General features: G+C 41.0%; 1 protein-coding gene across 2 annotated transcripts; it reads left to right on the top strand.

The window, feature by feature from the left end:
• The first annotated feature begins 12391 nt into the window (after nt 1-12391).
• SLC17A8 (solute carrier family 17 member 8) lies at nt 12392-50677 on the top strand. Of its 2 annotated transcripts, XM_043881724.1 has the most exons (12): nt 12392-12793; nt 18551-18803; nt 26793-26911; nt 28712-28826; nt 30251-30338; nt 36483-36569; nt 37165-37304; nt 37437-37586; nt 38546-38678; nt 43092-43202; nt 48676-48803; nt 50183-50677. In XM_043881724.1, exons 1-12 carry the CDS (start codon nt 12693-12695, stop codon nt 50525-50527), a joined length of 1770 nt encoding a protein of 589 aa, XP_043737659.1. In that variant the 5' UTR covers nt 12392-12692; the 3' UTR covers nt 50528-50677. The 2 variants fall into 2 exon arrangements, with proteins under 2 accessions (XP_043737659.1, XP_043737660.1); XM_043881725.1 differs by lacking the exon at nt 37437-37586.
• The last annotated feature ends 2837 nt before the right edge of the window (nt 50678-53514 follow it).

Raw genomic sequence — 53514 nt, 5'->3', positions numbered from 1 at the left:
ATTAGGAGTACTTTGGAGCCAGATAAAGTTGGGACTCGGTGGGGGCATTTTTTTTTTTTTTTTAATTCCAGGCTAAAATTATAGTATTCATACTCTGTGGAGGCAGAATGTGATTCTTTACATATTTGTTCAGTTGGAACAGATCCAAAACAGTTTTTGAAAAAATCTTGTCTCTAACAGTGGGTGGTCTTAAGACTACTTTTTGAGAAGAGATGAAAAAGCCTGTCCCTGAAGTGGGATCCTCATTAAACTGCTCCAGTGGCAGAAGGAGTTGGGATTTCTATCTCCAGCTCTACTGATCATATGGTGTGTGTGTGTGTGTGCTCAGTTGCTAAGTTGTGTCCGACTCTTTGTGAGCCCATGAACTGTAGCCCGTCAGGCTTCTCTGTCCAAGGGATTCTCCAGGCAAGCATATTGGAGCGGGTTGCCATTTCTTCCTCTAGGAGATATTCCCGACCCAGGGATCAAACCCACATATCTTGCGTCTACTGCATTGGCAGGTGGATTCTTTTACCACTGAGCCACCTGGGAAGCCCTGTTCATATGAATCTGCCCTTAATCAGTAATGATATCTCTACCCAGATACGTGTCAGATAACAACCTTTATTGCCCAACATTCACCATCTCATTCTTGAGAAAGCTTTATGGAGGAGGCTAAACGCTGAATAATCCATCCATTTCCTTCGAAATTTCAAATGAAATTAAACTCACTGTGGAGACCTTTGTCCCCAAATTACCTGGTGTTAACCACACATCAATTTCCATTTGAACTGTATTGTGAAGCTTTGCCAAGGATGACACTGGACCACTCTGACATACAATAGCTTTGAGAATCCACAGGAGAAACTTCAGGTTTCAGTTAGGAAAAAACGTGCTTCTAAGCAACTATCTTTTGAAGTCTCTGACTAATGGGACAAGTCACACATTAACAGATGTGAAGTTCAGCCAAATTTGCAGTCCACTTGTAGCAAGTCCATAGTACGTTAATGGTATGCATTGTTCAGTACTTACCTTCTGGCTTTATCTGATTTTTTAAATTCTTACTGCTCCTTTGCTCTGAATTCTATTTAAAAAAAGAAGTTTTGTATTATGTTCTTGGAAATTCTCACTTTGAAACAAGGTAGAGTGTAAATAAAGATGTGGAGTGAATGAATCTTGTCTCTTTCACTAACTGGGATAAGTTTTCTCAGCTATAAAATGAGGCTCGTGTCTTATAGGTTTATTAGGATTAAATGAAGTCAATGTGTCTGAAGCACCCAACAAGGCCCCTGACATACTGTAAGTTCTCAGTAGATACCCCCACCTTGTTTATGATGCACATAGGCCTCTAAAATAATGAACAACAGATACCTCACCAAGCATTATTTGAATATATTTATTCTTCAGAATATAAGCCCAAAATAGGTTATAGGCTATGAGATTCTTGGGACACAAGTAGTCATGAGATGTAGTTTGGTCGCTAAGTCGTCTCCGACTCTTTTGCATGAACTGTAGCCCACCAGGCCTCTCTATCCATGGGATTTCCCCGGCAGGAATACTGGACTGGGTTGCCATTTCTTCCTGCAGGGGTCTCCCTGACTGAGGGATCGAACCTGTGTCGCCTGCATTGGCAGGTGGATGGATTCTTTACCACTGAGCCACCAGGGAAGCCCATAGAGGTACAGGCCTTGTCATAAGAATTTTGCACTGTGGTTGTAAAGGTAGCTGAGTAAGTTGACAGTTACAGGACAGTGTGGTACACAGTAAGTCCCCTACATACAAACAAGTTCCATTCCAAAAGCACATTTGTCAAGTCCAGTTTGTTCCTAATCCAAGCCTAGGTATCCAGCTAACACAATGAACCATGCAGTGCACTACTGTAGTAGGTTTAGAACACTTCTCACACAAATAATACATAAAAGTTAAAAAAGATGAAACATTTCCATCTTATAGTACAGTAGTACCAGCTATGTCACCACTGCTTTTACACTTGCTTCTGGACATCCTGGTCTTGAAATAAAGGCATCATACTACTGCACTCTCCAAAGTACTATGAAGTACCCAAAGCACAGCCACTTGCAGAGGGCGCATGCATGTGACAATGTACACCAGACATGTAAACAGCTGTTTTGCATCTTTGGAAGTTCACAACTTGAAGGTTACTACTGTAGGGGACATACTATATCTGCTGTGACAAATCTTAATATAAGAGGGACAGCCAACCTGGACTGGGGGAGGGGGGAAGGCTTCAGAGGAGATGGGGCCTGAACTCAACCTTGCAGGCAGTCTTTTAAAAACTGTTTTTGATGCTATCAAATGATTACTTGTGAATTACATTTTCCCAAATTAAACTGGACACATGAGGGAGAGGATTACAGCAGGTAACTCCCAAGGCTGAGAATTGCTTGAATTAAGGAAGGTCTGGTCAAATGACTTGATTACGAGGAAAAGTGGAATTAATGCTGGCTGAATAAGCCAGGGATGACACCAACTCAAAGTGAGATATATTGTTATTTTTTAAATTAATACTTATGCTTCATCAAACATTTCAGAAATGTAAGAATCCACACTCGTGAGTTTAATAAAGATATACTGAAGAGATAAATCTACTTTAAAACAGTGACTGGGGAATTCCCTGGCAGTCCGGTGGTTAGAACTCAGTGCTTTCACCGTCAGGGGTCCGGGTTCAATCCCTGGTGAGGGAACAAAGATCCCATAAGGCGCACAGCCAAAAAATAAACTGGATGGTTTCTGGGGTAAAAGACTGTCTGGTGTAATTGAATTTAGTCTATAAACCACCAGAAGATGTCACTGTCTTCCAAATAATGGTCCATGACATTGGCTATTCTTCAGGTACAGATTTGAACACTGACTGGGACAGATTGATGTCTAACCTATAGAATTGAATCCATGAGGAGGATAGGACCTCACAGGAAATACTTGTTGAAGGTATGTAGGCTTGTTCCAGCGTGACTCGTAATGCCCTGGATATATTAATCCTGTTCTTCATGTTTTGAAGTTAACTGGACACTCTGGATTTCATTTGTGCTTTCAAGAAACCTTAAGGTAGTGAAAAATCCTCCAAAATATCTTCTCTGATCGTTACTTCCTCTCACATTTTCAAGTTTCATTTTTATTATTATGCAAATGCATTTATTATCACATTTTCCATGTTCTATCTTGGACACCGTCTAAAATATCCTTGGATCTTTTCTAAGTCAATTTTCACAGTGTGTAAAGCAAAACTGGAACATATTTCCCATACTTTAATAATACTGGATGAAATGAACCAGTATTTCCCATTACTTAGATGCAGGGATTTCAGACTGTCTGAGCCAATATATACCAATATATTAACAGGAAGTAACACATTAAAGAAAAATAAATGATTTTTATAGCAAGAAAGTGAAAGTTGCTCAGTCATGTCCAACTGTTTGTGACACCATGGGCTATACAGTTCATGGCATTCTCCAGGCAAGAATACTGTAATGGGTTGCCATTCTCGTCTCCAGGGGATCTTCCCAATCTAGGGATCAAACCCAGTTCTCCCGCATTGCAGGTGGATTCTTTACCAGCTGAGCCACAAGGGAAGCCCAAAGACACAGGTTATATCCCTGGGTCAGGAAGATTCCCTGGAGGAGAGCAGGGCTTATAGCAAGAGAACAGACTCAAGAATTGATCACTGAATGTCTTGTGCCGGAGGCTATGGGAATGGGATTCTCTAAGATACATGGGTTAATAATTTGTTAAAGGCAGCTAATAATAGCCAGCAGATGAGTAGATGGGTATGAATTCATCTTCAATTCTGCCCGAGACTACAAAAGAACTGAATACATCACTTGCCTTCTCCATGCCTGTTGGTTTCAACAGTAAAGTAGAATAGTCTGTCCAACCTATTTCTCTAGGTAGATATAAACTCAAAGGAGCAGTGAATAATGAAGTTAAAGTATTTCATAAATAAATTTATATAAATTCTTTTATGAAAAATGCAAAATACTCAAATCATTTCATACTGTGTAAAGGCATCCTGTACTTCTGTATTTTGATTATTTGACTTTAAAGATTTCATTAATAGGAAAAATTTGGGAAATTCTTTCCATTAATTGGGGAAAATTTAAATTTTCATTAATTGGGGGAAATATTTAAGCAGTTACATTGATGAACTGAAAATAGAACTTGATATGTTTCTATTCCATGTATGCAGGCTTATGTTTGCAAAGAATTCTAGAGACAATTTATTTAATAATGGCATAAAGTTATGTTCCTACTAGGAATATAGAGCCAAATAAATTGAAGTCCAGTACCCAGCTCACAGTGGACTGAAATGTAATGAGACTAACAATGCTTTACTATGGACTGTAAACAGTGCTGTATAATAAAATCGGTGCATTTGTAATCAACTGGTTTCAATCCTGGCTCCACCAAAAAACTATAACTTTGTAACCAAAAACCATGTGACTATAAGTTCTTGAGCTTGTGCCTCAGTTTCCTGATAGGTTTCAGTTTCAGTTCAGTGCTCTGACTCTTTCCGAGCCCATGAACCGCAGCAGGCCAGGCCTCCCTGTCCATCATCAGCTCCTGGAGTCCACACAAACCCATGTCCGTTGAGTTGGTGGTGCCATCCAGCCATCTCATCCTCTGTCATCCCCTTCTCCTCCTGCCTTCAATCTTTCCTTGCATCAGGGTCTTTTCCAATGAGTCAGCTCTTTGCATCAGGTGGCCAAAGTATTGGAGTTTCAGCTTCAACATCAGTCCTTCCAATGAACACCCAGAACTGATTTCCTTTAGAATGGACTGGTTGGATCTCCTTGCAGTCCAAGGGACTCTCAAGAGTCTTCTCCAACACCATAGTTCAAAAGCATCAATTCTTAGGCACTCAGCTTTCTTTATAGTCCAACTCTCACATCCATACATGACCACTGGAAAAACCATAGCCTTGACTAGATGGACCTTTGTTGACAAAGTGATGTCTCTGCTTTTTAATATGCTGTCTAGGTTGGTCATAACTTTCCTTCCAAGGAGTAAGCGTCTTTTAATTTCATGACTGCAATCTCCATCTGCAGTGATTTTGGAGCCCAGAAAAATAAAGTCAGCCACTGTTTCCACTGTTTCCCATCTATTTGCCATGAAGTGATGGGACTGGATTCCATGATCTTAGTTTTCTGAATGTTGAGCTTTAAGCCAACTTTTTCACTCCTCTCTCACTTTCATCAAGAGGCTCTTTAGTTCTTCTTCACTTTCTGCCAAAAGGGTGGTGTCATCTGCATATCTGAGGTTATTGATATTTCTCCCGGCAATCTGGATTCCAGCTTGTGCTTCCTCCAGCCCAGCGTTTCTCATGATGTACTCTGCATATAAGTTAAGTAAGCAGGGTGACAATATACAGCCTTGATGTACTCCTTTTCCTATTTGGAACCAGTCTGTTGTTACATGGAGATAATAACTGTTTGGTCATTCTACTTTGTCATTTCTAGTTTTTCATTCTCCTTTGTGAGAATGAAATGAGATCAGGAAATTCAAGTCAGCAATGACTTGAAATAAGGAAGCATCGATTACAGAATGAGATAATTGTTCCCAATGGACATGAGTTTGTGCAAACTCCAGGAAATAGTGAAGGACAGGGAAGCCTGGTGTGCTGCAGGCCATGACGTCATAGGGTCAGACACGACTGAGCGACTCAACAAAATTCCCCCCCTTGGAAAGGGAGTCTTATCAGACTTGGGTGGCTGGTGGCAGTCTTAATCCAGGGGCTGGTACATCAGTGTTTTATGTTAATTTCTCTTTATTTTACTATTGGTTTGCCCTATTTTTTGATGGAACATTTTAGGGAAAGCAAACATTAATATGTAACCTCAAAATCTTTTCTAGAAATTTTGCTCTTGCTATCACAAGCTTACCGATAGAGTCGCCCCTTTATATCCGTGTGGGGGAGGGGTTCCAGCCCCTACCCTTACCCCCCAAGGGGGGCCAAAATCTTGGACACTCAAGCCCCTTATCAGCTCTGTGTCCACAGATGCAGCATCCATAGATGGAGGGCAGGCAGCAGTTCTGTGCTCAATGACTTTTCAAAGACACACGGATTCTGAACACATCTTTCCTGAGTTGTTTTGTTACAGTCTTTAGTACCCACAGTGGATTTATAGGATCTCAATGTACCGTGTATTATACCGACACAAGCTCAGGAGATGGATTTGAGGACCTGCTCCCCAGTCTCCACATTCTAATTGCCAGGCCACCTTGGGCAAAATTGCGTCGGTTTCTCTATCTGCTTGTTATACAGGTGATTGGGAGAATCAAATAAGATACTAGAAAGTACTTTGTGAAACAGACTGTTAATAAAAGAATGTCAAAAATAGAAGTGCAGTGAAAAAAATCAAGTTTTATATACATTCAGATTAGTTCTAATGGTAGTTATCAACAATATACAGACGTTTAAAGGATGGGAGAAATGTTGTTTAACAGAAAGGTTTATGTTGGTATCAGTGTGTTATAGGAGCAGGGGAGAGCAGTGTGGAGCTGGGGTGTAGAATGAGGCCTGAGAAAGCTGCCACAGAATTCAGGAGAGAAGGAACCTCAGGAAGATTAATTTTCTTCATTACCTCTGTTTCTTTATAAGATTTCTTATCCTCAAAGGTGAATAATTTGGCCATTAGCTCTGAGCCGGGTTAAAATTTTCCACCTAACACTTTGATCTGATTTGATGAAATTATTTTCTTGAATAGATCTTATTTTCAAGTTGTTTGGGATTTGTTCACTTTCTGGGGGGAGGGAGGTCTAGGTAGATTGGAATGGAATGACTTCGCTAACAACCAGCTTATGAGACCCACGTTTTTCACTGTTGGGAGATTGGAGTCCTACCTAAACTTAAACTGAACAGTCAAGCTTGCCCTCATGGTGTTAGATACAGGCAGTATTAGCATTTCAGGATTTGGGTTTTAAATAATTGATATAGACAGGATTCTTTTTCTTCCTTAAAAAAAAAAAAAAAAAAAGTTTGGCCACACCCCATGGCATGTGGGACCGTAGCTCCCCAGACAGATGTTGAACCCCCACCACATGCGCTGGGAGGAGGCGTTCTAACCATGGGACCACCAGGGAAGGCCCTAATACAGTTAAGATTTTTCATCCATGAAGAGCAGAAACTGTCTTACCTAAAGTAAGCTAAAAAGAGGACAGTTTGTCACAAGGATGTGGATATTTCAGAAGCCAAAGAGTAGAAGGACAGCTGGCTCTAGATGGACAGAACTGGAGGGCCATTAGAAACAGATACTCTTGCCCTGCCAAGGCTTCACTGTGTTCCATTCTCCTCTCTGAGCCAGACCTGTGTCCTCTGTAGCTCCATGATGCGAATGTACTCCCCATCCCGCCCGCCCCCACCCCGCCCCCGCCGGGTTCTGCAAGATGACCAGCAGTCTTACAATTCTAAAGTTAAACTACCAGAGACTTTGGCATCTGACTGGTCAGCACGGTGCAGGGGCCCATCCTTGGTTCATCCAACAGTGGTCAGAGGAGACAGGAAATGTCGCAGCGTATAAGGGACTTTTGGGGGCCTGTTGCCATAAAAGAGGAGGGAGATGGTCGTGGGAGGGAAGTTCCCTGAGAATGAGGAGTTGCTATGATCTTGGCAAGCACCTCTAGAGACGTCCTAGTCAGTCTTATTTTCTCAAGGGGAAGAGGCTGTTTCTGTACAGAATGACAGGAAGTCATCAAGTAGTCAACAGCTGGATTTTTTTCCTAATGCATATTCAGTCTACATATTCCCGGCATAGACCAAAACTCTAATTTCATGGCCCTTGGGTTTCTGCTCTACATATCATTTCCTCTTTGTTTTACTTGATATTTTGAGATGGGCAGCACATGTTTTAATGCTCTTCTATAAATTATATAAAGTTCACAATCACTGTTCCAACCTTGTTTTCAACTACATGGTGCACTCACCTGACTCTGAAACTATGCAGCTTTCCCCCAGGCTCTTTCATGCAAGTCTTTCCTCCCACGTTTTCTTTCATTTGCCTCACTCTTTCATCCCTGAAAGTGTGTACTATCATCCCCTCTTCTAGGAAAACTTCTTCCATTCCTTCGCAAGCTAATTTAGGTGTCCTTACCTCTGCTTTCATTGCCAGATGCATCCCTCATTACACCATATGGACTTACTCACTTTCTGAATTGTTTCTTCAAGGGAAATATCACAGTTCAACCTACATCACCAGTGTCTCAAAAGGCCTACCACATACTAGGCCCTCAAGGGAGGGAACAAATGAATACAATGAGCCTCAGTTCTGCAAAGTCTGGCTTTATATTTTCTTGCCTCTGTTATCAACAGATCTAATGGAGATGTTATTATCAACACTAGTGCACTAGAATGGAGTACTTGTGTGGTACTAGTGTGGGGTACAGGCTTTAATGCCAGACTTCCTGTGGCCGCAGCTGATCTCTGCCTAGTTGCCTAGTTGTGTGAACTTAAAATCTCTGTGCCCGTTTCCTCATCTGTGGATGGTATAATGAGAGTACTTACCTTAGAGAGTCATTCTGGGAATTAAGTGAGTTAACTGTGTCGGGCCTGGCCCCTAGAGGTTGCTCCATAAGTGTTAGTTATTATCACCAACATCTAAATCACCGCCAAAAACCCTTTGCAGATTCAGATACGTTTCATGAGCAATCCATTCTGCAGGAATGGTTAGTGCTCTTAATAGTCATTGACCCTTAAGAGAGACTCATGTGGTCTTTGCCTGTTGGTGCTTCCATTATGTGCTCTAAGAGGTCAGTAACTGAGGGTATCTGGGGATTGGCAAAAAGGTTAAAAGCTTCACCAGGGAATGACTTCTGTAGCAAGACAGTGTGTTTATCATATTTTAGTTAGATTGTATTTGCTTTTGATGAATGAGTGAGCTTTCTGGAGACAGGGTGAAGACATATTGGTGGAGTGATTGGATATGTGATTTCCTGGAGTCTTAGCATTCTCAGCCTTGAGGGGTTGTGGGTGGCAAAGTTGACAGCCCGAAAATATCTGTCCTTTTAAGAGCACAAGGATAGACAGGATTTTTTGCAGAAACTGATAAGTTGGTTCTAAAATTTGTATGGAATTATGAAAGACTTAGAATAGCCAAAACAATCTTAATGAAAGAACAAAGTTGGAAGGCTTTCATTTCCCGATGTCAAAACTTACTCTGTAGAACTACAGTGAACAGAGTCTAAATTGTTGGAAGGATAGACACAGAGATCAATAGAAGAGAACTGAGTCCAGAAATAAATTTTTTTTAATATTTATGTTTTACTGATTTTTGACAGGGGTGCTAAGGCAATTCATTAGACAAAAAAATAGCCTACCAACAACTGGAGATCCACATGGGAAGAGTTGAACACAGATGTTTACCTTATTCCATGTGTAAAAATGAGCTCAAAATGGAGCATAGACTTATATGTAAGAGCTAAACAAGCAAACTTTTAGGGGGAGAAAATAGAAAATCTTTAAGACCTCAAGTTAGGCAAAGATTTCTTACTTATGTGAATGAAAAAGGCATAGTCTATGAATGAATGAACAAAAAAATTTGCACTTTGAAATACAGCATGAAGAAAATAAAAAGACAAGCAGTGGACTAGGAGAAAACATTGCAAATCATATTATCTGATGAAGAATTTGTATTGAGAATATATAGTCATACACCTCACTAATAAGTAAAAAATTCATTTTAAAAATGGACAAAATATTTAAATAGAAAATTTACCCAAAAATGTATACACAGGACTAATGAGCACATGAAAAGATGATCAATGTCATTAGTCATCAGGGAAATGCAAATTAAAACCACAATGATATGCCACTTCATACCCACTTGAAAGTCTAAAAAAGACAGTCAATATTGGTGATGATGTCAGAAATGGGACCCCTCATACATGCTACCAGGAATGTAAAATAGTGCTGTCATTTTAGAAAGTAATTTGGCAGTTTCTCAAAAACATGCTTACCATGCAATCCACCGATTCCACTCTTAGGTATTTCCCAAGAGAAATGAAAAGATTTGTCCAAAGAAAGATTTTCACACAGATGTCCTTAACAATTTAATTCATAATAGCCAAAAATTAGAAGCAACTAAATGTCCATGAACTGGTCAATGGATAGATACAATGTGATCTGTCCATACAATAAACTATTTCACTTCTGAAAGCAGTGAAGGAAGAACGAACTATTGATACAAGTTGTAACATGGACAAATCTGAAAATCATCATATTAAATGGAAGATGTCAGACACAAGAGACAATACACTGTATGGTATATAGTGTGTTAATTCCATTTACAGAAAATGTCTGTTAAAGGAAAAAAATTTTTTTTTACAGTTGTTAAACAGTTGTAAGTACTTTATTAGATGCAAAGACAGTGATGGTTGTATAAGCATAGGAAAACGTCAGAATAGTCACTAAAACATAAGATCATTTCTGTTTAGAGGGCAAATAATCACCTGCTACTTTCCCTCCTGCCCAAATAATACAGTGAGTGAAAAAAAAGGAATCATTCAGGGACGTCTTAGAGAACATTAAGAACATTTGAAAAAAGTTAAAATTTTAAGCCAGCTCAGAATATAAAATACTTAGCTTATACATGGTATGTGAGAAAAGTAAAGCTTGCATTGTATATGTTTTCTGTTAAAGGAAAATTTATAGAGACAGAAAGATTGATGGATGCCTGGTGCAGTGGGAGGGGTGGGAGACAAGGATTAATAGTGGATATGAGGGTTCCCATTGGGATGATAGAAATGTTCTATCTGCTTTGTGCTTTATGGTGATGCTTGCACAACGTGGTAAATTTACTAGAAACCATTGATTGTCCACTTGAAATGAGTAAGGTATATGGTATGCAAAATATATTTCAGTAAATTCGGAGGAGGTAGTATGGGTTGGGGGGGATGGAAGGATGGAGGAGGAGAAAGAAAGAGGGAGGAGAGAGAGAGAGCATGAGAACAGGATCGCATGAAGTCAGGCTGTTTGGATCTGAAACCGAGCAAGTCTAAACCTCTCTTTGCCTCAGTTTCCTGTCAGTGAGGTTGGGGAAAATAATAATTAGCTTATCCATAAAGGAGTGTTGGAAAGATTGTGATAATACGGAAACAATGCTTAGCACAAAGTTTGGACTGTAAAGACAGAGCAATAAATATTAGCCATTATAATAATTATTATTATTATTGATGGTAGTATTTAACCTGCCAAGGATCCAGCTCATTTAGATCAACTTAGTTCAAATTCTGGAGAAGGATTTGGACTGCGGCTGCAGAAGGCAGGGACTGATCTTATGGAAATGACTCCGGGGGAGCCTGAGAGTCTAAAGCACAGGGCCGGTCAGTCCCCTGCAAGTTGGGAGACTGGACCTCTGGAGCCTCACAGATGCAGGCTGTTTCTTCCTGGGAGCAGCATTCGTGGACGGCTCCTCCTGCCACCATCAATGTGGGAGCAGCATGTGCTGTTTCTACTCCAGTCCAACAAGGATTTTTCACTGCTGCATGCCAGATCGCACTGGCTTGGAGGACAGTGGATACGGGGGCACAGAGGAGGGACACCCAACCTTGTGTATGAGGACTTCTAGAGGAAGTGATGCCTCTGTGAGACTTGAGAATACCTTGGCATTTCCCAGGTGAAGGGTGAGGAGAGTTACCCAGGCAGAAGGCACACCTTGAGTAAACCCCAGAAGTGACAGGAAGATTGCAGAACCCAGTGAAGAGCTGATAGGAAGAGCGGAGTGACAGGAAGCAGGGCTGGAGTCACACAGAGTGTCTTCTGTGCCATGATCAAGAATTTAGGTTTATTCTGAAGGCAGTGAAGACCAGGGAAGAGCACTAAGCAGGTTCTAGGACTGGCTCCGTTACCCTCAGCTCGATGGTCCCAGTGGCATTTAACACGCTGCTCCCTGAGTGAGCCTGCTCTGTGGATGAGACACATGCCCCCCTAGAGGCAAAGGGCTTGGGTTTTGCATTTAGCCTCCTCAAGTGCAAATGTTCCTCCAAGGACCACATCTGTACTGGTGTCTGGTGCAAAAACTGCTTCAACTCTCCCAAGAGAGGCATAAGAGGCCCTAATGCAGTGGCCGAGAGCCTGTCTTGGTGGCCAGACCTCAGAAAAGAAGAGGACTTGTGGGTGTTTGACACACTTCGCCCTGGGTGCTTGCTCTGGCTGAGGGCCCATTAATAAGCCCAGCGGCCAAGGGACAGGTATTGTGCTGGTTACTATGGCATCACCTTGGAAAGGATCCCTCAGTGAAAGCCACAGCCGAGCTGAGTGAGGCAGAAGGGGAATGTGGTCAGAAGCAGCAGGAGGGGCTGGAGATCGGCTGCAGAGGTTTTCGCTGGTCGCAGGACACTTCGTGGGCTGGAGCCCCCTTTAGCTTCTCCAGCTGCAGCCCAGGGAGGCAGCCGGGCTGCGCTCAGTCTGAGAGTGGCTGCCTGAGACAGCACCGCAGGCTGCTGCTGAGCTGGGAGCTGAGAGGGGCTGAATTCGCAGTCACAGATCATCTGGCCTCTCCTGCTTTGGGGGGTGGGTGTTGTGTCTCATCTGGAAAGATCTGGGCTGGGTTTCATCGCCTTTTTGATTTTAAATAGTCACCTCCCTGAGAACTGACTTCCAGGTGTTCATCGAGGAAAGCAGAGTGGTCCCCATGCTGGAAATGAAGGATGAGAGTTCCCGAGACTGACTGTTGACGGCTTGGAGGTACTACCCCCGTCTCACAATGCCTTTTAAAGCATTCGATACCTTCAAAGAAAAAATTTGGAAACCTGGAAAGGAGGGCGTGAAGAACGCTGTGGGAGATTCGTTGGGGATTTTACAAAGGTAAAGTTTGAATGCAAACTTTAGGTTTATTTCAAAGTAGCTTCACATTGCTGCTGGTGTTTGAAAGAATTTGCCTCCTGTTTTTAAAGCTACATTTTAAAAAGGAGTGGGAGGGTCAGAATAAAGGGCTTCTGGAGCCCCTTCCAGCTCCAACAGACTATACCTGGAGGAAAAGAAGATGCATCAAAAGGATAAGGTTGAATTAGGAAAACACCACAACAAGCTCTCCGTTTATGCAGCAAGATTAGCACTTATTGGACACAGTAATATTGCAAGTTGTGTGTTTGGCATTGAATTAGAAAATATTTGGGGATATAACACTTTATGTTAATTCAATAGTAACAACAAAACCAGGAACTGCTTTACATGGTTATGCTTTGAGTTGAAATAATTTTTAAGAATTTTTCACTGTAAATGAAAGGTATTTTCAAATTGTATAGCTTGTAATATGAACTGTATGAAGAGGTTCTTGATTGTGTAGTTTTCAAAGAGAAGGATTATTGCACAATAGTATGAAGAAAGTAACTTTAAAAATTAGTATTTAAAGCAGAAAATCTTACATGATTAAATGGGAAAGTGTTAAGTGGTGTCATTGGATTGAATGTTTTTGTCCAAACAAAAAAATAGATCTTTTTTAAAGTAAAATATATTATTATTGGAAGGAGAATTTGCCATAAATGAATGAATTGATGTGATATTTAATTTGTGATTTTTAAAATAGACATCGTAAATGCCCTCCTAGGTTTTATAAATGAATTAATAAGCAGTCCTTATGTGCAAGGTAAAATGATTCTTTTAATTTCTTTGATATAAATAAATGTGAAAATAACTTTGATAAAATTTTTATCATTATTTCTAATTATGATGAATGAAAATTTCCCTTGGTATCTACTTTTAACTTTTCTATCTATATTTTCTCATAAATTTAAAAACTAGTCCACAGATTCATTCCACTTCTTGTGTTTTATAATACACAGGCTCCTGCCAGTGTTAATTTTTCCACATCCCTTTGGTGAGCTTAGCAAGAGAACTGGGTTGGGCACCTTATTACTTTGGTAATTAAAAACAAAAAGTTTCAGTCAGAACTACACTGAATTATCATGTATAAATGAAAACCTATCTCAGTGACAGCAAGATAAACCAGCTAAACACAGGAAATGATTATAATAACCTTTTCTTTTAAGAGTGTTTTATTCTTCTGTCAAGCACTCCCAGGTAATGTTTTCATTTGATTAAAAATGCAAAAGGAAGCATTGTGGCTTAATTGGCATATTCAAGTGATGACAACTATTTAGCTTTATATAAATACTTAGGAGTATTCTTTTTTAACTTTAGCTGCTTTTTAAAATTTAATCACTTTTCTCAATCCTAAGGGCTTATTTTACTATGTTTGATTGAATGATCCACTTGAATATCCTTTTGTTTACCAGACTGGTTTGCTAAGGGATATAATAAAATCAGTAATTTCCAAGTTGTGCGACTTCAACCCCAAATTAAGCTATGTGTCTATTACTCTGAAGAGTTTTCTCAGAATTGGCTCACTGAACAATCAGAAAAAAAAAAACCAAAAAACAAACCTGCTATCATAGTTCTAGATAGAGAGCACACTAAATAATGCTAGATGTTATCATTGTTGTCGTAATTATAGAATGACTGATTTTAGAATAAAGCCAAATTCATACCTCGTCTTTCAGTGATCCCTAGAGAGAAATTATTGGCAGAGGTAGGCATTAGCTGACTGGCAATCTGAACTGATCCTCAACTCTAGTGGTCTTTGAGCAGAGCTCCAGAATTAGGATTCCTCCAGCAAAAACAGCTTTGCTGTTTTAACACTTGGTGTTAACCTCAAGTCTATAAGATAATTTTATATATATATATAATGCTTTGCCCAGAACCGGTATGTAATGGATGTTTCTTCCCCTCGTTGATTTTTACATAAAACCAGTTGACAGGATCCAGTGTAAGAAAAAAGTCATAAAGAAATGTTTTCTATTTTGTAAGGGGCAGAAACATTGGGGAGTTAAGAATCCTGACTTTCTAACTTAGCAGTCAGCATAAATCATAGATGTCTAATAATGTTTACTACTGAGATCATCATCTAAATGGAATTTTCTGTATGCTTTTGAACTATGGAGTATTCCTTACGGTCAAGGGAGAGGTAAATGCATAGAGAAGTGTCTGAAGTTCGCACATGGGGCTGATTACAGCCAGACACTGTTAGTCTCCCTGGAGAGCAGTCATTGACAAGAAGCAGCTGAGCAATTCATCAGCTAAAGGTACATTAATATTTTTGAAACGTAGGAAGAAAGATGATGCGTTCACTTATCGTCCACTATTGGAACAGACAGAAGGCATAGCATTTGGAAATTAAGGTCCAGAAACTTATATACAGACTTTTTTCAGCTTAAATGATGAATGTTCTCTAATTGCTTATGTGTAGTAAATGATAGTAATAAACACTATGTTCCAGGTACCATTAATTCTATTAACAACCCTATGAGGGAGGGCCAATGAGAAAACTGAGGCACAGAGAGGTTAAGTAATTTGCCCAAGCTTGTAAGTGGCAGAGCTGGGTTTCAGACCAGACATTTTGTGCCCATCTTTCTTAATCATTACACTGCGCTACCATTCAAATCAACTGTCTGGTGGTAGAAATTCATTTAATCTTAGCCACAGGTCTATAAGATAAGTATCATATTCATTCACACCAGAAACTCATGGATACCACTGAGGCTGCACATTTATATAGAGTTTTATGATCTGAATAGCTCTTAGATATCAATATAAATGGCAGTAAATGGCATTTATGCTCATCCTAGCAGAGTGGACTCATTAAGTGGTTATGAGAATTAATGTGATAAAAATAGTGGGCACATGTGTCAGGTTCTGCTCTAAATGATCTATGCTGTTGTTGTTTAGTTCCTAGGTCGTGTCCAACTCGCTGTGACCCCACAGACTGCAGCACACCAGGCTCCCCTGTCCATGGGATTCTCCAGGCAAGAATACTGGAATAGGTTGCCATGCCCTCCTCCAGGGGATCTTCCCGACCCATGGATCGAACCTGTGTTTCTTACGTCTCCTGCATTGGCAGGCGGGTTCTTTTACCACTAGTGCCACCTGGGGAGAGAGCTCAGAGAGGTTAACTAGGCCACACAGCTAAGTAAATGGAAGAGTGAAAATTCAAACTAAGGGACACTGATGCATAGATTGGATGGAGATTGGAGAAGAGATGCATCCAGGATGTCACCCAAGTTTTTTTTTTCTGAGCAACCAAAGGAACAAAATTGTCTTTACTTGAAATGCGAAAAGCTTCAAGAATTAACTTTTTTTTTTTTTTAAGAGGAATTCAGTTTGGATATGTTAGATTTGAGATGCTGATCATGTGTCCACAAAGATGTCAAATAAATCTAGATATGAAAATTGAAATCTGTTAGCATATGCATGGTGTCTAAAGCCCAGAGATGAGTGAGGTCACCTAGAAAGTACAGACAGAAAACAAAAGAGATCTATAAACTGAGCCCTGGGCATCCCAGGTTTACAGGTTGAGGAAGTAACAAATCAGCTTCAGAGACAAAACAGAAGGAGTGTTCAGAGGATTAGGAGGACCACGAAGTGAGCGTGGTATCCATGAAGGAATCAAAGTCGTCAAGGAAGAAAGAATAATCAGTAGTGTCAAGTGCTGCTGACAGGTCAACTAGATGAGGACTGGAAAGAGCCTTTGGGCTGAATCATGTGGACTCATGGTTGACTCACTGGAAAAGACCCTGATGCTGGGAAAGATTGAGGGCAGGAGGAGAAGGGGATGACAGAGGATGAGATGGTTGGATGGCATCACCGACTCAATGGACATGGGTTTGAGCAAGCTTCAGGAGCTGGTGATGGACAGGGAAGCCTGGTATGCTGCAGTCCATGGAGTTACAAAGAGTCAGACACGACTGAGGACTGAACTGAACTGAACCACGTGAAGGGCATTGACGGCCCAAGAAGAGCAGTTTTGGTGGACAGGTTGGGGGGTATACCTGTTTGGAGTGTGTCCAAGAGAGAGTGGGACAAAGGGAAGTGAGACAGTGACTTCTGAGTTTTTCTATAAAAGGGAGGTGAGAAATAGGTAGGTAGCTGAAAGAGAACATGTTTTTATTTTAAATGTTGATGTATGACAAATAAGGGCATATTTGTAGACAGGAAGAATGTTCTAGTAGAGAGGAGTAAATAATTGATGAAATATGTGGATAGGGATTTTCTTGGCAATGAGATCTAGTACCCAGGGAAAGAGGTTGGCCTTATCTAGAAGCTTGGAAGACAATCATAGAAGAAAACGTAGAACACATCAGTATACATGCAGGTAGGTTACAAAAGTACATTGGGAGGTTGATGATGTTCTCTTCTGATTATTCTTGCATGTTCTCTTGCATGTTCTTGCATATGTTCTCTTCCATATTCTTGCATATTTATTAAGCTATCATTCTGACCTCATAAATTAAAATTGAAAGTTCCTTTCCTGTTTTATCACTGCGCTTCACCTTGATTTCAAGAAAACCTACATCATCCAGCAATCACAACTGTGTACGTGTCTTTCTTGCTCTCAGAGCTGAAGGAGATCAGAAGCCGTGTCACTTCTTTCTCCTTCCGTCACACTCAGTACAGGGCCTGACATGCTGTAGGCAGTCAGTAAACGTTTGATGAACTGAATTAAATCCAGTGTTTGCGCTCTTTCAGCTCGGTCGCTCAGTCGTGTCCGACTCTTTGCAACCCCACGCTCTCTCTACATGTGCTTTAACCTCATATGCTTGCATCTAAGAAGCTACTAAGATGATCTCTGCTATGAATTGGTGGGCAAATTATTCGTGCTTCTACGTAGTCTGTTGGACATTGTATTAGCTATTAGTGAATATGATACTCTTGAAAACATATAAGCTTTGATTATTTTCACAAAGACTCAGACCTTAATCGGGTATCTTCAGAAGGGTTATGATACATGTGATGATGCAAACAGCTCCTTTTATTATTGACAGATAGTGTTCAGTTTGCCCAATTACTTTTTTTTTTTTAAGAAGAGAGTAAATTCACTGTAATGGATGGACTACCATAATCTGAATTTATGGGACTCAATGAGAAATCATGCCCTCTGTTTAAAAAGTGCCAGAGAATCACCTTAGAACCACTTAAGAAAGAACAGATACACAACCAACTGGTTTGTGTTGTGATGGAAAATGTACGTCCTTACCTAGTATTTTAATAAGACTTAGAAAAAGAAGAAAAAAGAATCTGAAAATAAATTGATTTTTTACTGTATATCTTTTATCAGGCTTCAAGTGACATTAAAATTAAAGTCAAACATAATAGTCAGCTGGGTCATGCCATGTGGATGAAGTTTATAGATACTCTTTCAGCAGGATATTCAGATATTCAGTAAGGCATATTGTTGAGGATACAAACTCTGGACTTGAACTTGCATCCTATCTCAGAGGACTTAGTTTTTTTGTCTATAAATGGACAAGATAACACTATCTACCTTGTGTAGCTGTTATGAGATTAAAATAAATTAATGTCTATAAGGGTGCAACAACACAATATCCAGAATATCAGTAAATCTTAACCACTATAATTTATTTTAGTAATAATGAAGATGATGATGCTAAAACATGCAGGATGCATCCTACTCTGGGTTTTCCTTTTTCTTTCTTGGTACACTTTTTCTCCTTGCCTACTACACTTTGTAATCCTGGTCTTTCTTCCCTGCTCATTTGTCCGCTGTAGGAAAATTGATGGGACCCATGAGGAAGAAGGTAACATTGAGCTGAATGAAGAAGGGAGGCCGGTGCAGACGTCCAAGCAGAGGCCCCCACTCTGTGACTGCCCCTGCTGTGGGGTCCCCAAGCGCTACATCATTGCTATTATGAGCGGGCTGGGGTTCTGCATCTCCTTTGGGATTCGGTGCAATCTTGGAGTTGCCATTGTGGAAATGGTCAATAACAGCACTGTGTATGTTGATGGAAAACCGGAAATTCAGGTCAGTGTCTGTCTATGTCTATGTCAGTGTCTTTTGGCAACAACTGTATTAATGTTTTAAATTCTTAAAGTAAAACACATAGGGGACTTCCCTGGTGGTCCAGTGGTTAAGACTCTGCACTTCCACTGCAGGAGATGAGAGTTTGATCCCTGGTCGGGGATCTAAGACCCGCCATGCCACATGGTGCAGCCTGAATAAATAGTAAATGAAAAAACTTTAAAAAACACATAGGATCACAAAGGAAACCAATTATTTTAAATACAGGTAACAAACTATTGAAGAATTGAATCTGTGATATAGAAACATATGGCTTTCTTTATGAACACATCAGATGACAAAATCTAGCAATGGGTCTAGTAACTTCTGTAATTTTGCTGTTTGAATGGTGAACAGTCGTTTGAGATAATGGCAACAGCCACTGTGGGATATGAGCATATTTACAATTTCCTCTAGTAATAGAATCACAGGTCCTGATAATATGACTGGGGTTTGTTGCCTACACTCATAATTATAGGAAATGCTGCTTGATTAATTAGTAGCAATAAAGATGCTGGTTTTTCCCCATCCAAGTTCATAGATCCACAGGATTCCATCCACAGACTCCAGTTAAGAATGCTGGTAAAAGGATAGAATGAGGTAAGCATCAGAAGAAGGAGGTAACAGGTAAAGTGGGGTTAGGTCGCAGAGAGCCCAGCAAGTCTAAGGGGAGTCAGGCGTGGGCTTTAAGCAGAGAGATGGTACCTTCAGATTTGTACTCCAGGATGATCGCTGTCCAGCCAGTCATCTCCCAGTGGATCAGGACTGCAGTGAATAGAAGCACAAGGCCCCATTCAAAGGCTCTCGTGGTCATAAGCAAGTCTATAGTGATGTCACTTAAACAGTACTACTTTCATGAATCACTGAAAAGATGAAATCTGGTTTGTTTCTTAAATGATAAGCCTTGAGAAGTATTGAGATTATGGGAGAATAAAACAAAAACGTATGCCCGGTGGATACCCAATATATGTTTCATTGTGTTGAATGCACACACTGGAGTGACGCATGTGGAAATCCATCTGTTTGCAGAGAGACTTCTAGCACTGTGTACATGGCCTTCCCAAAGTGCCTACTACCCCTTCTCCCCGAGCCCTGGCAAACCATCAGTTCATTTTCTAAGTCTGTGAGTCTCTTTCTGTTTTGTAAGTAAGTTCATTTGTATCTTTTTTTTTCAGATTCCATGTATAAGGGATGTCATATATTTCTCCTTCTCTGTCTGGTCTGATTTACTTCACTCAGTATGACACTCTCTTGGTCCATCCCTGCTGCTGCATGTAGCATTATTTCATTCTTTTTAATGGCTGAGTAATATTCCATCATGTATATGTACACATCTTCTTCATCCATTTCTCTGTTGATGGACATTGACGTTGCTTCCATGTCTTTAATTATTTATTTATTTTACTTTACAATATTGTATTGGTTTTTGCCATACATTGACATGAATCCTCCATGGGTGTACATGTGTTCCCCATCCTGAACCCCCCTCCCACCTCCCTCCCCATCCCATCCCTCTGGGTCATCCCAGTGCACCAGCCCCGCACACCCTGTCTCATGCATTGAACCTGGACTGGCGATCTGTTTCACATATGATAATATACATGTTTCAGTGCTATTCTCCCATATCATCCCGTCCTCGCCTTCTCCCACAGAGTCCAAAATACTGTTCTATACATCTGTGTCTCTATTGCTGTCTTCCACACAGGGTTATCGTTACCATCTTTCTAAATTCCATACATATGCGTTAGTATACTGTATTGGTGTTTTTCTTTCTGGCTTACATCACTCTGTATAATAGGCACCAGTTTCATCCACCTCATTAGAACTGATTCAAATGTATTCTTTTTAATGACTGAGTAATACTCCATTGTGTATATGTACCACAACTTTCTTATCCATTCATCTGCCGATGGACATCTAGGTTGCTCCCATGTCCTGGCTATTATAAACAGTGCTGCGATGAACACTGGGGTACACGTGTCTCTTTCAGATCTAGTTTCCTCGGTGTGTATGCCCAGGAGTGGGATTGCTGGGTCATATGGCAGTTCTATTTCCAGTGTTTTAAGGAATCTCCACACTGTTCTCCATAGTGGCTGTACTAGTTTGCATTCCCACCAACAGTGTAAGAGGGTTCCCTTTTCTCCACACCCTGTCCAGCATTTATTGTTTGTAGACTTTTGGATTCTGACTGGCGTGAAATGGTACCTCATTGTGGTTTTGATTTGCATTTCTCTAATAATGAGTGATGTTGAGTATCTTTTCATGTGTTTGTTAGCCATCTGTATGTCTTCTTTGGAGAAATGTCTGTTTAGTTCTTTGGCCCACTCTTTGATTGGGTCATTTATTCTGTCTTGGCTGGGGCTTCCACGGTGGCTCAGATGGTAAAGAATCTGCGTGCAGTGCGGGAGACCTGGGTTAAATCCCTGGGTTGGGAAGGTCCCCTGCAGGCGGGCATGGTAACCCACTCCAGTATTCCTGCCTGGAGAATTCCCATGGACAAAGGAGCCTCATGGGCTACAGTCCGTGTGGTTGCAAAGAGTCGGACACGACTGAGTGACTAAGCGCGCACACACACACACACACACACACATGTGCACGCACAGACACACACCCACGTGCGTGCACACACACACACACACGTGTTGCCTATTGTAAACTGCTACCGTGAACATTGGGGTGTATGTATCCTTTCAGATCATGTTTTTCTCCACATATATGCCCAGGAGTAGGATTGCAGGGTCATAAGGTGGCTCTATGTTTAGTTTGTTAAGAAACCTCCATATTGTTCTCCATAATGGCTATACCAATTTACATTCCCACCAACAGTGCAGGAGGGTTCCTTTCTTGCAGAGAGACTTCTAATAGTTCTCCAGTCCCTACCCATGTTTGGGAAAACATTTAGATCAGAGTTTCCCAAACTGGTGTCTGGACACCACTGTTCTGTAGGCTGTGCTTTGAAGGTGTCATATGAACTAGGAACCTTTACTGTGCTGCGTCCTGTGAGAGTCTCCAAGAGGGGGCTGTGGTGTGCATTATTTCCTGGGCTTAACTGCAGAATGCTTTCCTTCATGCTGTGTCTATCAGCATTACCTGGAACAGTTTCTGCCAAATACTGGTTAGTGAAAATTTAATTTCAGTTCATTAAAAAGAAGTCTTTAGTTGGCCTGCAGATTCCCCTACCCTTTTTCTTTTTTAACTAAGAGATTATTCTACCAGAAGAAAAGGGTACCATGGAGATTCTTCTAACCACTCTTTTTTATGCCACAGTTGAATCTGTTTTTAAAAGGATATCCTGGTTGTTTATTTTGGGGAGAGGGGCAGGGAGGGCAGTAGAGGTGTAAGAGGGATGTCGTACATTTTTAAAATAAAGAATGATGGACATTAATGAGGTTTCAGATGTGTATCACATGCATTCTGGCAGCCTTTTGTGAGGAAAGGCAGCTAATTAAACTTGTCTGCTAAGGCCTGGATCAAAATGAGATGCTGGTTTGCATTTGTTTGTTGCATGAAAGGATAGGCCTAGGTCAACAGAATTTGCTTTGAGGCAAATGGAAAAGGCATTTTGATAAACTTAAGGAACAATGCTGTGTGTGCACTCTAGTTTCTATGGTTTTGCCCTCTGGAGTCTTAGAGAAACTGATTAAGATCTAAAATATGCTTTATATCATTTTCTCTGGCCTCATAAGTAAGAGTTTAGTAGCATTTCAGAAGTTCCAATTTATAGCAGGCCATTTCTCTTATTCAAACAGAACAAAGCTTACATATCATCTGAGCATGTCCAAACCAATGACAAAGATTTCACTAATTGTATTAAGAAAGCCTCTCAATGGCTGGTAATTTTGTTTGGTTGGCTTTATGGGAGAAAAACTAGATATTTTGCACTGAGATATTTTTAAATCTTCATTTTCACTAGAGGGAGAAAAGTTAGTGGTATGAATAGGTGTGTGTGCTCAGTTGCTCAGTCATGTCTGACTATTTGCAGCCCCATGCACTGTATAGCCCGTCAGGCTCCTCTGTCCATGGAAATTTCCAGGCAAGAATATTGGAGTGGGTTCCATTTCCTACTCCAGGTATAAATAGGTAGGCCTTGCAAATAACTGGCATATATTCTGCTAGTCGTATAAACGGTAGCTTCAGTTGATATGTGAATCATAATCATTTTTTAGTTTAATAATTATGAGTTTTAAGACATGTGAATCACTTAGAACGGTGTCTGGCATGTGGTAAACAATAAATGACTGAAGTCTGAGAAACTTGGAGGTTAGTTCTCACTACCCTCAGGGAAAATCCAAACTCCTGTAGGTTAAGAAGAATCGGGCTTTGGAATCTTCCGGACCTGGTTTCAAACTTGACTCTTGTTTATTAGCTCTGGGACTTTGAGCAAGTTGCCCTTCTGTCCTGGTCAGGGACTGCCAGTTGCAAAGAACAGAAATGGGAGACCAGCTCAAGTTAAAAAGGACATGACTGTAGGGCTCTAGGGGATCTCAGGAAAGTGAAGGCTGAGAAGCTGTCTGCTATGCATGCTTGTGCAGTCTGTGCCCCAGACGAGGGCGCCAGCCTGAGGTGGGGCTGAGATCCAGGCGGTGGGCACTGTGGGGAGGAGGGGGAGTCAGGAGGGGCAGAGGGAGCCGGACCTCACGGGAGCTAGGAATTCCTCAGCTCACTCTCCGACTTGCTGGCCTTTCAGGGTCTTGCATCTGCTTCTCTCTGAGCCGGCTCCATTCTCCCAGGTCTCTCCATGGACTGCTTTTGTTTTTTCAAACAAATCTCACTGCTCTCCAAAGCTGAAGTCCCTCAAGCCGTTGCCTTGCTGGGGAGCTGGCTTACCTGGCCCTAACTCCAGTGGAGCTTGTCTAACTGGAATCTCTGGGTTCAGACAGAAAAGAGAGAGACAGACAGGCAGGCTGAGTCCAGCCTACACGTTGGCTCCCTCTATTCAGGTGTCCATCCGCAGTCACAGGGGAGAGGCCCTTGGCACTGAGGAGAGGAGGAGAATCCTCTTAGAAGGAAATGTGAGCAGGGAGGTAGGAACTGGCATTTCTAGAAACTCTTTACTAAGTCTCCTTGCTGATTTGTGAAATGAGAATAAAAGGCCTGATTTGCAGATCAAATGAGATAATCTGGTGCCAATATATTAAACACCTCTATTACTTTCCTATGGCTGCTATAACAAATGACCATGAACATGTGGCTTAAAAACAATGGGAACATAGTCTCTCATAGTCAGGGAGGCTAGAAACCAGCTTGACTTTGGAGGGAGCCACACTCCCTCCAAAGGCTCCAGGGGAGAATCCGTCTTTGCCTTTGGCAGCTTTGGCGGCTCCAAGCATTCCCTGGCTTGTAGCAGCATCACTCTAGTCTCTGCCTCCATCTTCACATGGCCTTCTTTCCTTTTATGTCTCAAGTCTCCCCCTGCGTTTCTCTTACAAGGACACATCATCAGATTTAGGGCCCAGTTAGATAATCCAGAAGAACTCACCTTGAGATCCTTGACTTTATCACATCAGCAAAACCCTTTTCTCAAATGAGACAGCATCTATAGTAGATTCTGGGGGTTTTGTGCATGTATCTTTGGGGACCATTTTTTTAGCCTTATACTGTCTCTGACATAGCACCTGGCTTATTTTAAGAATTCATACATAGGACCATTATTATTCTCATCGACTCAATGATAGTGAAAGTCAGTTCTTGGCAGGCACAAGTACTTTTCTGTAGGTAACCTTGGCCACATGGAAAGAAGCACCATATGTCAGAGGGAAAGACATAAGCAAGGGACCATGTGATTGACAGTTAGTTGTTGAATGAAGTGGCTCCCTCTGTCTTGGATCCTTGGTTTCTTGGGGGCATTCTGTGACTCATGGCAGGGAAGTCTAGTCTCTACTTCTTAGTGAGAAAGTGAAGTCTCCACAGCAAGGGAAAGAATATAGTTTTTTGGAAAGAGGTCTTGGTCTTGGCTTTCTTTACAACTGGTTCTATGACTTGGGGCAAGTAAATTAATCTCAATTTCCTCTTCTATAGAAAATGACGTAATTAACTCCAGGTATTGTAAAGAGGAAATACATGGAAAGTGACTTAAAATCATGTCCTTCTTCGGTTCAGTGCTTCCATCTCCCTTTGAGTAAAAGTCAAGGTCCTTATGGTGATAGAAGGCCCTTTATCGCTTGAATCTCTCCTATTTTAATGCCTGTTATTCTCTTCCTTATCCATCACCCACCAACTCCTCTGACATCTGGCTGTTCCTCTAACACACAAGTGTATCCTTATCTCAGGGGCTTTGCACTCACTATTCCTTTGTCTAGAAAGCAGTTTCTTCCGATAAGGAGAAGCATCACTTGCTACCTTTCTTCCTTGAGGAGTTCACTCAGAAGTCATTTCTTCAGTGAAAGCTTCCCTGACCACTCTATGTAAAATATCTCCCTACTTCACTCCTATCCAACATTTTCTGTCCCCTTCTCGGTTCACATTTCTTTCTTCCTCACTGATTGCCATCTAACACGGATACCTGTACACTTCCTGCCATCCCCACTGACGTCTTTGTGGAAACAGCAATCACTGCTGTTGTTCACTGCTATATGCCCAGTATCTAGTACAACGTGTGGCACATAGTGGCATAAAATAAGAATTTGGTGAAGTGATTTGAATAAATGATGGTTAGTTTCACTTTACTTTTGAGCTTCAACTTCCTAGTCTGCAAAATGGGAACGACAGTGCAGAACACGGGCCAATATTACCTGCACCGTGATCTCCTAGAAGGCAAAGGCAACGCTTGAGTTTGTATTTATACGATCACCTGACCTGGCGCACAAGAAGCACGAGGTGCATATTGAATAAAGGAGCAAATAAGTACGTGACAGTTTGTGATTGGAAAACAAAATGTGGTGAAAATTCATAAAAGGTTCTATGTTGATAATGAAGAACTCTTACTCCGTAACAGGAACATCTTGGATGTTGATACCAATGCTTTACAAAGCCATTCATTCATTTGGCAAATCTTTACTTGCATCTTCTATGTTGTAGACAGTTGTCTTAGGTACAGAGGTTATGAAGTCAAAAGGACACGGCTGCCACCTTAGAGTCACCTGCCACCTCATGTGGGAAACGGACGCGTGACAGGCTAGTTTGAGAACAGGGTGGGTGCCATGATGGCAAGAACTTGGTCTGTGGACCAAGGCCTAGGAAAAGAGACCACTTCAATTCAGGGCGGCTGAGGAGCTTCCTCAGAGGAGGGAGATTTGTAAGGAATTGGAAAAGGGTGAGTTTCTTTGCTGGGAAAGAAAGTGAGGAAAGGCTTCGATGGTCTGAGAGTTGTGTAAGGGGTTTTGTTGCTGTTGTCATCATCGTAACGACAACAATAGCTGCTAACATTTTCTGAGTCTACACTGTGCCCCAGGCATGATCCTAATGTGTTAAATGCAAAAATCTCTAAGCAGAGGAATAACCTACTAGAAATATTCATGGCATTTATCCCCAGACATCCTGTGGGTAGGTAGGTTTTATTATCTTCATAAAGAAATGAGAGGCATGACTGTCATTCCCTTAGTGCTCTGACTAAACTGGTACCTAAATAACCCAGTAAACCTAGAATTTACCTTTTGTTTTCTTTACAAGTTGTTTTATTTTCTTCTTAGCCTTCATCATTCTGTTTTAACTTGTTCACGGTCGCTCGTTTCTCTCACTAGGAGTTGAGCTCAATGACAAGGACTTTGCTGTGTCCCTGCTGCCGTTGAGGCCCCCCATCAATATTTGCTGAATATCCCTTCACTGTTCGCCTGAAACTATCACAGCATTGATAATCTGCTATACCCCAATGCAAATTAAAAAATGAAAAAGATATTTGCTGAATTTAAAGGAGGGAAAGAAAGACTTCGTAGGGTTATTATATAGGATCATCAGTGAATGATGACAGGCAAGTGTTTTCTTACAAACCAAGTGTACCTGATTTCTCTTTTCCAGACAGCACAATTTAACTGGGACCCAGAGACGGTGGGCCTTATCCATGGATCTTTTTTCTGGGGTTATATTGTGACACAAATTCCAGGTGGTTTCATTTCAAATAAATTTGCTGCGAACAGGTAAGATAAATTAATTTAACATGAACGCTACACAGATCATAATGTGGCTTTGTATGCTTTTATCAGTTCTGCGCAATTGGCTCTCAATTTAGGGGTGCAGAGTGAAAGATAGAAGTCATTCCTAAAGACATGATTCACAGACATTGACCTTATATGATCCTGTTCTTAAGAATCTCTTTTTGTTTACTTTTTTGTTTAATTTAATCTATCTGGCAATTCTTTATCTGATTATGTAGTTTAAAAAAAATCAACTGCACCTGAGTCAGGAGAAACAGTTTCTGGACCCTAAGTAACTCACTTGGTAACCTCTACTGAGTTCCTCTTTTTCCCTGGACCTCCATTTCCTCATCTATGAAATGAAACATGGATTAGATTGTGTTTGAGTTCCCTTTGAGCAATGACTTTCTGTGATGCTGTTTACTATGTTGATATTGTCCTGTACTATACTGGTTTTGTCATGTGAGTAGGAGGGGGCTTGTCTCTAGACCGTAAGATGTCTTTCATACCCTTGAGATTCTAGAGGAGGTGTTTGAGCAAGTAAAAGTAGGTCCAAGAAAAATGAGCTGCCTCAAGGAGTAGTAGTTCTCTGTTACTAAAGGTATTTAAGCAAAAGGTGATGGCCACTTGGGAGATATATAATATGTATATGTACTAGAAAAGGAGTGTACTAGAAGTGTACTAATTATTTCCAGGTCATTTCTAATTGTAATTGACTTAACATATATGGATTTTGTGAAGTGTACATTTTATAAAGCAGTATTTTTCAAACTCTAAAAACAGAACTCATTAGATGGTAATAAATCAATAGTGATTTACCAATATCTATTTTCTAAAAAGAGAAAGAAATAGAAGGAAAGATAATCAAATAGAATAGAAAATATCTTAGCTCATTGCACATTTTAGAATCAAATTTTGGAAATTGTTTTGGTTACATTTGTGTGTATAAGTGTGTTTGGTTGCAATATAAAATTTATTTTGTTTTATGGATCAAGGAAAAAAGTCTGAAAGTCATATCCATATGTAAAGTTATTTCTATGAGCATGACTCATATTTTACTTATGTTCTTATCTAATTTGTGTCCTTTATTTATTGTCACTTGCCTGTTGTATTCTTCTTAAAAAGTGATAAAATACTGGTTCCTATGGTCTTTGAAGTCACTATTCACACTTCTGCCCTAAAAAGAAATAGCATATAATGAGATTTCCCAGAATAAAAAAAATCTGAAGCATCATTAGCATGTGTGAGAAAGAAATAAAATGATGCCCGCTCTCTTTCCCTGGGACACTCCTGTCCAGGCAAAGAGGAGACACACGGTACTTGGCAGAAAGCTGGGGGGCTGAGACAGGTGCCCGGTCTGGTCCCAGGACGCAGCACGCTTCTCAGAGAGCTTGTATCCCCATCGGCTAACATGAGGGCAGAACTGGGAAGCAGGAGATACAACCCAAATGTGCAGAAGTCATGAGGTGGTAGTCAGAATGGATCATTCAGGTAGAATTGAGAACAATGGTGGGTCTCCAGTAGGTTTACCTCGTGCCAGTCAGTCTCCAGCTTCTGGATCTTATCTAGGCAGGACACCTCTGTACTGCCCCAAACCTTCCCATCATTGGCCCAAGGACTGGAGCTTGGGAATCAAAGCAGCCCGACAACCTAGCAAGGCACACACCAGACCCTAACACATCTATTTCTCTATTAATTTATGCAGTGATCTTCCATGAACAGGTAGGTTTGTTCCTGATGTTTAACTAATGCGCCACATCCACGGTGGGGCCTGCCCAGTAACACAGTGTTTTGGTCCCTCAGGGTCTTTGGAGCTGCCATCTTCCTAACATCGACCTTGAACATGCTCATTCCATCTGCAGCCAGAGCGCATTACGGCTGTGTCATGGGTGTCAGGATTTTACAAGGTTTAGTGGAGGTAAGAGACTCTTTTCTTAACAAATTTTGAATATTGTTGGAGACAACATGATCCTTTAGAAATTTTAATTTTTGAAGAAAACCTCCTTTAGCAGTTTTCCTATCTCCCACCTTGTCAGGCTGTCTGAACTTTCTGGTTATGATTATAATTATGAATACTTTAATTAAAATTCCATGTGTGATTCCAAATTTATACACAATGAAGGATCATTTCACAGAGTGCAGAATTTCAGATGAGCCAGGAGTGATCTTAGAGGTAATTTAATCCAACCACTTCCGCTTAATAAATTTTGAAACTGAAGCCCAAAGCCTTCAGTTCACATAACCAGGGCTCTTTCCACTAAAACAATTTAAGTGGATTTATTACTAAGTCTGTAAATTTCCAGGGGTGTAGTCTTACACAGAGATTTAACTTGATGAAGTGGGTAGCGTAATATAGAACCAGAAGGTAAATATTTTGTACTCTGCTGGCCATACTGTGGTCTGTTGCAACTTCTCAACTCTGCCATTGTTTACAAAAGCAGCCAGAAATATATGTAAACGTGTGGGCATGGCTACTTTACAGTGAAACATTTTGGACACTGATATTTTTTATTTCATATGATTTTTACATGCCAAGAAATGCAATTCTTTAAAAAAAAAATTTCCTGGTCACTTAAACATTTAAAAACCATTCTTTGCTTGAGGGCTGGAGAAAAACAGAGTGTGGGCCACATCAGGCCATAATCTGCTCCTGCCTGATGTAGAGAAATGCTTCCCAAACTCAGTCATTTGCCTCTAATCGTTGTCACTTTTGTCGTATTCACACTGTGATTCATATTGTTGCTTGCCTAGAGTTTTTCCCTGATCAGTTTACTTAAAAACAAAACCAAATAGAACCTCCTCATAAGCAACAATATTTTTGATATCATGGGTTTAATGTGCTAGTTATATTTTTCTAAAGCATATTAGAATATATATGAAACAATGATAATAAAAAATGTAGGTTGTTTTAGTACTTGAAATCCAATTCTTATCCCACTGGAGGGACATATACCACACTTTGGAAAATACTAACACAGGAGAAAGAACATGATATTAGCAGCCCTGAAGACTAGAACCTAGTCACCTGATGGCTGGCAGCCTCAGGTTCCATATCTTTAAATGAGAGGATGGGTCAGCTGATTGTGGAAATCCACTTCCACACTGATATTAAATAATAATATGAAATATGAAGACCCCCTCCCCCATTCCCCACCTTGCTTACATTTGAACTAGTATTTGAATTTTAGCATCTGTGCTGTGAGTCAAAATAACTGACACATGTTATTTAGTTTCTATAAGTTGGGCTTTTGTATTGTAATGTTAGAGAGGCAAAGTCCAAGTTTTAAACACAAAAAGAAACTGGAGTCAAATCAAATCATCCATTTTGAACTGTTTTGCCAGGGTGTGACATACCCAGCATGTCACGGGATGTGGAGTAAGTGGGCACCACCTCTGGAGAGAAGCAGACTGGCTACAACCTCCTTTTGTGGTGAGTGTATTGGAATAATAGTAAGTTTCATATAGGAATGCTTTCGGCTTTAGATGAAGACCCTGCTAAATAGAATTAATTTTTTCACATAACAAAAGTCCAAAGGTGAATGGTTGGTTGCTAGTGTTGATTCTGCTGGCCTGTAATCTATCCAGGGCCTGTGCATGTTCTGACTTTCTACTCCACTATCTTTAGAGTGATAACTTTTTGCCTTCATGCATATTCCTCATGTTTGCAAAATGGCTACCACAATTCCAGGCATTAAGTCCACCTTAAAGGCAGAAAGAAGAAGGGATGGGTGTCCTAACCAACTCTATTCCTTTCATCAGGAAAGAAAAAGCCTTCCCAATTCCCCTAGCAGGCTTCCATTTTTATTTGCTTGATCCTAACTGTGTCATAGGCTTTACTAACTGCAGAGAAAGCTGGGAAAGCCAGTGCCTAGCTTTTCTAACATCTTTAATAGAGAAAAGTAAGAAAAAAGTCATTGGAAGTGGTTGTAGGATTAGCCAACATATATTTCCCAAAGTTGAAAGTAGAAGATGTAGAATAGTCAAGGCCCCAGTCCTCTTCTTTTTACAAATGGAGAAATTAAAACTAAAATTTAAAATCTCATTTCATTGAATTAAAGCAGAAGTCCAGTGACTTGCTCAAGATCACATAGCTACCAAAGAACGGAGCAAGAGCTAAAACATTGGATTCTTGATACAGAGCTTTCCACACCACACACTACTTTGTACACACTATCATCAGTTCAGTTCAGTTCAGTCGCTCAGTCATGTCTGATTCTTTGCAACCCCATGGATTGCAGCACACCAGGCCTCCCTGTCCATGTCCTCCCATCACCAACATCCGGAGCCTACTCAACCTCATGTCCATCACATCGGTGATGCCATCCAACCATCTCATCCTCTGTCGTCCCCTTTTCCTCCCAACTTCAATCTTTCCCAGCATCAGGGTCTTTTCAAATGAGTCAGTTCTTTGCATCAGGTGGCCAAAGTATTGGAGTTTCAGCTTCAGCATCAGTCCTTCCAATGAATATTCAGGACTGATCTCCTTTAGGTTGGACTGGTTGGATCTCCTTGCAGTTCAAGGGACTCTCAAGAGTCTTCTCCAACACCACAGTTCAAAAGCATCAATATTTCAGCACTTAGCTTTCCATATAGTCCACCTCTCACATCCATACATGACTACTGGAAAAACCATAACTTTGACTAGACAGACCTTTGTTGGTAAAGTAATGTCTCTGCCTTTTAATATGCTGTCTAGATTGGTCATGAGACTTCCCTGATGGCTCAGACGGTAAAGCAGTAAAGCCTACAATGCGGGAGACCCAGGTTCAATCCCTGGGTCGGGAAGATCTCCTGGAGAAGGAAATGGCAACCCACTCCAGTACTCTTGCCTGGAAAATTCCATGGACGGAGGAGCCTGGTAGGCCCCAGTCCATGGGGTCGCAAAGAGTCGGACACGACTGAGCGACTTTTCACTTTTTCACAGGTTGGTCGTAGCTTTTCTTCCAAGGAGCAAGCGTCTTTTAATTTCATGGCTGCAGTCACCATCTGCAGTGATTTGTCACAGAGACCATTTAATCAACTTTTGCTATTATCTTCCAGAAAAAAAAAAAAAAAATGAAGAGGACATCATCCATTACCCCAAAGCAAATTAATAGCCCTTAAGTACTGATGTGACTTTAACTCCTGGGTCTCCAAATTTCACCTTGTTAAGGTTGCCTCATTTGAAGCCATGCCTTTGGGACTGGCCCCTCTATGAATCTCTGAGAGTAATCAGTGTTCAGAAGACTCTACTAGGTACCCATCAATATTTGAACAAGAATAGCATGCGCTGCCACCAATATTTTCAAATATTTTTTTTAATGGGGGAAGAGGCCCAAGAAGACAAAAGTGACTTAGGCCACAAAAGTTAACAATGGGCCCACACAGAATTAGGATCAGAATTTAGGTCTGCTTAGATTTTCAAGCTAGCATCTCTCTCCTAACACAAGCTAACCTGTACATTTTAACTGAGGAGGAAGCTTTACTTCTCTAAATATATTTATTTATTTTTCCCTCTTCTTCTTTGGGGCTTCCCTGATAGCTCAGACATTAAAGAATCTGCCTGCAATGCAGGGACTTGTGTTCGATCCCTGGGTCGGGAAAATCCCCTGGAGAAGGAAATGGCAACCCACTCCAGTATTCTTGCCTGGAGAATCCCATGGACAGAGGAGCGTGGTGGGCTACGGTTCATGGGGTCACAAAGAGTTGAACACAACTGGGTGACTAACACTTTCACTTTCTCTTCTTTACCTGCACAAGTAGTGGTAGTGTCAGCAGCAGCAGCGGCAGTAGCAGCGATAGTAGTAATAAAGGATCCCAGGGAATTTGGTGTGAAACACTCACCCATGTGCCTATTTTGTGTCTCATTTGGAAATGCACGCACAGCTGAGATGCCTTTACATCTTTAGTCTCCCCCATCCTTAGGAACCATTTTTGTCCTTTTACTTGCAGTTCAAGATCAACTCCACCTCCCCTACTGATCTTATACCAACTCTAGAAGAATGTAAGATTCTGCCCCAGCTGACCTTGACCTATTTTCTTCAGAAAATTTACTTATAAGGCCTTTTATTTTGATTTGCCAGCAAACAAGAACAACTAGCAGCCACTCCCCATTCTTAGTGTTTTTATAGCCCTAAAATGGCTAATTTAAGAAATGATTTGACTCTCAAGGAAAGTTACCTGATCAAGGTCACAGGCTTTATTGTATTTCCCAGCTAAGGTGTGGCCTTGGTTTCAAAGAAGAGCACAGCGAAAATGTCATTAGAAGTAAACCCAGGCTTGGGGATAAATGATTCTTACACTTAAAAAATATTGCAGTTGGAAGAGTCTTTAGAAAACATCTAGTCACATTCATTGTTTTATTTTTTTGATTAATTTTAATTTTTTAAGAAATAAAACTGGCTTTATTCAAAGACATAGCTTTCTGGTTTTGTTTGCCCCTAGTTTTATTGAGATGGAAGAGACATACAGTACTGTTTACATTTCAGGTGTTCAATGTAATGATCTGACTTACATACATCATGAAATATTTGTCACAATAGGTTTAGTGAATGTCATCATCGCACACAGATACAACATCAAAGAAACAGGCAAAAAGTCTTTTTTCCTTGTGATGAGAACTCTTAGGATTTACTGTCTTACCAACTTTCATTTACAACATATATCAGTGTTAGTTATCTTTATTATGTTGTATGATACACCCCTAGTACTTACTTATACCTGGCAATTTGTACTTTTTGATTGCCTTCATGTGATTTCCCGTCTACCCACCCCTGCCTCTGATAGCCACAAATCTGAATTCTTTTTCTAACTCCACTGTTTTATAGTAGAGGAGACTGATGCTCAGGGAGGGGAAAAAAAGATATAAACTCTCATGGAAAGTAAGGACAGCACTGGGGACTCTCTTATCCCTAGGTCAGCTACTCCTCTCTGCTGATGCCATTCAATAAGCACCCTCCTCTTCCTCCGTGGTGCCCACACAGAGGGTCAAGGTGCAGTTAGGGCAACATGGGTGGAGAGCCCTACTGGGGTATGCTCAGGACTTGTGGATGTGATAGGAGATCACATTCAGCCACGTTTGGAAGGATGAGGAAGAGTTGTCTAAAAAACAGGAAAGGACAATTTCAGGCTGTAAAATGTCCTCAGTGGAAGAATGCTACTTGCTATGAGGAATTATTGGCTATTGTTGAATGGAAGAAGCAGGACTGAATTCTTACACAGTTAAGGTTAAAGGCTTTGGATTCCTGCAGACCTAGATTCTGGTCACTCACACCCATGTGACCTCAGGAAATTTACCTCCCATCCCAAGCATTCTTGTAAAATGGGGATGACACCAGTACCAATGTTACCAGGTTGAAAAAAAAAAAAGGTTAAATAAAATCAGGAATCCAGAGTCCTCGGCACAATACTAGAAATCACACAGAAAGCACTCAAGGCACCTTATATTAATAGATGGTTATCCCCTGACCCTCCCCATTTGCATCATCTAAACTGGAGCTCCCACCTCCCACTCCCAGGGTATTTGCTCCAGGAAAGGAGACCACCTTCTCCACACTCACAGAGGAGTCAGATCTGTAGCACTTCTTTATAGATGATGTGTCCTGGAACCTTTGCCTTATCGGTCTGAGGAAGTCTGAGGTTAAAAAATTAGAAGTGCTCTTTCTTTCTGTACACAATAGCAGCATAAATAGTTGATGTTTGAAAGTGCAAGTGTTAGTCCCTCAGTCGTGTCTGACTGTTTGCAACCCCGTGGACTGTAGCCCACCAGCCTCTGTCCATGGAATTCTCCAGGCAAGAATACTGAAGTAGATTGCCATTCCTTTCTCCAGGGGATCTTCCTGACCCAGGGATTGAACCCAGGTCTCCGGCATTGCAGGCGGACTCTTTAGCACCTGAGTCACCAGGGAAGCCCAGTTGGTGTTTGAAAGTGAAAGTGTTAGCTGCTCAGTCGTGTCCGACTCTTTGTGACCCCATGGACTGCAACTCAGCAGGCTCCTCTGTCTATGGGGTTCTCCAGGCAAGAATACAGGAGTGGTTGCCATTTTGTTCTCCAAGGGATCTTCCTGACCCAGGGATCAAACCCAGGTCTCTCGCATTGCAGGCAGATTCTTTTACTACTAGCGCCACCTGGGAAGCTCTAAAAAGCAGCCTTCTTGGCTTGGCTCCATTGGGACTCGAACCCAGGACCTTCTGTGTGTAAAGCAGACGTGACAACCACTATGTTAGTTGGCGTTTATGTAACACTTAATTAGAGCACCTTCATGTAATAAGTTATTTGCTCCTCAAACAACCTGGTAAGACAGAGATTTCACTTCCATCTGAAGAAAATGATTTGGAGGAGTTGAGAGACTTCCTCAGGGGTCCTGATGTTCAGATCCAGGATTCCAGGTCAGGCCTTTCATAGCCAGCTGGGCCCAACTTGGAAACATGGGATTTAATTTCTTTGTCTGGAAGCTCTTCAAGTTCTCGTTTCCTGAAGATCTTCCTTAGCACTGGGTTATGGGATACAGCATTCCTTTTTGCTGCTCACTTGTGGTGAAGCAAGAATTCTTTCCACTCATACCCAGAGGGAATTTCATATAGTAATTTTTTTGATTCAGTTAATATTTATTGGGAGTTCGCAGGGCCCGTGTCTCTCCACCAGATATCATAGAGCTGCCGGAGATAGTGGAGGTGAGGTCACTGCCTCTAGCCCTTGTTATCTTGTCTAGACAAGATAAACATCCACACACAGGTAAGTATTTACAAAGTTAGGTATTTCAAAGTAAGAAACTAAAAATGTACCCATTTAGGAGGTGGATGAAGACAGTAGCTATCCTGGTCATCCTGCCATTCTGAAATTTAACAGTTTTCTGGTGTTAAAAAAAAAAAATTTTGAGACGCTAAAAAGCATGATCCTTTCATAGTTTGAAGTTCCTCATTTAAAGGCCTAGGTGAATTATATATCAATATAATTATATCTCAATAAAACTGGGAGAAAAAAAATTTTTTTAAGTAAAGACTTAGGTGATATCCTTCTGAATTGTGAACCCTGAGAGATAGTTACATAAATGCCTTCACTTTCTTTCTTTGTTTTTAATGTTCTGGCTATTTATTTACTTATTGGCTGTACCCCGAGCATGTGGGATGTTCGTTTCCTGATTCGGGATTGAACCCATGCCCCCTGCAGTGGAAGCACGGAGTCTTAACCACTGGACCACTAGGGAAGTCCCTGTTCCTTCACTTTCTGTCTTCAGCACCCAATATTGTGCCTGACTGAATTTTTCAGAGTTGTCACATTTTTCTCATTTTTTTTCATTCCATTTTCTTGTTATTCCAAATCGAGGTGCCTGAGCCATCTCTGTCTAACCCTTCCATGGGGTCCGGATGAAGTTAAAGAGTATCCTGGAGACCTTTCTCTCCTGGAGGCCTGTTTTTAGGCAAGGTGGGAGTTGGCCAGCTCCTCTGCACAGAGGCATCCTCACTCCCACTCGGTGTGATTGCTTCACACTGAGCAACCTGAAGATTGCAGTCTTCAGGTTGACTGCTGAACTCTAAAGGGTTGGATGGGCTTGCCTGATGACTGGTAAGTTTCCTTCGACTTTTTTTGTTCTAGGTTCCTATGCAGGAGCAGTGATTGCCATGCCGCTGGCTGGGGTGTTGGTCCAGTACATTGGATGGGCCTCTGTCTTTTATATTTATGGTGAGTGATTTGATTTCATCAGTTCCCATGAATAACTGGGCTTCCCAGGTGGCTCGGTGGTACAGAATCCCCTGCCAATGCAGGAGATGCAGGAAATGCAGGTCTGATCCCTGAGTTGGGAAGATCCCCTGGAGGAGGGAATGGCAACCCACTTCAATATTCTTGCCTGGAGAATCCCATGGACAGGGGAGCCTGGTGGGCTACAATCCATAGGGTCACAAAGAGTTGGACAGGACTGAAGTGACTGAACACACACACACATGGGTAATTGATAGATATGGCCTTTGACTATCTAATGGGGTTGGCTTAAGAGTTTACTGTGTGAAAATAGGGATTACTAAGACAAGTTTATCACATGAATGGAATACTTGTCTAACGATGATTCATTTAATGTGTATATAAAAGTTGAATTTCTTAATGAGCAGAACATAATCTTTCTTTAAATACCAGTTAATAACATAATGCCAGGAAAAATCAACCAAATGCTTTCTACTAGCTGAATATGGTGCCATTTGAGAATACTTTGAAATTTGACAAATTTAGAGATGGAAGAAAACGAGATGATATCATCAAGCCTTTTGTTTTTCAACTGCAGGTATTTTGGGGATTATTTGGTACGTGTTTTGGCTGTTGCAGGCCTATGAGTGTCCAGCAGCTCACCCAACAATATCCCAGGAGGAGAGGACCTATATAGAGACAAGCATAGGAGAAGGAGCCAACTTGGTTAGTCTCAGTGTAAGTAGAGAGGCAGAGATGAAGACTTGCCCCCTTTTTATGAGTATTTCTTTCAGTGATTGTGTTAGCCTCATAAGAAAAATAATCTGTCAGTATATTCACTAAAAATCTCACGGTATTTCCACTTTCTAGAAATTTAATACACCATGGAAAAGATTTTTCACGTCATTGCCAGTGTATGCAATCATTGTGGCCAATTTTTGCAGAAGCTGGACATTTTATTTGCTGTTAATAAGTCAGCCTGCTTACTTTGAAGAGGTCTTTGGATTTGCAATAAGTAAGGTAAACATACAGATTCTTGAACTTTAAATCTCTTGCTTCTACTGCAAAAATCTTTGCTTGATAAAATAATTACATTACTGATCAAAATTCCTAACACTTCTGTGACACCTAATACCCTGGAGGATAGACAAGTTATGCATTCTATGCACAATAAACATAGCTATTTAATTTCTTCTTAGTAAGGATCAGAGCTGTATTAAGCTGCTTTTAAAGATTTATGTTCTTCCCATTCTCAAAGTGTTTCTGAAGCTGACTCAAGAACTGCATATTAGGCAAGGATCAAAAGATTTAAGGGTGCAAGTTTTTTTTTTTTTTTTCCTATAAATTATTCGGGGAGGAGCAGTAAGAACCTTAAAGCTCATTTTGCAGATCACAGTCATAGCACTAATGACCAGTACTTTATGGTTTAGAAAGAACCTTTTTCAATGTCCCCAACCATTGCTATTAGGTTGCCTGTGTTTCAGGTATGAAGAGTGTGGATGGTAAAACATAAGCTGTCATCCTAAAAGTATTAAGTCTCCTTCCCACAGGATAAAGAACAGAGGCCTAGCAGAGGTAGATATCTGCATAGCTACAGGCACTGTCAGAAGTGACTATGGAAGAGCCAGCCCAGCCAGTAGTGGCTGCCATCAGGGGGTACTCACTCTGTGCCAAGAGTCTAACTGCCATGTGCCAAGTAGTTAAACACCCTCTGGGTACTGGGGCCTCTGTGAACGATTTTAAGAACAGACCTACCCATCTCAAGGAGCTTCCTAGAGGAGACGAGTGGGTCTATTCTTAAAGTTGTTCACTCATTCGTTGTTTATTCATTACAAAATTCAGGCCTGTCTCGGTCCTATATAATTAGATGATTAAATTTGGTGGTGAGGGTGAGGGGTTCAGTGGAGATGGTGAGGGTGTTAAAGAAGTACATCTCTCAGAAGTAGCTAAAAACAGCTCACTGTTTCTTTTCATTCCAGGTGGGTCTCTTGTCAGCAGTCCCACACATGGTTATGACGATCATTGTGCCTATTGGAGGACAATTGGCTGATTATTTAAGAAGCAGAAAAATTTTGACCACAACTGCTGTCAGAAAAATCATGAACTGCGGAGGTACTGTGGATTTCATAGGTGGCTTAAGCAGCTTCTATAGAATGAGATGAAACTGAATTGCAAACCATATTATTGAGGTTATGTCTAAGCACTGAGAAGGCCCTTAAGTCCATCCCCTAGCTGATACTTGAGTGTCCATCACACCCCTGCCTAGAGGTCATTCAGCCTGTCATTGTGCAACCTGAGATATGACAGTTTGGGAATTCCTTGGCGCTCCAGCGGTTAGAACTCTGTGCTCTCACTGACAAGGGCCTGGGTTCAATCCCTGGTGGGTGCACTAAGATGTGGGGCACTTTTTCGGTCATGTGGCCAAAAAAGAGATATTTTTTAAAAAGATATGACAGGGAAGCCTGGCATGCTGCTGTTCATGGGGTCTCAAAGAGTCGGACATGACTGAGTGTCTGAACAACATAGAAGATGGAAAGTGTGACTGAGGCAAAAAGATCCTAGTCTGGCTGAATTGGTTGCCTGTGTGAACTTCAGGTTGTTTTAATATGAAATGAAAAAAATTTCTCAGACCTTTCAATTCTAGTTCTGTTTCTCTTGGTATAGTCCCACTTCCCAGGATCTCTTGATTACCCATAAAGTTTAAATTTTATCCTTCAGCTCCTGAAACATACAGTCCTAGCATTTTCACAGTAGATAGGAGTCACTTATGCTCTTAAATGATTTTTCTTTCTTTGAAAGTCTACTATTTGGCAAAGATCTTTTTTTCTTATTGATGCATCAATGTATCATTTATAGGTTTTCTTCATACAGTGTCTTTATTCTAATTATCTGGGGGGAATTAACTTTCTGGTTCCATTTTTTTGATAGTGTTAAGATAAGGGAAGTTTGAACCATGTGCCTTGTTATGTAAGACAGGCCAGTTCCAAAACACAAATAGTTAGTATACAATGGTATGTGTGTGTGTGTGCACTCAGTCATGTTCAACTCTTTGCTACTCCCTAGACTATAGCCAGCCAGGCTCCTCTGTCCATGGAATCTTCCAGGCAAGAATACTGGAGTGGGTTGCCATTTCCTTCTCCAGGGGATCTTCCTGACTCGAGGACTGAACCCACTTCTCCTGCATCAGCAGGCTGATTCCTTACCACTGAGCCAGCTGGGAAGCCCTTATGCCATTACTACTTGTCATTAATTTTGTTTCAACAATTTAAATTATATATAGGGAAAAATAGCCTGCCAGTGCAGAAGACGCAAAAGGATGGGTTTGATCCCCAGGTCAGGAAGATCCCCTCGAGGAAGAAGTGGCAACCCACTCTCGTATTCCTGCTGGGGTAACCCCATGGACAAAGGAGGGCTGCAGTCCACGGGGTTGCAAAGAGTCGGACACGACTGAGTGACTGAGCAAGGATGCATGGTTCTCTTCAGTCGCTCAGTCGTGTCCGACTCTGCAACCCCATGGACTGCGGCATGCCAGGCCTCCCTGTCCATCACCAACTCCTGGAGCTTGCTCAGACTCATGTCCATTGAGTTGGTGATGCCATCCAGCCATCTCATCCTCTGTCGTCCCCTTCTCCTCCTGCCCCCAATCCCTCCCAGCATCAGGGTCTTTTCTAAGGAGTGAGTTCTTCCCATCAGGTGGCCAGAGTATTGGAGCTTCAGCTTCAGCATCAGTCCTTCCAATGAATATGCAGGACTGATTCCCTTTAGGGTTGAGTGACTTGATCTTGCCGTCCAAGGGACTCCGACATCACAGTTCAAAAGCAACAGCAACAGTTCTTTGGTACTCAGCTTTCTTTATGATCCAACTTTCACATCCATACATGACTACTGGAAAAATCATAGCTTAGGCTAGACAGTCCTCTGTCAGCAAGGAAATGTCTCTGTTTTTTAATATGCTGTCTAGCTTTGTCATAGCTTTTCTTCCAAGGAGCAAAATTCCATGGCTTCAGTTACCATATGCAGTGATTTTGGAGCCTTAGGAAATAAAATCTGTCACTGTTTCCATTGTTTCCCCATCTATTTGCCATGAGGTGATGGGACATGGATGCCCAGTAATGGTATAAAGTCCACAGTTTTAAAAAATATTGATTAATTAAAATTTAAAAACTTATAAATACAATTTTTGAAGCTTTTGCTCCATTTAGAATTGTTATAAAATGGTGGCTATATTCTTCGTGTTGTACAATACATCCTTGAGCCTGTCTTACACCAGTAGTTTGAACCTCCCACTCCCCACCCCTATACTGCCCCTCCCTCTCTCCATCCCCTCACTGGCATCCCCCACTGGTCCCCCATGTGTCATCCCCCCACATCCCACTAATTTATTCTCTGTATCAGTGAGTCTGTGAAGCTCACAGTTTAAAAAGCACCTCTGTGCCCATGATTTCACTGATTCTCTTTAGATGACCATCTAAAACAATCATTGACGCTTGCCCTATTCCTATAATAGTTTTGAAGAATGGATTCAGAAAGGTAAGCAACTTATTAAGGTTTACAAAAAAGTGCCTTGGCTTGTATTTCAACTTAATCTTGATATTCCTTTCTTTCCTTTGCATTAATTATCAAGTTCCCACTACATACTTGCCAGGCTTTGTACTATACCCATGGTACCTTCCCTGGACAATATCACAGTTTTGTTGGGGAAGGCAGAAACACAAATGAAAAACTACAGGGCAATGCTGAAAAGTTCTATGAAATGAGTAAGAAGAAGGAGATGTCAGCTTCTCTGGTGGTGAGTGGCAGGGTTGTCAGCTTCCTAAGTAAAGCAGTATTTGAACTGGACTTTAAAGAATAGTAAGATTTCTCCAGAAATGAGAAGTAAGTGATACGAGAAGAGTACTGAGGTGAAGGAACAGTCTGTGGAAATACGGTACGGGCACAAAACAGTGTTGTGATCAGGAAATGGTGGAGAGACGTGTGCGACAGTAGAGGGCTTCCCATGGGCTTCGGATGGTGAGCCAGTGGGTAAGAGTAGCAGAAACTGAAACCGGGACAGCAGGAGGAATTTATTATAGACTCTATACTTAGAGTATGGAACCACTGACAAACGTTTTAAGTAAAGGGGCAACCAATCAGATTTGTAGTTTAGAAAAATAATGATCCAGAGAATGGATCAGAGGAAAAAGAGATGGGAAGACAAATAAAGAGGTTTTTGAAGTTGTCCGGGTGAGAGGTAGTGGGGTCCAGAACTAAGACAATGGTCAGGGAAGGAAAAGCAGGTATTTCTAAGGCCAACGTCATGGATTCCTATATGAAAACTGAAGAAGAGGAAAAAGTCCAAGTTGATTCTGAGATTTCTGCTTTGAACATTCAATTACCATTTGTTGAGTCATGTCAATGGCCGGCGATCATGCTCAACACCTTATATACCCAATTTCATTTAATCTGCCAATGCTCCAAGGTTGTATTATGAGTTTTTGGCAGGGAGGAATGAGGAATCTAAGAGAAGAAGTGCTTGTCCAAGATCACACCCTTAGTGATTTTGAGATGGAATCTGAACCCAGCAGGCCTGTCTGATAAAGTCTGGGTTCTAAACACAGGCAGATAGATTAATTGAGAGAAGAAGAAAGAGTGTGGTGGTGGTTTTTTGTCTGTTTTGGAGTGAATATGGGGGACAGAGACTTGATTTGGGCCTGTTATCTTTGAGGTAACTCAAGGGACAATCGTGTAGCGATGTCTGGAATCAGCAGATAGTCTCTAGGATGAAGCATCATTTCACTGTCTTCTACCTCCAAGGGTACTTCCTGTCCCTGGAAACAGTACTTCTATCATCTTTCTATCTGCTATCAACTGAACTTGTGTGTGTTTTTGTGTGCTGGTGAGAAGGATCTTCATCATTTCCTTACCCTTTTTTATTGTGCTGGATTCACTTATTTTGAATGAAAGGAGCAAAAAGTATTTCCGTCCCACTGTATTTTATGTGCAAATATCTCATGGCATTATAAAGAGGCCTGAAAGCTTGGCAAACTTCTGAAAAGGAAGAATTTTGCCTTATGCTTACAGGTGGTGAGGCTCTGCTTTTTGTTTCAGATATTCACTACTGCTTTCTAATCACTTTTGGCAATAATACTACTATTTTATTTAAAAATTTTATTTTTGTTTCATTTTCTGTGAGACACCATCATTTGTGTAATCAATGGAGAATCACTGACGGTCTTAAAAATGGCAGGGGGAACTACCCATGAACAACTGATAATAAACATTCCTCATCCCATGGGCATCATTGTACCTCCTGGGACTATTCAGTGTTCAAGGCACACCAGGAAATTGTTGGAAAGCTCACAGAACACCTGGGTAATATTAGCAAAGTTGTGTAGTCAAGAAATATCTCTATAAGATTGTAAATATTGTGCCAGAATATGTGTACTAAAAGCTTGGGTCCGTGAAAATAGATTCTTTTTGATAAATTCATGAACTTGGGCTGACTGACTTGGAAATGACGTTTTCCCCTGCTGTTTCCCTTCACAGGTTTTGGCATGGAGGCAACATTGCTCCTCGTGGTTGGCTTTTCCCATACCAAAGGGATGGCTATCTCCTTTCTGGTGCTTGCTGTAGGATTTAGTGGTTTTGCTATTTCAGGTAAAGTGCCCTTTGGGTTTCCAAATCTTTTCCATAGATTCAGCAAGACTTGGGAGAAAGGAAGGAAAGGATATTGAGCATCTACCTTTGGCAGCCAGGCCATTCCCAAGGATCAAGGCCACTAGCTAGAGATTTTCATCTAGTGGGGATGATTTTGAATATCACTGAGAACTGGGCTTAGGAGTCCAGCCAAGCTGGAATTATCACTACTTTCTTCATCTTGGATGACAACAGGCAGGTGCCCTCTCTGGGGCACGGGCAGAATGCGTGTTGCAGGGCAAAGTGGCACCTTCATACTTTAGCACCAGGCCATCTGACCTAACAGAGGCTCTTGTGACTTTTTTGATTCTCACTTCCTACAGGAGGACTGCTAACATTAACTCACAATCAAATGATGTAGCCATTTGACATAAAGTTGTAGAATCAGAAGGGCTTCCCAAGTGGCATTAGTGTTAAAGAATCTGTCTGCCAATGCAGAAGGTGCCAGGAGTGTGGATTCAATCCCTGGGTTGGGGAGGTCACTTGGAGGAGGAAATGGCAACCCACTCCAGTATTCTTGCCTGGAGAACTGCAAGGACAGAGGAGCCTGGTGGGCTACAATCCATGAGGTCGCAAAGAGTTGGACATGACTGAGCACATGCACATACACACAGAGAATCAGAAAGTTTTAAGGGTGGAATTTTTCTTTAGTTTTCTGTCTTCTCCATGGCTTTCATTTTCCAAACAAGGACATGCAGATCCAGAGAGGTGATGTGACTTGCTAAGCCAGCAAGACTTAAGAAGAATAGTAATGATGATGTGAGCTAACATTGATCAGGCACAAACTCTGTGCAGGGGGCTGTTCACAGCCCACTCTGTGTATTAATCCCTGCAATTCTAATAGCTACCCTAGGGCCTTTGGTCTCCCCATTTTATAGGAGCAGAAACCAGCTACTGCATGAGAAGTAACGGTGCTAGCATATTACAGACTTCAGAAGTTCCCTGTGCAAAACTGGGTGAAAAAGTAAAACTTAGGGGTTTTTTTTTCCTATCTCTAAAAAAGATTGTAAAACCAAAAATTGTCATTTAACAGAACACTTGACATGTATTGCATCTCTGACAACATTGAGAAGCAAATGATATTACCATTATTTTACTGAGGAATAACTTAAAGCTCAGGAAAATGAAGGACTTTCCTATTGTTACACAACTGGGGACAAAGGAAGAACTAAGGTGCAGTCCTACCTGGTTTTCATGCCTGGGCTCTTTCCCATGATTCTGGACTGTCTTAAAGATCAAACAGGGTGATAACATCCTAGAATAGAAGAGCACCCAGCCTCTGGTCAAAACTACTCTTAAAACAGGGCCTTGGTCTTATCAAAATACAGCTGACCCTTGAACAATGTGGAGGTTATGGGTGCTGATCCCCCACCCCGCATAGTCAAAAATCTGACTCTACCGGAGTGGGTAGCCTTTCCCTTCTCCAGAGAATCTTCCCAACTCAGGGATTGAACCCGGGTCTCCTGCATTGCAGGTGGATTCTTTACCAGCTGAGCCACAAGGGAAGCCCAAAATACTGGGGTGGGTAGCCCATCCCTTCTCCAGTGGAACTTCCCAACCCAGGAATCAAACCAGGGTTTCCTGCATTGCAGGCGGATTCTTTACCAACTGAACTACGAGGGAAGCCCTCCTGTATAAAGTATTCCTCTGCATCCTGGGTTTTGTTGTATCCTCGATTTTGCATCTGACGATTCAATCAACCACAGATGCTGTGCACGCGTGCTTGCATGCTTAGTTGCTCAGTCGTGTCTGACTTCTTGCGACCCTGTGAACTGTACCCCACCAAGCTCCTCTGTCCATGGAATTTTCCAGACAAGAATACTGGAGTGGGTTGCTATTTCCTCCTCCTAGAGATCTTTCTGACTCAGGGATTGAACCCGTGCCTCCTGCATCTCCTGCAATACTGTAGTACTTACTACTGAGAGAAAATCTGCCTGTAACCATGCCGCTCCAACCCACTTTGTTCAAGGGTCAACTATAAATAGAGCTGATGAATAGTTAAATTGGAAAAAAATGTTTGCACTTAAAGTAGCTTGAAGCTAACCACTTGGGTTTAGGGATGCAAAGACCTGGGTATAAGGCCCCTCTTTGCTACTGCTAAGTCACTTCAGTTGTGTCCAACTCTATGCGACCCCATCCCTGGGATTCTCCAGGCAAGAACACTGAGTGGGTTGGCCATTTCCTTCTCCAATGCATAAAAGTGAAAAGTGAAAGTGAAGCCATTCAGTCATGTCTGACTCTTCGCGACCCCATGGACTGCAGCCTACCAGGCTCCTCTGTCCATGGGATTTTCCAGGCAAGAGTAAGGCCCCTCTTTAGTACTTACTATTTACAGAAGGCAAAAAAAAAAAATAAAAAATGCTGAGTGATTTAAATCCTCAGCCTCAGTTTCCTTATCTAGAGACTGGAGAGATATAATGGCAACTTCATAGGGCTGTTGGGAGATTGCAGTGAACTGAGGTCATTCTTTCATTCCTTCACACTTCCCAAGAGTCAGATACTGTTCTTGGCGCAGCAGATACTGCAGTGAAAAAAAGAAAAGTTTCTGTCCTTATAAAGTTTACATTCTAGTGGAAATAAAGCTTTTGAAGATCTTAGTCCCAGTACCAGATGCATAAAACAATTAAAAAATATTCACTATGGTGGTTCAATTATTATTCAATCTAGCCCAATACTTCTCAAAATTTAATGATGCATACAAGTCACCTTAGGATCTTGCAAAAAGTTTGATTCTGATTTAGCCAGTGTAGAGTGGAGCCTGAGAGCCTATATTTCGAGCAGGCTCCCCAGTGAAGCTGATGCCACTGATCAGTAGTCTACACTTTGAGTAGCAAGGATAGATCAGTCATGAATTGTTCCCAGCAGGATGTTAAGGGACATCTTCTTTTGATAGCCCTGTAATGCAAAAGAGATTCATATCCTGTCCACAGAGATATTGAAATATTCAGGCCCATATTGTTCCCAGATTGCCAACTTAAGCGACAATCAGAGGGAGAGAAATTTTTTTTTTCAGCATTTATACCGCGCTGGTCACTTTTAAGGTATGAACTCATTTAATCCCTGTAGCAGCCTGATGAGAAGGGTATTGCTATGTTCATTTTATTAGTGAGGACACTGAGGCTTGGAGAGGTGACTTAACTTACTCAAGTAAATTAAGTGATTAGGATTGGAATAAAGGTTTATCTGATCCAACAGTGAGACTATGGGAGGGACTATGGTCATGGGGAGGATGATTCCTTAGGGTCTGGGGTATATCAACTTTATAAGGAGTTTATAGGGATGCCAAGGGAGACTTGCTCAGTTTAGGAACTGATTATAAATAGGAGAGCTGAGACAGGTGAGATTAGAAAGATATGAAGAATGGGTGATATCTGCTTTAGAAGATGTCCTGTGTAGAGAAGACAGACTCTCTCAACGTGTGTGTAACTTGCTTTGTGTATCTGCTTCAAAAAAAAAAAAAAATATATATATATATATATCTATTAGTATCTCAGTTTCTCAGTGATTTTTCCCCCAAACCCCAGGATTGTGTAGCTAGAAACCTAAATGGCTTTTTTCATATTATCTTCAGCTGAACACAGATGTCTAGGCTTTGTGTCAGAATATAATACTCGCCAATCATATTAATTGCTTCTTATCTCTGGGTTCTTTTCTAATAAAGTGTTTATCACATTCAAATCAACAGTAAGATTAATTAATCTTGCAGCTGTTTTATATTCTGATTTTCTGCCACTTTGATCTGAAAGATAAGGTATGTTTATTCCAGAAAGGTTTTCTTAAAATTCTCTCTGAACAGAGGTAGGAAATAAAGCAAGCAGCCAATAGGCTGGATTAGAAAAAGAATTTTTTTAAATTCTATTTTTAGTTCTTTGCACAAAATAGAGAATTAAAAAGCAAGACAAGGGAAAATAAAAATATGAGTAAATAAAACCTATAACCCCCTGCTGTAATTTCAGAGTTCAAGTTAGTAATTAATTAAACAACTATATATTGAGTACCTACTATGTGCCAGACACTTTGCCAGCTCAGGAAAGTAAACAGGGTAGATGGATGTTGTACTGTAAAGAAACTGATGTTGGCTTTCACCTCTTTGTACCTATGTAATTGACATATATTATTTATCTTAATTCTTACAACAGTTTTATAAGAATGATTATCCCAGTTTATAGATGAAGAAGCTGAGATTCAGAAAGATTAAATCATTTGTCCAGGTTTGCATCTCAGTTAAACAGCCAGATCCAAGGTCTGACTCTGAAATGCAACCGTGGACTACACTGGCAGAATTGGTTCCCAGTGCCCGATGCCTCCTCTTTCAAAGCCTTATCCTTCCCCTGCCTTCCCGCTTCCTTCATTCCACTCATTCTTTTCTCCTGAAAGACAGAAGAATAGTGAGGTACTGGTGATTCTTTATTTCACCACTCCTTGCAGCATTACCTACTCGTAAAAGACCCCAGAGAGATGGGTGTGTTTTGCAGTGGCAGCAAATGCTGATATCAGCACCGAGATAGTTACTAGAGCTCAGCTGTCTGCCAAGAGCTCTCGTGTACATATTTCCCCTAAGCCTCATCTCACAGCATCTTTATGAGTTAAGGAGTAATATGACCCTCAACATAGAGATGAGGAAACAAAGTCCTGAAGATGACTTGTTTAAGAGATAAGAATAAGATTCGAATCCAGATTGACAAATTCCAAATCAAGTATGTATGTGAAAGTGTTTTATAAATTGCAGAGGCTCCTGCAAATGTTTGTGTAAATCTTTCTTATCCAAAAAGAGCCCTTTATAATATGCCGTGTGGTACTAAGGCAGTGGTAGCCTTTTGTGGTAGCCTTTTGGGAGTGAGCTGAGAGCTAGGAAGGAGGATATTATGAAGCAAGATTTAGTTTTAATCACGCTGTGTGTGATTGTGTGGGCTTCCCTGGTGGCTCAGTGGTAAAGAATCTGCCCACAGTGCAGGGTTGAGAAGATCCCTGGAGAAGGAAACGGCAGCCCACTCCTGTATTCTTGCCTGGGAAATCCCATGGTCAGAGGAGCCTGGAGGGCTACAGTCCAGGGGTTGCCAAAGAGCCGAGCACGACTCAGGGACTACACAGCGACAACGTGACTGTGTGACCGCTCACTCTGAATACCCGGGAGCCAGGCTGTGCTTCTCAGTGCTGCCCCAAACACCGTTATTTTGGGGTTTCAAGCCTAGGAGGTAGAGGTGCCATAATTCTCCCCATGAAGAACCCATGGTAGCCATTACTAATCAATCACATCATGGTTTTCTGCTATGAGCAGAGGCAGCCTGATAATCCTCAAGCCAGCCCTTTTGGTAAACGCATCTGTTAGTAGAGGAGAGAGGTTGATGAGAGTTGGGGAAAGCTAAATATTTTCCAAAATGTGTTTGGAATTCTGCTCCTGAGTCTGATTTTGAGATGTTTGGCTTCACTGTAGGTTTCAATGTCAACCACTTGGACATTGCCCCTCGCTATGCCAGCATTCTCATGGGAATCTCAAATGGAGTGGGAACCCTCTCTGGAATGGTCTGTCCCCTTATTGTGGGTGCAATGACCAAGCATAAGGTAATGGTTTCCTTTGGGGCTGTGGGTTATACAATGAGGGGACCGGAATACTGCACTACACCTCAAGGCCTGATCCCAGCCTGTGTGAATGTCTATGTCCTTGACTTGGCTGAGTCACTTGAGCTCCTATTTTTTTTTCTTCTTCTTTTAAAAAATTATCATTTATTGATGGCAGCAGGACTGACTGATGTTTGGTTCTATGTTTCTTAAACTGAGAAATAGAAGGTGTGTGTGTGTGTGTGTGTGTGTGTGTGTGTGTGTGTGTAGAAGAAGTGATAATACCATAAAGATTGTTTAAAGACACAAAAAAGAAACTGAGGCAATCAACTCAGGATAAATAAATTGCCCAAGGTTGTTTTATAATTCCAAGTAATTAGACTTTATAGTCATTTCCAATTATTGCTTAGCAGGCTCCAGCATGAAAATATTAGTGCAGTTATACTTCCTTATTATGAAGAAAACAAACAAGACATTAATGACCCTTCCTAAGAACCTACATAGGTGTGGCAGCAGGTCGTTACTGAACGTTTGTGTATTTAGACTAAGGTGGGTAGTACATTAGGATCCCAGATCCATCCAGAATTCAGCCACAGGCCACATGGTTTCTTCATCTCTGTCTTTGAAATGGTCTTAGATATGCTGCCTTCTGCAAATAAACATTGTCTGATACCATGGCATTTTTACCCAACTATTTCTTTGTTGTTGGATTGCCTATTACAAATATAACTTCAGAAATTCTCCTAGTTTCTTAGAGAAGAAAGTGTGGGATAACACTTCTTATCTTTTGATAAAAAAGAAGGTGGGCCCTGGTGACTTTACAGGCAGAGGATCCAAACTATCTCTCTGTTCATGAGATGATAAGATTAGTAACATGATTATTAATTCTGTTATGAACTTTTTCAACACAAATTCCCATTATTTTTTATACAATATATTTTCACAGAAAATATGATTATACATAAGCTACTGGCAGTCCAAACTGAGCACTTTCATGACTTAAATTGTCATTTATCCAAAGCAAGCAAGAAGGAGACCTCTGATATTTACAATGGTGGGTTCCTAAAGCAAATTTAATTTAACCTCATTTGTATACTCAGGATAGCTGTGAAATGGTGCAGCAAGGATCTTACAGGATGTTTATTTTATAAAGTATTTTTCTAAATTAAAAAACATGCATATTCACTGTAGTCTTAACTTTGATTTTTTTAAATACTCAAATTCCATTTGGGTCCTGGGCATGCATCTGCCACATGTCTTCCCAAGAAGCACAGCATTGCTTTGGGGTGACTAAGTGCCTTTGTCCCAGTGGGGGACTCCAGAAGATACTGTTAATTTCTGTTTTTGGTTAAAATGTTAACTGGTACCGTTTCCTTGTTCAGACCCGTGAGGAGTGGCAGAATGTGTTCCTCATAGCTGCCTTGGTGCACTACAGTGGCGTCATCTTCTATGGGGTCTTTGCTTCTGGGGAGAAGCAGGAGTGGGCAGACCCCGAGAACCTTTCTGAGGAGAAGTGTGGAATCATTGACCAGGATGAATTAGCTGAGGAGACAGAACTCAACCATGAGAGTTTTGCAAGTCCCAGAAAGAAGATGTCATATGGAGCCACCACCCAGAAGTGTGAAGTCCAGAGGAAGAAATGGAGAGGACAGAGAGGAGTGACCGTCAACGAGGAAGAGCTGACATCCTACCAGAATGAAGGGGAAAGCTTCTCAGAGGCATCCTAATGTCTCAGGGGCACTTCCGGCTCCTCCTCACTTTAGAACCAGGAAGTATCCACACCCATTGTCTTCTCCACAGGCTGGCTTGCCAGGGGGTTAACTCTAGGGACGTTGCATGTGGGGGAGCAGGGAGAGATTTACTCAGCAGTAGGGAAACAACTTGCTCCAAGTTCATAAAATGTATGGCTGCAAGTTTTTTGATTGGCAGTTGATTCTTCTCTCAAAGAAAAAACTATTCGGGAAGGAATGATTGGAAGAATAAGAGACAAAATGTCATGTTTTTCAAAGAAAAATGGAAGGAAATGGGGATATTTGGCCTGGAGGAGAGGAAAAAAATAGCTGCTACTACATTTCTGAGAGTAGCCATGTAGAGGTGGGTTTCCTATTCCTCATAAAGGCCACTGCTTTCAAAGGCCCTGTATTGTGCCAGATGCTTTATTACATTCTCATTTAATCTCCACACCCCATGACATACATTTTTTATCCCTATTTTACAATGAGGAAAAGAAAGCAACAAAAGATGGACTTGCCCAGGGTCATCCTGCCAAAAGCAGTGCTGAGATTGCGTGCATGCATGTGTGCTCAGCCTTGTCCGACTTTGCAACCCCGTGGACTTCAGCCCTTCAGGCTCCTCTGTTCATGGGATTTCCAGAGAAGAATACTGGAGTGGGTTGCCATTTCCTACTCCAAGTGTTGAGATCGGTGGAGTCCAAAACACATGTCAGTTTTGGAGAAGAAGGTTTTGCTTCAGGTTAGAAGAGATATTTTTAATACTGAAAACTGTAAATGGAGTGCGTTGTCATGTGGATAATTCCCTATTTTGGCAGGCATGGAGGATGGAAAACATTTGGGTTGATGCGGCAGAGAACATTCAAACATCATATGGGGGACTGGATTCAAAGATCGTTAGGGTCCTAGGTAAACTGAGAGCCAAATGAGTCTGTGAATTCATATGAATGTTAAAGTTGCTTGGTCATGTCCAGCTCTTTATGACCCCATGGACTGTAGCCTACCAGGCAACTCCAGTCCATGGGATTTTCCAGGCAAGAATACTGGAGTGGGTTTGCCATTTCCTTCTCCAGGGGGGTCTTCCCTACCCAGGGATCAAACCCAGGTCTCCTGCATTGCAGGCAGACTCTTTACCATCTGAGCCACCAGGGAAGCTCATAACATGAATTCGTACTTTTCTTATATATTTTTTTAAATAACAAGAGTCACAGACTATATGAGAGATTCAAATAGGTTTAAAAAAAAGAAAAGGAAAAATGAAAAACTAAGCAAAATAGCAAAGTTCCAGGAATCTGATGGTCAGAATGGCTGAGAAGAGGTAAACTAAATTTCACCCCTTTGGGGAATTCCCTGGCATCCTGTGGCTAGGACTCTGCCATTCCACTGCAGGGAAGTAGGATCCTACAAACTGTGTAGTGTGACCTAAAAAATATAATTTAAACCCATCATAATGTCAAGAATGTGGTTAAATAATGTCCCAAATTACTTGTAAATCTTTAAGGCATTTAGTAATTTAAGAAGTTGGTTTATGAATTTTATTAGGTAAAATTCTCTTAGAAGAGTCCTCTATTTAAAAAAAAAAATGTGTGTCTTTAGCCATTACGGCTGGTGATACTAGGAAGCTTGATCAATTATACAAAATTATGATCGAAGTATTCCTAATGACCTTACTCAGAATGATATTCAGGGAAACCACAATAACATAGCAGTAGTTTAACAGTGAAATATTAGAACGTAGACATCTGGGACAACCAGATCCATAGTTAGTGTTGAAAAACTTAACTTTGCATAAGGCAATAACATGGATACTGTCTAAATATATTTTAAATTTTAATGATATTTGAAAACAATGTTGGCATGTAAAATGTTGCTTGAAAATAAAATTATTTTCCTTTTTATTGTTTTTGAAAATTTTAATTCTACTTTCAGAAGAAAAATACAGTATTGTAGAAAAAATAGTAGATTTACTTCTAGTTTGTTATTGTAAGATTTTTTTCCTAATTTCTCCCATATATATATATATATATTTATTTCTGGTCCCTAACTGTATCAGCAGAATTGTAGTGTATTTTATAAAAAGAATACTTTTGGGGGGAAAATGCCTGACTGTCTATCAAATAGTATTATTTATGTCATTGGTATATCATTTATGTTATTGTATGTATTTAAATCTATTTAATGAGTGAAACTATGTAACTTAGAACAGTTCCTGGCACATAGAAAGTGCTCAATAAACATTACTTATCGTCAAGATTATCATCTTTTTGGATTGAGAAGAAAGCATGCTGTTTCATTTTCACTCTTGACAGGATTTATTGTGAAAGTCGTGCCATTTTCTAAGTAAAAAAAGAGAGAGAGAAATTTATGGTAGCCAGTGTTTTCTTTTTTTCTTCTGTTAATGACGTCAATAACTATTTTAAGAACTCACGGTAATCCTTAAGGCAATATTGCAGATTGTGACACAAAGTTGTACTTACTCCAACATTTGAAGTCAGCAGCATATGTAGAAATTTGATAAATTACTTTGATAAATCAAAGCCTTTAGGGCACCTGTCACTTGTCCTTACAGTATTTAAAAAATGGGGTCCTAAGTCATGGTGTTAAAAACTAGACAACACATTATTTTGTTGTGATGGGTTTAGTGAAGGTTGCAATGAACAAATAATTATATCGGAACATCAGGCAAATGTATTGAATGGTTTGCAAGTTACTGTACATTTTGCTGCAAATATTCATTTGCAGGTCAATTCTTAGAGGCAAACTATGGATTCTAGCAAGAAGAGAAGGCGACCTGAGGTGCTAGATTCTTGAGACAAGAAAGTTTGACTGGTCCTTTTTAAACAATGAAAGTTTTGGAACATGAGCATAACAAGAAAAGTAGGACTTGTTTAAGAAATAATGACACATTTATTATCCCTGTCTGGGTGTTAAATTCAAAGTAAAAATTGGAATCTACTATTTCTATTTCACACTGATTCCTTCTG

The sequence above is a fragment of the Cervus elaphus genome, chromosome 22 (genome assembly GCF_910594005.1).
Source record: "Cervus elaphus chromosome 22, mCerEla1.1, whole genome shotgun sequence".
Classification (NCBI taxonomy): domain Eukaryota; kingdom Metazoa; phylum Chordata; class Mammalia; order Artiodactyla; family Cervidae; genus Cervus; species Cervus elaphus.
This window is presented reverse-complemented; position numbering and strand designations above follow the sequence as displayed.

Excerpts from the sequence above, each read along its gene's own strand:
- SLC17A8 (XM_043881724.1), top strand. The coding sequence starts at position 12,693 with ATGCCTTTTAAAGCATTCGATACCTTCAAAGAAAAAATTTGGAAACCT. Across the intron at positions 28,827-30,250 it reads TTTTACAAGGTTTAGTGGAG|GGTGTGACATACCCAGCATG; the intron begins GTAAGAGACTCT and ends CTGTTTTGCCAG. Across the intron at positions 30,339-36,482 it reads GGCTACAACCTCCTTTTGTG|GTTCCTATGCAGGAGCAGTG; the intron begins GTGAGTGTATTG and ends TTTTTGTTCTAG.